At 40.8% G+C, this 66364-nt stretch overlaps 1 protein-coding gene across 1 annotated transcript; it reads left to right on the top strand.

The window, feature by feature from the left end:
- Nucleotides 1-7437: 7437 nt before the first annotated feature.
- On the top strand, nt 7438-38828 carry trabd2a (TraB domain containing 2A; the record flags this gene model as incomplete). Its single annotated transcript, XM_083903168.1, has 4 exons — nt 7438-7545; nt 8967-9527; nt 37412-37558; nt 38649-38828. 4 exons carry the CDS (start codon nt 7438-7440, stop codon nt 38826-38828), a joined length of 996 nt encoding a protein of 331 aa, XP_083759294.1.
- Between the last annotated feature and the right edge of the window lie 27536 nt (nt 38829-66364).

The following is a 66364-nucleotide window of genomic DNA, read 5'->3' as shown; positions in this document are numbered from 1 at the left end:
GACGTCAGCTGAAGCATGTCTTCATGAAAACTAATGATCTGAGTACACTTGCACAATGCACATCAGAGGCAGAGAGAGGAAAGGGAGTCTCCTCGGAGTGGGGTGGAAGTTCAGGGTGGACTTGGAATGATAATAGTAGGGAAGATAATTATTATTTTCTTTACCTAATTCAAACTTGGAGCAATAAACAACTCATAATCAAACTTTTGACCTCGAGCGGAGACGAGCGATGGGCCGGATTTCATATTTTTTACTGGATAAATAAACAACATGAAAACGTCTCACAAATAAACCAAGTAATCTATAACTCATTTCGATGAATAACACGAGGGAGGTATTTTAAACCATAACATCAAGTATTCATATTCACAATCTTAAACTTGGAAGAGAATTCAAAATAACAGTTGAGGTGTGAACTTTACTGTTTAATAGAAAAACACAGAGATAGTGAAAGCTGTCATATTTGTTCAGAGATCCATTTGACCTTAAGAATTGAGCCTTGTTTTTTTTTCAAGTTTATAATTTTGAACATATGGATTTTAAAAAGTTAGGTTGTAGGCCAATTACCTAATAAATAGGGATGAATGTTAAATTTCCATTTTAAAATGTCAGTTAAAGGAGACATATTATGTAAAATCAACTTTTATTTGGGACTCTGGAGGCCCTATCAGTCGGCAAAGTGTGAAAAAAGATGACTCACTCATGTGGTCTTCCTCAGTGTAAGTACAGGAGATGAAACACGTAATGTTGACTTCTGCACTCATTGGAACCTCACAATGTGCAAAATAAATTGCGTAAAAAGAGAGAACGTGAGAGTGCTGGCGAGGGCAACGGTATCCGAAAACCGGAGGTCCGCAAATAGTTCTGTTCTTGGCTCCACAGTGCAGCACAGAATCCTACACAAACTTCCAGCCTCAGAGGATTTATCTGTCCAGTGGATACATGTTATATATGACGGTAATGTGCCTGCTCGAGCCTGCAAATGATCACTTTTCTAAATGCTAACTGCTGTTAGCTCCTAGTAGCCTCTGTGGCTGATGTCATTTCCTGTCCCTTAAGTTTCGTTTTCCCTTTTTTTTTCAAGGTGGACCTAAAGATACTACTAAACCAAGCAATCTGGAAAGGGCTGGTTTGGCAGGGTGATTGAACTGCTATGTGCTATGGTGATTCATGCTAATGGTATTTTGACCAAATCGTGTCACAGACATGTTCATTAGGACACCAGGGAACTAGGTTAACTTTGAGAAATAGGATATAATATTACCCCTTTCATGTAAATACTTACATCTTAGAAACATCAAAATCTTGGACAATTTACAACTTTAGTTCTTTTAAATACTTTCTTCTTCATACCCAAGCAAAATTGGTATGGATATGGATATATCCAATTGACATCCAAATTAATTGGAATATGAATCAAATAGGAATCCTGAACGTTAGCCTAATCACAAAATTGAGTCGGAATCAAACCGATTCAGGAAATCAGTTGCGATGCCCAGCCCTAATAATCAACAGCATTGCACAATATGAATGCTAGTTGTGGCAATGTAAACTCAATTAAACATATTAATGGTAAAAATGTTCTTTAATTGAGAGTGTTTTCATTAAGCATTGCAGAGTTTTTTATGACATCATTTATTTGTTAATGGTGAGACATGAATGTTGCTGTCTCAGCTGGCCAAGGTGGTTTGAGGCTTTACTACTTTGTACAGTTTGATAGTCTCAAACCGTGGTAATTGAGAACATGAGCCGAGATCAGACAGTTGGATCTTGCGTATTTGGTATGTGAGTCTGCCCACAGAGCCGTCAGGACACGGTTGATTCCAGTAAGTGCTTTATACCATGAACACCATGTTTGCTTTGATGCTGTGACTAACGGCTCCGTCACACAACCACTTCCATCGCGGCTCACTGTGCAGTCATGCCTATTCTGGGCCTCGGTGTCGCTCGCCATTAATGTCATGTTTATGTATGCAACGTGAAACTGTAGCTGTTTACGAGAACCAGAAAATTGAACGCGTTGAGGACATCGGAAACTCCCAATCATGTGGTTTGTGTCCCCGCAGACGGTCAGTGAATAGAACTCAGTGAAGTTATCTCTCCCGGTTATCTGGAAGGTTTGTTTGCTTGTGTCGGGAAGTAAGAGATTAGAGCTGATGGGATTACTGTAAGCAGCACAAAAAAACATATTTTGAATATATAAAGACGTACAGTATGTGGTTTGCATCTCTGTAAAACAGGAAAAGATGCCATTGTTTAACTCCACCTGACAAGTGGAAAAACCTCCAGAAATGATAAGGAGTGCATGGCATGAACAGAGCAGTCATAAATGTATTTTTCTGAGGTTCTGAAGGCTGGCTGCACAAATCAGGATTATGAGGGCATTTTTTTTATCATGCTTCTCTGACATTATCCACTCCCCAGGTGAGCCTGCAGAGCGTTCTAATGGTGCTTTTCCACTACTCGGAATGGCTCAGCTCTTCACAGTTTAGTGAAGGCACTGAGTCATTAACCTAAAATAAAGCAGAACGAGTTGTGATCCGACTCATGATTGCCGGCTTTCAGCAGTGCTGTACATTGACTCCTTTGTTAAATATTGATATTTAAGAAATGTATTTGACTAAATGTTGGCGCTCATTACTCTTCCAGTGACGACACTCTCTGACCAATCAGTGGCTGGCAGTCTGTGGACGTTTTTGTGGCGGCTCAGTTCGCTTGGAACCTCGCCAGAGAAGGGACTAAAAAGATACCAGGTACTATCCCTGAGTAGGGTCAAGCCGTGCCGCTTCGTGCTAGAACTGTATAGTGAAAAACCTCCGAGCTCCATATTCCAACCATTAACCTGCTTTCTTGCTTTACTACCAGATCAGTTATGGTTTGGTCTTCCCAACATCAGTCGTGACATTAAAGGAATAGGTGATATGAAAACAACACCACTTTCATCAGAGAATTCATTAGAAATTGGCTTATATTTAAAATTTACAAACTAAAGCTTTTACTGGATCAGAATTTTCCTCACTCCAGTCATAAACCGTTCACTCTAATTATATAAACATTTTTTGTGAGAGATAAAAAACTAACCTGTCCTGATACAGGTTTTTCATTAAAGATAGACAGTATTTATATGGAGGCTGTTTTAAGAGATAAGGCAACGATTTGGCTAAAAGTCAGCGTCGAAAGCAGCTTTCTCTCTTCAGTTTTAGTGCTACCTATCAAAACGTCGGCCATCCTCCGTGTCTGGTCCTGCCTTGTATTTACAAGAGGAGTGAAATGGAGCCGGTCCCTGTATCTGACCTCGACGTTGATGAAAATCTGCTTGGACACCTGACAGCAATCAGTGTCTGTGTGTCAATAGAAGCCATTTTGGTGATTCTGATTCTGACAGACACTCTATAGCATTGGAACCAAACTGAACTGAATCTATTGGAAGTATTTTATCATTATTTGATGTTGAAAGCCTCTATACAATAATAGTAATAACAACAGTGTTGTATGGGCCAGCTGACGGGATCAAATACGTCCACCTCCCAGTTTTTATGTCGTCATTTCATATGCGAAAATCCTTTTGAACATTTTCTCTGAAGAGACGGAATCAGATGTTTGCTCTGGGGGAAAAAAACAACTCCTTCTCTTTGATCTTGTCAAACGGAGCCACTTTAAAGTGGAAATGTACAGATGTGCAGTAGTAGCACTTCTGACAACAGAGAGGTCACTGAAGTCCGTAACGGGGCTTCAAACAAAATCCCCTCTTATAAAACAACACAAATGGTGGAGGGGAAAACAAGTTATTTAATGCTCTCCGTTCGTTCTTTTACTTTTAATTAACTCTCAAAAACACTGTATGAAAATATATGTTTCTTCTACTCATCAACACCATATGTGTGTCATGTGGTTTCAGGGCCCGGGACATATTTGATCTGATAAGTGACAGCGCGATGTGGATTCCTGATCCCCAAGACCTGACCTCTGTACTTCATCCTGACGACCCCTGGGCGTCTCGTTTTAGTGAAAACTAAAATATGTGTGCATTCAATTTGCTGTGAGGTGCAGATGATGATGATGTAAAACAACAGCAGGTAACAGACACATGTGACAGAGCTGGGGAGGATGATGATGTATGTCGGATCAGTATTTATACGAAACAGCCTCCGCGTGCTAAATAGTGGGACATGGAAATAAAAAACAGGTGTGTGTGTGTTGTCTTGTATTTGTTGCCTTTTTAGGACCTTTTCTGGCATAATCACTGACCTTGTCAGGACCAGGTCCATGTAAGGCAGAAGCCCATTTCTGAGGAACTAGTTCAGTTAAGGAAAAAGATTTATTTGTGGTTAAGGTTAAGGTTTGGGATAATGATTTAAACCTAATGTTAGGCTGCCTAAATGAATGGATGTCAATGTAGAGTCCTGAAAGGGATAGCTGCACAAGCCTGTGTGTGTGTGGTGTTTGTATAAAGGTAAAAAAGAACACCTGCAGCTGCTTCCTCTTTAATGTTTGAATAGACTGAGGAACACACACACACACACACACACACACACCCCCCCACACACACACACACACGCTGACAACAACATGATGAATGAATGAACGATCGTATCATTGCCAAATAGTGATCACGGTTGTTTTCACACTGTTTCTGTAAACCGAACCTTTCAAAAATGTTCATCCTAACAGCAAACTGAATCTTGCATTTAAATTACAGAGTAATTATGAGTAATGACAGTTTGCAGTGACACGTATTCACCGCATGATGATTATATTTATTTATTTGTGCCACGAGTGTCAACAAACAAGTGGGATCTGAATCACACTTTCTTCCACTCGTGTGGCTCATGCAGGTTGAGGAAGTAAACAGCAGTGAGTCATGTGAAGACTAAGATAAATGGATGTTGGAGAGAAGAGAGAACAGAGCCGGTAAAAAAAAGTGTCCACTAGGAGGAGCTATAAGAGATCCTGTTTCAATTTTACATTGCAATAATCACTTTTAATGTCTTATGCACTTTATTTTTGTGTGTCTTTGAGTGATGGAAGTGTCTCTAAGAGCGCTGTTTTAAATTCCCTTGTATTGTTTTCAATGCAATGACAGTAAAGACATTCCATTCTATTCTAAACGTGATGGAGAGACACACAGGCTTGTTGTTCGGTGCATTATCCAGGGCTCAAATCAAAATATTTAATATCATAATAATACAGAAATACAACAGAAATAAGATGCAAAGATACAGGGTGTATATAGCATTAAATGATAATAAATATAAGAAGTATACTGCACAAGAATACTGTCAAAAATGAGTAATGGAGGGACTAAGGAAGCTTCTATCTATATCTATAGTGATTATTAATAAACTATTGAAAATGTATAGGCTCACACATACACACACACACAGTATAATATACTATACGATATAATATACTGATATATTATATCATTGCACATGTAATGCACAAATGCATTAAGCCCATTTAATCTCCTTTTTCACAGCTGATAATGCCTCTCTCTCCCGCTGGGACGTGGTTTTGGAGTGAACCCCACTTATCATCATCATAATTTCTCCAATCTGCTTTATTTGTCTGCAAACAGCAAACTGTGAAAATGAGGCCTCCCGTGTCAACACGCCGCTCTCTGTGTTTACTCAGACGTCTGTGGAAGCAGCAACAGCAGCCACTCAGCATTATATACAGTGCATGTAGAGCCGCAGCACATAGATCAGCCTCCGGGGGCAGCAGCAGCAAAATAAAAGCCTTCCAACTGCATCACGAGTGAGTAAAAGAACTGCAACAAGCCCTTTGGTGTCTGTAACACAGGTTAATTAAATAGCAAAGAGCAAAAATAATCATTTTAATGGCCATTCACTATTGCATACATCAACTTTTATAGGCTGCAAACGAGTGCCATCCTATAACAGGCGTTATTGCAGCGCTTGTTACTTTTTAATGCCAGTGTGATTAAGCTTTGAGCCATTATAAATATATGAGGATACACTTACTGGTGAACACATGGTGAGTGAATGAGTGACTTTTTTTTCTTTTACTCTCAGCTGCATGAAAGTCTGCATGTTCCCCGTTTATAAACAAACAAACAAACATGTAAACACATAAATAAATGATTGAGGTTCTGGTTCTGTGGTTTGCGCTCTCTGCGCTCAGATGTGTGACACAGATTAGGCGCTGTTATTGCGTCTTTTTCTCATGTTAATGCCGCCAGTTTGTAAGGCATTAAGCTGGCCGCCGTATGATAATCTACCCACGGGATCTTCACTGGCACCCACGGTTGTCTGTGGCCTCCCATCGGGTGACAACAAGAGAGCTCACCGGTGTGAAAGTAAAGGGGGGGGAGTGTGATTTTTCAAATAAAATAAAAGCAGGATTTACAGAATATTGTTAATCCGCATGATACTGATAAATTTTTTTGCCAGTTAATCTGAGATCAAAGTTTTATTTTCCCTCACGCGTTCATTTTAATTAAATGGAGACTTTAAGTGTGTGTTTGTGTTTGTTTTTGACCCCTCCTCAGGACCATCTTCTGCAGGAAACGCCGACCTTGTCAGGACCAGTATGGTCTTCATGGGGACTGAAAAACCTGGTCCCAGTGAGACAGAACCTCGTTTGTGGTGAAAAATGGAGGTAAAATGTAATGTGTGTGTGTGTGTATTCAACAAAAACAAACACGGTAAACAAATAAACAAACAGAAAAAAAAGTGCTTCTCTTCCATGTCCTCAGGTGCGTTATTGGCGCAGCAGCAGCAGCAGCATGGACCTGTTGATTTTGGTTTGACGCACTGACACGCGTGGATAAACTTGTGCAAACTTTGCAAAAACTCGCTCAGAAAGTGTGTGTGTGTGCACCTGGTATTCTTTATGTTGTGGGGACCTACCACTGTTTACACAGTCACATTATGGGGACGCACAATAAAGTAAATGACATGTTAAGATGAAGACGTGTTGTAAAGTTAGATTATGGTTATGGTTAGAGTAAATTGATGCAATGTCCTCTGAAGTGTGTGTGTGTGTGGGTGTGTGTGTGTGTGTGTGTGTGTGTGTGAGAGGGAGAGAAAGAGAGAGAGAGAGCAGTGTGACATCACAATCTGACCCTGTGTAAACTCCAATGACCACCTCTCTCTCTCTCTCTCTCTCTTGCACTCACACACACACACGTGAAGCAGCAGCAGCAGTAGTAGTCGTACTTGTAAGTGTGTGTGTGTGTGTGTGTGTCCAGGCTGCAGCATGTCTCTGTCCGGCGGTTTGTCGGATACTTATCAGCTCGTTTCGCGTGACCGCATGGAGCCCGAGCCGCGGTGGGAATAACAGCCGCCTCCGTCCATGCGTCCACACTCTCCGCGGATCCGCAGCAGCCGCAGCCGCCGCCGCCGACGCCGCCGCTACACGTTGTTGTGAAGCTGCTACCGTGCGGAGTTTGGAGGGAGGGGGGACAGCGCTACGATGCGGGTCACTTTGGGCGCTTTCATTCAGTCCAGTCTGTTGCTGCTGCTGGTGCGTGCAGACCAGTGGAGGCTGAAAGACTCCACCAACTGCGAGTTAAACAAGAAAGTAAGTTTGTTAGAGCAGCAGCAGCAGCAGCATCACTTTCCTTTATTTTGGATGTGTGTGTGTGTGCTGTTAGTGCTGAAGCTCACTCACTCTGACACGATAATTATTCATCTTATTTAACAGCAGGGAGCAACGTCTCCACGCTGAGCTGCATCTACTCAAAGGCTGCTACTTGTTGAATGATTAAACCTGGATCCCAAGTGTTTCCAGTGTTACTATACTGGAAAAAGTTAGGCATGTCTGAAAGAAAACCCCCCCTGTAATGCTCTGTTTACGTTTGTAGCCAACGTTTTTTTTGTGTCATTCATTGTTTGTTCCTATTAGTTGATGAATTAATTATTATTATTATTATTTTTTTTTTTTAATGATACAGTAGTTTAAAAAAGTTCCCAAAGCCAAAGTTGACATCTTCACATAACATCAAATTCAACTTAATAACAACAAGCTGATACCAGGGAATCAATTAGATGACTTATATATAATGCAGTTAAAAAAACAAACATAAAAACATTTACGGCAACAACAAAATATGAGTTATGTCAACAGTATTTGCATTAACCTGCAGTTTATTTGTGTATTGTAAAGTTAAATCCCTTTAAAAAAAAAGTATATTTTAAAATTAGTCATTTGTTGACCAATCATTACACAAACTGTCTCTGCTTTTTGGGTTTGTGTATTGGATTTATGCAACACAGCGGTGTGTTTACAACACAGTCGCTCTTTAAACTCTGTGATTTATTAACCTCCATTTATTCGACCGCCTGCATGTCTTTGTTTTTCACTCATCGGTTCAGTTTTGTTCTCTTTTTTAAAATCTCTGGCTTGATACGACAGAAACCATTTGTGTGAAGCAGCGGGAAAAAAAAGAAAGTCTGATAGTCACTGACGTGTGTATTGTTTGTTTGACACTTGGGTCCTAAGTGGCCTGTTAATAAGTCATTAACAGTCTGTTAGTCAGTCTGTCTGCGAGAGTGTCACTGTTGGTGTCAGACAGACCCAGTGACACGTTTCAACATGAAGAAACTAGTTAAAGCTTCTCATATGTGATTAGTTTGTACTGTTTAATTTAATTTTAATAGAAGATACCGGGATTTTAAAACTAATGGTGAGACAAAACCAAATTCTTAATTCTAGGGATTGGACGAGACCACTTTTTTGTGTCCGATATCACAAACTGGAGTATTTTAGACCATTTAGGAACTATGAAGTCATTTCAAAGACATAATTCTCCAACTGTGTAGCAAATATTTAATTGTTACGTACATATTTTTGGATTTATCTGTCGATATCCAATCCAGTGATTTTGACCAGTATCGGGCTGATATCGATACCGATTCCCATCCTTACTGAAATACTACAGTCTAGGCTTTGTAAATATGTAACAGACATAATAATCCCAACATTTTCATCCTGTCCTCCAGCAAACGGACTTAAACTCCTTCCTGTGGACGATCAAAAGGGATCCTCCGTCATATTTCTACGGAACGATCCATGTTCCCTACACACGAGTTTGGGACTTCATCCCCGAGAACTCCAAGCAGGCCTTCCAGGAGAGCAACATTGTCTACTTTGAGCTGGACCTGACGGACCCTTACACCATCTCGGCCCTGACCAGCTGTCAGCTGCTTCCCCAGGGTGAGAACCTGCAGGACGTCCTACCCAGAGACATCTACCGGAGACTCAAGAGACACCTCGAGTATGTGAAACTCATGATGCCGTCGTGGATGACGCCAGATCAGAGAGGGAAGGGACTGTACGCCGACTACCTGTTCAACGCCATCGCTGGGAACTGGGAGAGGAAGAGACCGGTTTGGGTGATGCTGATGGTGAACTCGTTAACGGAGGCGGACATTAAGACGCGCGGGGTGCCAGTGTTGGACCTGTACCTCGCTCAGGAGGCGGAGAGGATGAGGAAGAGGACGGGGGCCGTGGAGAAGGTGGAGGAACAGTGCCATCCACTCAATGGTCTCAACTTTTCCCAGGTGAGTTTGAAACTTTCATGCTCAGAAATTGCACAGCTTAAAGGACTGGTTTTTAGGCTATAATTTAATTTAACCAAAGGGCCTTGATTTGTAATTTATCTCCATATCTAATACTATTTCCCTACTGGAAACCAGTCATGACGTCACCAGTAAGAGTCTTAAATCCACTTTTCAAACCCTCAATTTTGCGGTTCATCCAGAGCCATTTTGTCGTTTTTGCAAACGCCTTCCTACCATACGCTGTCAATCACACTGGTGTCCACTCACACGTGCCATGTCTAATCATTTATTTTCTTCTAAATGGGAACATAATTTACAAAATGACTGTTGAAGAAGACTCAAACCTAGTGATTTAGGATGTTTACTGATGTTCTGTATCAAGTGAAAAGTAGGCATATTTTCCTAAAGACTTTCAAAAGAAAATGTTTTTTCTTATAATTAAAATGTTTATTTCAGGAACCAGGAGTTGCCCACTGGTGGCTGTTTACTATATATTTACTTCCTTTTTGGCTTCAGTAGGAAAATTGAAGAGTACACCAATTTTATTTGGTTAACTTACACATGTTGATTATTAGGGTTATCTATGATATTCCGTATCGGTCCTTCACTGGTCCAAATCACTGGATAGGACAAGGGTTAATGCTGCTTGTTAGCTTAATGCTAGCCACCATAGCCACCTCTATAGTAGTACCAAAATATCTGGCCTCAACTGTTCCATTTTCTGGTAACCTTACCTTGGTGTACCACAGTAATGATGCCATTGGGTACAGCGCACACTCCGTCTACCAAGTAAAGGTACTGTTCTCAGTCTAAACGCACGCCTAACCGAGGGTTTTACAGTTCCAAACCGTAACCGTACTGGGACAAGGACAGGTCTGGACGTCAAATAATGCTTTGTTATGTGGTGCAGCTGCTGGGTTTGACCCCTCGGATTTGTTAGGTTTGTCTCAATAACTACGAAAACACGTCTCGGCTCTTCTGTAGAGGCCCTTTTTTCCCCCCTCCAAGACTCTAGCACAAGAGACTTAAGATGTGTATTACTAATGACACTAAGTCAGATTTGTATTTTCTCGACAACAGCGGCGTGTACTTGCGCTCTTTTCCCACAGCTCAGGCGAGTGGAGAAAGGTGCGGTGTTAATCAGCTGTGCAAACATTCAGCCGTGCTCCACCACGTCCTTTGTTATTAAAGAAAAATGGATCCTAATGACTCCAGTCTGAAATCACCGGCAAAAAAAAGGGGGAACCCTGTTCCTCAAACCAGCACACTTAAGTCCCCTTGTCCGCCTGCCTGTCTGTGCTCCCGGTGACCTTTTTTCCAGCACTACAAACATCGTCCAGAAGCAGCCATCACGGTGAAATCATGTCGAGTATTACTGAGGAATTTCTGCTAATGTTGGTTGGAAGCTAAGGGGATTACACTTGACCGTTTACCCTAACACCCAGAAGCTTTAAAATATTGTTATTTTAAAGTGGGCCTTGTTGGCCCCCTCAGACAAGCCTGCGCCTAAGCCACTGAGCAGCAATTTTATCGGGATTATCCCCAGTTGACGCGGGGGATTTCAACAATTACGGCATCGTGTATAACGTGTAATTAATCAAATTTAAAACTACATGACATCTTGTTTGCATAAGCAGTTAAATGGAAATCAGTTTGGTTGTTTTTTTGATAATCACAGGGACAGTGGGTAAAAATGAACAATTGCTTGGAGCGTAGAATTATCTTCCCGAAGTTGAAATGACAGTCATGCTAAAGTCACTTTCACCTATCATTCTCAGACATTTGGCTCTTTCTCTGAAAAGTGCCCTCTTATGGTACTTGTGAGAAGTTAATTCTGACTACGAATGATTCCACTTGAAGAAATCGTTGATTCTCATGAAATAATGACTAGTCAGAGTCTAAAATTGGAATTCTGGAAAGTCATATTTTAGTCGCAGATATCTACACTTAGCATTGTGGATATATCTATAATGGAATTAAATGTTAATCCCATGTGCATGAATGGAAAAAGTCTTAGAAGAATGAAGGTCAAGATATGATCTGAAATGGCAAGTGTGGGTAGAGTAGAGAGAATGTCATTGCGGATATTATCATTTTGACGTAGCATTTCCTTAATGAACAACGATATAATAGCTTTACGTTACTTTTCTTCTGATGGAGTTCACAAACCTCACTTTCACAAATTGTTTATAAATCTTTAAGAAAGTCGAGGTGGCAGATTATCTATTGCATTGGACTTGTGATGCACAGTCTAACAGAGAAGAAAGTGGGACTTGTCAACATACCTTTTAAAAGGCTGAAAACAACTCTTATCGTTTACTCTCTGTGAACTTGGTCCACAAAGTGTCGAGGCGGGCTCAACAATGAATCCTAGTGTCCCAGAAACAACCTCTATACCCCGACGCGGCACAGACAAGCACACAACTTGGCACTCCACTATTTCCACACTCAGTTTCAATCTAATCAGCAGCAGCTTGATGGACGCCCTCACCCTGCTGGCTGGAAGCAGGCGGCCCATTCAGTAAACATTGTTTTTTTTGTACTCACTTTTTGCTTTGGCATAACTGAAAAGGGCAACTCCATTTATAACCTTTTAGCTCAACTCGACTGTAAGAATGTGTTGAGTGAGATACGCTCTCGGTGAAACAATGCTGTCGCCTCAGCCGCCATTCTTGACTGAAAATGCTGTTGAATCAGGCTACAACTAGAACACTGTATTTGTGGTCTGTAATAGTCTCTGTAATGTTTTCGCTGGCAACTTGTCTTTTTGGCACGAGGCGGACCGTAAAGGAAAGGGAAAATGGAAAATAAAGTATAGGTGTTTTGAAGTTGCTCTGGTTTAAGGGGAAACCAATATTCTAGGTTAATTATAATCATTCAATTAACTCTTAACTTACAAAGACTTATTTTCCTACTAATTTTCAAACATTTTATTGCTCCATTGTGTTGTAAAAATACTTGTTTTTATTAAGGAAGTGCCAAGAAATCGAATGTTTATAAGTCCGACATAAATTCAGCCACTTTAAATTTTGTCAAATGTGATTTTTAGGCCACCGCACTTGATAAAAATGCAGTGTTGTCTCCCAGACACTGGGAACCGACTGAACAAAACCCACTGTAAGAGTCCAAATACTTACACTGCTGTCTCTGTCTTTGAGGTCAGAAAGCCTCAGGATGTTTTTCTTTGAGATGCTTGTGCCGTTGTTCAGCTGTGGTAGAACATTTCATTTTTACACAGCCTGCAAAATAAAATTTAAGTAGGGTCTCATTTTAAAGAATTATCATTCTTTTGATGATTGGATACAGATTGTTGGGAGGAAAAGTGCTATTTTTAGCCCCCCCCCCGGGAGCAGTAGGAACGTAAATAGTGCAACACATTTCATGCAAATCTACATGTACGCCAATTTCCGTTGCTATATTGATTGCCTGCTTACTTTACGCTGTTCTGTTCCATTACGGTGGCACAACTCCATCGTCCAGTGCAGTGTTTCCCTGTACACTCACACATCACATTGCCAATCAAGTGGACGTCACCCAACCCAGTTGATATGTTTCCTCTTTCAGAGAACCATCAACACAAACCCTGATTGTATGAAAGCACTGGTCTGTTTCTGGACTTTCTTTCTTCCTCTCTGTCTTTTTTTCATACTGGAAAATCACGGTGGCCGTTTTTTGGTTTAATACTAAAAATGTAGATCAGAAGTCTGAGGTAAGAGTCAGTCTTGCAGTATCCTTGGCCAGGATATTCTAAACCACCCCACATATTTAAGTGGATGGTCCATCCACCAGCTGTCAGGCTCAGTTCATTCACAGTGGATGGTTTGTTAACTCCGATCTCAGGCTACATCTATACTACTCCGCATTTTTAACGACAAAAGGTATACATTCTCTTCCGGATGAGCCAGTCTTTACACTCAACTGTGTAAAACACAAAACTCTGCGGCTGCGTTTCAGTATATAGTGGGAGAACAACCTGGTACCTAGGTTTGTTTTTTTGTTGTACCTGCGGTGGTAAAGTTCCACAAATGTTCCCAATGTGTGATGTTGACAAATTGCCGATCACTGATTGGTCAAAAAGTTTTGTTGTGAGTGCGGCGTCCAAAACACAAGAATTAAACCGAACAGTGCCGAACTATAGATTAGTCAAAAAGACTTAAAAATCCCCAAAACATGCGTTAATCTCCCACATTTAGCAATGACATTTCTAAAATCTCAGTATTTAACAGTGTACTGTAAATACACTCTGTACTGTACTGACTGTGTCAGACGGAGTCTGTGCTCCGGTCATGCAGGGAAGCACTGAACTAATCTTTTTAATGAACTGAGTCTAATGATTCAGTTACACTAGTTTGTGTGTTTGTGTTTGTGTCGGTAGAAAACAACGTCACGGCACTTTCATGCCGTCTTGCTATGACTGCCTCGCCCGTGTTGAGGAGGTACTATATAGTAATGGAAAATGAGAAAGGAGAATGTGTTAATATGGACGAAGATAATGTCTGTCAAATCCTTTGATCGTTACCATTTAGATTGGAATGATGTGATTGAAAGTTGGTCTTTTACCTTAGCAAAGCATAATCATAAAGGGTAGGTCACACTTGACACTTTAAACTTTTAACTGCTTACATGTTTCCTGTATTTTCGGTGTAAGGCCCAGTACTATACATTTGAAATGGAGCTAAAATGCTAGTAGTGGGGAATGATTGTTGTTAAATGAATACATTTAGTATTCATTAAGTATAGTATAGTAGTCGTAGATTTAGCCTTATCATGGTGAGAAGGGTTACCCTTGGCTTTAAAGGTCATTGTATGGACACTCGTCTTTTTTAAGAGCAGTCTCAGCCTTACCCATTACACTAAGTGAGCTTGTAGAGGACAATGGCTGCATGAAGGCCAGTGTTCTCTGTCACTGTTGTCGGGAAACCCGCGGGACATTCCCCACCTCAGTGGAGCGGACCCGCTAATGAAAGTGTTGTTTCTTTTCCTCTCATCACTGGGAGTAATGATGCACGGAGAGGCGATGAATGCAGGTCTCAGTGCACGTCTCTGAGAACAGCGGAGGTATTTTTTGGAAGCCCATTTTGGTTCATTCATGAACCAGGAGGGAGTGAAATGAGGAGAGTTGAGATGCAGACTGAGATCAGTCGAGGAGCCATTAAGGAGGGACGGCGCGGCTCGGCCTCCATTAAAGGTACCGTGACGTTACCTGTGTTTGACAACCTTGTGACTTCACTTGTGGTATTTTCTTTTCATTTGAACTTGATGGGCCGCAGGTCTCTGGGTTTCACCAGCCCACTGTGCCTGATGAAATCCCCTCCCAAAATAAAACGCGCTCTTATGCAAAGTTGTCAAGTGAAACTACGGTTTGTTTTCTCGTTTCATGGAACACTTCAGTTCTGGTTAATTCTCAGCTCTCACGTTTCTCTTTTTCTCATCCCCTGAAAAGAGGCATAAAATATGAGGACATTATTTCACTAATCAAAACCATGTATTAACTTCCCAATAGGAAACTGAGCATGAATCGGGCTCAAGAGCACTGGTGATTTTAACCCAATTATCATATCTTCCTGTCTGTCTGTAATTTAGATGTTTCCATACTCAATTTCAGAAAAATGCTCTTCCGTGGTTTCAACAAGCATATCAGGCTCACATCCAACATTTTTTTGTGTCCTGCTTGCATCTCCTTATATAACACCTGTAGAATTGAGGATTGCAGTGTTCAGTTTCAACGGAGCATCTTGATCCCTGGGTCAAGAAATATTATTTGCACACATGGAGTGAGATCTGTTCTCAATTACAACAACAAAAAAAAAAGGTTTGTTATTTGATTCAGCAGATCTGTGGGAAAACGTCCACTTTCAGGATTGAGATCTGAGAGGTCACGTGCAAACAGATGTCCTCACTCACTGTAGTAAAACTCACTGGACAGGACAGACGCTGTCACGGAGTGTGAGGATCTCCAAACTCCTGCACAAACTCCTGTGTTGTCTTGTTAAGTGTGATGGTTTTTGTAGAAGTTCTCCCAAAGCAGTGAAGCTTCACGTTGCAGACAGTACACTGGCTCTCCTTTATTTTCCAGCCCAGGCTTTTGGGCAGCGTTTTGGGCAAACTGATCTGCGAAAAACCTACCCACAAAGGAAAATCTTGTCTCAACCCCCACAATAATCTGATTAGTTGGCAAGATGAGAATGATGATGAGGATGCGTGCGTGCGAAATGTTCTTTTGTTGGTGGTCAGTTCTTCAAGGAATGTCAAGGTTGAACCGTGCGTTGTACTGACTTAACCCTGTCAGCTCCTAACAACAGCGCAGTTATTCTAAAGTCTGAAAAGGCAAATTATTTGCAAACAAATAAAGTAAGCAGCTGAAATGACAGCGCTCTTATTAGCAGCCACTTAGCTTAGCACCAAGGTGGCGGTACTGGTGGAAAGTGCTTTACTATACCTGTATCTTTGGAGCCTAAACTTTACACTCCTGTATGTCCAATTTAATTGCTGATCTAGAAATCTTAGAAATCTTAGAAATAAAAGTTCTAAGTAGAACCATATAAGGTTCTTCGGCTTGTCCTCATAGGAGAACCCTTAGTGTTACCAAGAACTCTTTTAAAACCCTTTATTCAGGAAAGGGGTTTTAAAGGGTTCTCTGGATCAAAATAGTTCTTACTGGAATCATTAGTGTTACCAAGAACCCTTGAAAAACACTTTCTTCGGGAAAGGGTTTTTCATAAGCAAATGTTTCCAGGTAGAACCTCAGCACTTGTAGAAGGACACTTTTGGAACCCTTATTTCTAAGAGTGTACAAACAGGAATATAAACACTCTTAAATGTCAAGTGTGTAAGAATGAGCGACATCTAATGGTGAATGCTGGCCTTTGCGTATTAGAAAGGATGTTGTTCTTCATTTGCATAGTTAGCGTCAACTTCAAACTGCTCATTTTGTCCGTTCATGGCTCTTTCCGAAAGTATACGAAAAATCGTCTTTTTCCAACTTGAAAGACATAAAAAATTAATTTTTAGAGCAAGATGGAAGCATGCGTGGTGCATCTTTGGCAAAAAATATAACACATAAAGAACATACTAGCAGTTTCACCTGTGTCTTACTTTCCCATTGATGTTGCTTAGAGCCAAAGCGGATAAAAGCCCTCGCCATTTGGAGTGATTGCTGATTTCCACTGGTCAAAAACATGTTTAAAACGTGGGATTAAATGTTTTTTTGGCCAGTAAGAAAGGTCATAAAGTTTGTTTGTGTGAGTGAATAAGAGATAAAGAAAAAAAAGAGCATATGCTGGCATAATGACAGTAATACGCAGCGATACACAGGCAGCCAAACAAATTAAATCTCATTTGTACTAAAGTGGAAGGAACCACAACTATTCGGCACTCATTCAATGATACAATGATCATTTAAGCAGAATGGCCTGCACCACTGCAGGCCATTCTGCTTAAATACACATGTACTCACACCGGCAGACACCACAAAAAAGACAGAGGAGGAGAAAAAAGAGAGACATGAACAGCTATAAATCTTAACCTGTACAGAGATTTATTAAGCTCATTATAGCTTTAATGCTCTGCCAGATGATCGCCTCAGCTCCATTTGTCTTTTGGACAGATGATGGATGATCTGGACACTTTTTTGAAAAATGGATGAAACGTTTGTTCCAAGTAAATGTCGTCGTGTGAGATATTAACAGGAAACCGTATAATTTCTTTCACCAGAACAATTTGATGTTTGTGGCGGACAGACTGAAGAGAAATATTAAACAAAACCTCAAACATTCACCTGTTAACCAGCTCAGTTTTTTTTTTGCAGCATTCTCATGATGGAAAGTGATTTATCATTTGATTCATGAGCTGATTTGAAATCCACCTGAGGTAGTTTGTAATTTTACCCCATTATCCTGTGATCAAAGGGAGCTTGCTTGTTTAAAGGTTATCGACGTAAAATGTGCAACAGTGCAGCAGCGGCGATTAAGAACACAGCATATAACCATCATTACACTGTATTCATGCACACACACGTAACTGTTCGTCTACTTTATTTTCATAATTACTAAACCTATTTGGTTGATTTTAGCACGTCTGCAACAGGTGGAGATCGAAAGTGAAAGTGCATCTGCTCCAAGCAGCACTATGCGATTCATAGTCCAATTACTCCTGCATGTATAAGCTTAGTCGGATTGGAGTCTGATTTGGCGTTCTGTACACGCACCAACATTTCCTCTGCAGTCTTTAAACCGGAAGTAACAGGAGACGACATATAAACTGTAGTACTGTTGCTAGAAATCATACGACAGTGGCGCCATACTCCATCTAATTTGTATCACGATGTACGGGTAGGCACGGTTGCAGGTACGAAACCGCTCGCTGTCCATCTGACCGTTTTAAGTTTGTTATTCTGTGATGTAAAAGTCAGACGTACGGCAAGTTGTCCGGTTGCCTGTCTTAGTCAGACTATGGCCATGGCTTGATTAAACTGTGCATGGAAACGTTCTGACTGTTTTGCCTCCCTGTCCTGGTGAAAACTTCCTCTTTGCTAGCATCAGTCTATATTTGAAGGCCTCTCCACTCAAGACCTTTGCTTTTTTCATCCTCCGTTGTAGATGTTTTTGAGAGGTGTACCAAGACTTTTTTTTGGTGGTTTGGCATCGTTGAGCATTTCTGCTTCTCTGCTTGCTCTGGTGGATATCCGACGTGTTAAACCGCTATGAGCTTAATGACTGAATGGCAGTGGATGGTGCCACCGGCCAAAACACCAAACCAAAAACATAAACAGAGTTTGCAGCCCGCAAATTAAAATATATTTATTTATTTACCAGTGAAGCCAGTATTTCATTTTAACATGTGCATAATTTCTGATGACACTTCCGTCATTTTATGTCTTAATATTATATATTTGTTGCATTTCTGTGTACAGATTCATATTTGTGCATGTACAACGTCCCGTGAGTTGAATTTCCTACATGTCTTCACAGCGTCCCCGGTCTCATGTGGCACAGAGGTGCTTGATTTCCTCCCCACTGTTGACCAAACAGTTCCGTATTAGATGTCTGGCATTTCCTCACACACTATCTGTCCATCTCTCTGGTTACGTGACACCGCAGACAAAAGTTGCAGAGAGCTCCTCTCCCCTTCCTCCAAAAGCTTTATAGACGGAAATTGAAGTCTGTCAGCCATTTAATATAAAGAAAGGCTTCTGAACGAAGACTTTTTGTTTGCCCCTGCCCGATAATTGATCACTGAAAGCTCTGTATCACTGCCGATTTGTGCTGCTTCTTTGTGAAAAACAAGGCAAGAGGTTGCATTCTGCTTGAAACACGCAAGTAAAAAAGAATCCGATGATGTGGTGATCCACCAGAACAAGTGACAAAACACTTGCAGGTTTGCATTTGGTCTTTGGTCTCTTTATGAAAAAAATAAGATAAAAAAAAAAATACTACAAAGTTTCCAATAATAGCTTCAAGCGCTCGATTTTCCATTGCTGTGCAAATCCACTCATTTGTATGATTTTTTGTTTTTCAAGCTTATTTCATTGAAATTGGATCAGATGGCGCTGGTGCCAGCTGTGTGCCAAGAAAACGCGCTCAGATCCCTGAAAGCGTGTACAGTAATACACTGGAGTGGAGGGGGACTCAGACCTCTGTAGACTGCCCGAGGCTTTTCCTGGTTGTGTAATACAGGCTTCTGGAGCTCATAGGGATTTAATAGCTTGTCTCCCTGACTTAACACCAGGTCAAGAATACTTATGCAGATCACTGCTCTGCACTGTTTGGTGCTGATAAAGAATCAGTATGAGCCGATGCAGTAATAATTCTTGTCGCAAAATAATGTATCTGTCCTTTCAAACGGACATAAAACTCCCATTTTGAGGCCTTTACGGCCACTCGGCTGTAAATAAAATACTTTGCTGATTTTGGCGTCTTTACAGTTCAGTAAAGTGCCCTCGGGGGATCGTTACAATTTATACACGATCGTGTTTAACTCAGTGTTTTATTGTTATTTTTAAATAGACCAGAGAAAATGCACGCTCAGTCAATATTTTTACATCCTCTGTGGATTTACTTCTTAAGACGCCGGCGTGTAAAAATACATGGGTTCTGATTACACAGAGCAGAGAGCTCTTGTGACGCCTCGCTTGGCCAAATGGGTCCGAGTTAACAGACAATTTCATGACAGATAATTAATCAGGAATGCGATCTTAATATAAAACAACTGGAGTGAGACGAGTGAAAGTAACTCTGTATGTAATTACAGATAAAATAACACTTATCTACACCAGTAGATTCCATTTCCTATCCCATCATCTGATTGTAAAACCTCGCTGAGGACAAACAGCCGTTTGTGTTTCCGCTGTCTTGCAGTGTGCCTCCGCTTTATTTGGAGTTGGGAAAAGTGCGGCATCCACAAACATAGCACTTAGCACTCACTTAACGGCGGCGTTCCCGTCCCTTAAGGCAAATGAAAGTCGGACTTAAAGGCAATTAGAGCCATTACAATACCAATTTCAATTTGTTTGGTGCCCATCATCCTCTCTATTGTCGTGCAAGTGGAAGGTTTCTGCAGGCGAGGTTGTTGTTATTACTAAGCTACGACCAATCAGCGCCGAATTAGCACGTGAGTGATACAAAATTAAGGAATGCCACACATGCTGCTTTGGGGGAAGACACTAATTAATTACAGTTCTTATTGTGTATTAGAATAAAGCTTGATTTTACAGGAATAATAAACAGATTAGAGTTACAGATACAGTAGCCGATAAGGGAACAGCAGTAGTCGTATTGTGCACGTTGGCAGATGTCATAAAAGAGTGGAGATTTATGTTCAGTTTTCATTCAAAACACTCGTAAATCACCTCGTGTTTGGGGATTTATTGTTTCAACAGCATAACCCAGAGGTTACAGCTCACAGTGACTCCTTTGTTGTACAAATTTCAGCTGCAGTACTATTACTCCTCTTTCCTATGTGTATCCTTTTTTTTTTATTGTGGGATGGATTAATAATGCATACTTTCTTAGGGTTAAAACTGTGACTAGGTCAGGCTGATTTTGCATAATGCAATATCGAATTCAGCCTAAAGAGGAAATCACAAAACACGGAGCACTTTGACTTATAACACTTGTATCTAGGGATGAGACGACGCCACTTGTTTGTGTCCGATACTGATACCGATATCACAAACTCGACTATCTACCCATACCTATATCAGTCCGATATGCGGTCGTATCAGCAAACATTTTTTTGCTGATTTTTATTGCCATTTTTACAGTCATGTTCATGGTGAAGCATGAGATAAAAAGGATTGTTGGATTGTATCGGATTTTACATGTTTATCTATCCAGTTATATTGACCAGTATCGGACCGATACCGATACCCATCCCTACTTGTATTTTCCCTTAGTTGCAAATTTGACTTTACAGCTTGGGCTTTGATATTAGGTTTTGCCCGTGTGTGAAAAGAACTTAAAAAAACACATTAAAAATTCATTCTCAAATAGAAGTTGAGTTTCTAAATGAACATTAGCCTCTCACGATTCCACATGAGTCTTTTCAAATTGCTCCCAGTAGCTCGTACTTCTCTCTGCACCGGCCAGGTCTGTGGATGGTCTGGATTAAGTCCAGCATCTCCACCGCCCGCAGGCGCGAGCCAAACCTGACTGGACGTCAGCCGAGCATCACAAGGCCAAAGCTGTCCACAAGCTCCAGCACACAGGGTGATTAGTGTCACCTGGAGCTGGTGGAAGCTTTTGTACGGCAGCCACTTTGCCGTTAAAACTGAAATTGATTTAATAATTGTGACTGCAAAAGTGAGAGAGGATTAATCTTTGCTTTGAGGTAAAAATCAAGTGTTTGGGCATGTGCGCTGCTTCCCAACTCCCAAGGCTCTGTGAATAGCATGAAGCTATGTCGTAATGACTGCAAATTGCAAAGCAAATCGTATTTAAACTCTCACAAGTTGTACAAAATTAGTATTCACCACAAAAACACGGGTGATTTTACATGATACATTCGCAAACGATTTTTGGCAACTTTGGTGGAATTTCACAGGTGAACGCCACACAAGAAGGTTTTGGGAGCCTTCGCTGTTTTCCACATATGTTAAGACTTAAACGACTTAAATGTGTTGACGCATAACCATATCTTCGCATGTAACCAGGCGTGTAAGGAAAATAATTTCTTCCGGACAGGTGACGTTTTTCGTGTGACACTGCAAAGTTGCTCTTTGACATTCAATGTCGTCGCTTGTCTGTAACTTGTCGAGTTACTGTCTCCATAACTCTTGGCTGTTGGAGTCATCTGCTAAAAGGGTAATTTAGAGGTGGACGACGTATGGCTGAGGAAACACCAGGATTTAAAATGGAATAAACAACAATTGTGAAAGTTTATTTATTTGGAACTGCGTATTTTCTCATAGAGGCAAGATGAAGCAGCAGGAATGTTCCAGACAGAGTTCTACTTTGAGAATATGGATCTTAGGGGGATGTGGTCCCAAATATTAAGTTATTTTACTTTATTTGTTATTTGTATTGTAAACACTTATTGTAAACACTTAAAGCTCACATAGAGTGGTCCTGTTGCACATATATGTTAGTTATGGAGGTCTACTTGCATACATTAACTTGTTTTTATCGTCAAAAACCTCCTAGTTGCTGTAAACGAGCCGATAGAAATCCTCTTTTCTGATGGTGATTCCCAGCCACGAGATTTGAGACTCAACTCTCTCACCCAGAAGACAGAATCAGGCTGATTGGCCAGTACCCAGAAGTACATCCGCTCTCAGAAGCGCAGCTCCCCCCTCTGGAACGGTGGATGCACTGTTACTCATTATCAAAACATTGTTTTAACAATGTTTAAAATTAGCTTCTTCACGACTTCCCGCCACAGTCCCTTTTATGACTTTGACCCGGAGTAAAAAAAAAATCTTAAAAAATCCTGAAAATGTGCGTTAATCTTCAACATTTAGCAAGGAAACGTCTAAAAATCGCAATATTTTAGAGTCTGGTGTATTTAGCAACGACACTGCTGAAAGCCGCCGATCGTGAGCCGAATCACAACCCGTTTTTCAGCCGTATTTCAGTTCACTGACCGGTCACGCAGGAATTAACTGATTCTAATGATTCGGTTACATCGAAAGCAGCTGCTTTGCTCTTCACTAGTTTGTGTTTGTGTTTGTGTTTAGCCGTGCTCTGACGACCTCGCCCACGTTGAGGAGGAACTATGCAGTAATGGAAAACTACGCGCCTGGTACCCAAGCCGAGCCGTGCTAGAACTGTATAGTTTACATTAGTCAACACTTGATTTTTCCAGTTTTCTAGTGAGTTTTACTCAGCGCTGTCAAAACCCCCCCCCAAACATCACGTGAAATGACTTTTGTGTTTAGAGATCTCGCTGATGTGTAGCAGGCGCCCGATCCGATTTTCAACAGAATTGACATGGGGAATTACTCTCATTTTGTTGCTCCTTCTTCTCGTCATTAGTATTGTTAGAAGTGTCCTTTATTCCCGTTCCAGTTTCCAAACAGATCTTCAGATATTTCTTCAGTGACGGCTCGTTTTGTTCATAATCAAATCCAGTTAAGCGACACACTGCAGCGGTAATTCGACATGTATTTTGAACGTTCCGTTGCCTTGTTTCCTTCCCTGAATAGAGTGTAAACCTGTTTGAACTTTTCTGTGTCCTGACTCAGACTCAGTCGAATGTTGGATTGTGTTTCTCGTGGTCTACACATTTTCCCTGCAGCATGTTAAAAGAAAAGAAAAGGGGGTGAAGACAGCGATGCCAGCTCTAACAGCCTGTCATTGTAGCTTTTAGATAAGATCTTTTCAGGGGGAAGACATTTCATTTTGATTAATAGCTGTTGCTTCTTGGATGACTGACAGATATTGGTCTGAACACAACTGGAAATGTGATGGTCCACTGCTCTGACTTGTTATGCATCTGTAAAGGAGAGAGGGAGAGAGGAAGAAGTGTTGTATAAACCTGTGGTGTGTGGTTGTGTTCTCGTGTGTGGTGCACACTTGTGTGTCTATTTAAGGAAATATGACATTTTTCTTTTCTTCTATCCTCATCGGTACAAACACAAACGCTATACAATAATGCAATGTCGGTAAAAGGTCAAAAACAAATAAAGAAATTGTCAACCAGCTTATCTAACACCTGATCGTGTCCTGAGAATCTAATAATATAATAGCGCAAAATGTTCAACGGCAAATTGTAACATAGTCCGCTAAATGTGTATCTATGCAGATATCCACGTACGTGGATAACGCCTAAATATTGCTGCCTTGTTCTGTGCTCATCAATGTAATTTTTGCTTGTTTCCTGTCGTTGTTCATGTGCTTGTCCAATTGTATGGACAAGAGACTGAGAGGCCTCTTACGTATCTCGCAGATTCAAGCGTAGTTACACAAATATGCACTCACACCTTATTATTAAAACCAAATTATGCTTGTTCGGGCCTTGTTCGTCTAAAACCAGACTTTTTAAAATCCAAGCCCAACTGATACTGTGTTGAATTGAATTTGTGTTTGTGATTGAGCGGGAGTTAAATTACTATTGCGCAAAACTGGCCTTGGCGCCCTGCACACGCTCCACTGATCCCACCCTCTCTCTCTCTGGCTCTGAGCTGGAAATAATAGAAGAAGCCGGAAAACATAGCGAGAAAAACTTGGCATGTATTTAATTTGATTTTATTGAATCGGCTCTCAAGTATCATGATACAATCAAACTGTGTCATAAGCATATCGTCCCAGCCCTTAAATTTAAGCTGCATTAAATATTTTGAAGTTAATGGATGGTGAAAATACTAATTTGCTAATACTAAAGCCGTGCGGAACGGTACGGTTTAGTACAAGATGTATTTTTTTGCATTTCCATTAGGATTAGTACTCAAATAATTGGCCCCAACATTCAGTTTTTTCGGTACCTTCACTTTGTGGTACCAGAGTAATGGTACGGTATGGTAGGGCCCTATGATTTCCGTGTTAACGGAATCGCGGACGGAATCGCGGAATTGGCCAATAAAAACGGAATCTAATGTTAAACGCGGAATATCGCGGAAATTGACATAATGTGACTGAAATGCTGTCATCGTGAGGAGAAGGAACGTTTGTCTGGAGACATGTTCCGGGGAACGCAAGTGCGCTGCGCCCGCATGTAACCGGCGAGCGTCTCCTTGTCCAGGTGCCGATTGAAACCCAAGTCACACCATCAAATACGCCATTATTACGGTTATATTGTTATTGTCAATAAAGATGTTATATTTAGGAATGCACCGATAATTCGGTGGCCGAAACACGGCGAGTAAACTGTGGAACATCGCCTGATAAATGCTGGATAGTCTCTGCGCAAAAGTGAAACTTATGAACTCCCCGCCACTTTCACTTCACACCAGAGAACATTCTCTCTCTTTGAACAGTTAACTAAAGACATCGGCTCATCTGATGCATCTGTTATTCCCTTAATTGCAGAGTTGTAGGGGTAATCTTGCGTGTAGAGAAACGATCCAGTCGGATACGGAGAAGCGCACGGCGCAGGAGAGGGAGAACAGTACAGCGCAGGGGCGGTGCGCAGAAATCCGTCTGCACCAGATGAGGGGGCACTACCACTTTTTTATTTATGTTAATTATTTTACTTTTAAATGTGACCAGCATTGCATGGCTTGTTTTAAGATTCACTGGCATTTACTTAATTAGGATTTAACTTAAGTCAAAACAATTGAACAATTGAGAAGTCAGTGGACATTTTATTCACTGACACAAAAAGCACACATTCTATGGTGGTAAAGTAAGTATAAAAGGTAAAAAAAAAACAGAATAAAAAAAAAATAAAACAGAAAAAACGGAATTCTAAAAAATTAAAACGGAAAAAACGGAATTTGGAAAAAAATAAAACGGAATTTGGAAAAAAATAAAACGGATTTCATAGGGCCCTAGTATGGTGATTGGGGCGACAGAAAAATTATAAAACGAAAAACTTTCTTGCGACCAGTGTTTCTTCAACACCCGTAGTCTGACCTCGCACAAAGAACAGCCACAAACTGAGCCAGACAAAAAAAAAAGCTGCTGGATGACCTCCTTTGTTGTCTGTTAAGTCGCGTTAGACGCCATTCACGCATCTCGAAACTGAACAGTACCATAGAAACACAGCTTTACAAGTTCAAAGGTGGACAAACTTCATCCGATAAATGGATTCGTGTTTACCCGGACAAGGACAGAAGTCCACTCAATGATAGCGTACACACCCTAGAGCACACTGATATGTGTGTGTTTGTAACCTATTATATGCACACATGCTATTGCGTATTTTTGCAAGTGTCTACACACACGTCAGACCAACACATGCGTAAACATGCATGTCAGATTCCCCCCGCCACCCGGACTCAGCCCCTCACACTTCAAGGTTTTGCACCTATAAAGACTATTTGTGTATTGGGGGGGGGGGGGGGTTTGTCTGCCTGCAGTAGCTGAGATCATAAAACCTTTTAACAGCAACGCCACTGTTTGGACTCCCACCTCATTTCAACACCGTGTTTCCCCTCGAACTGTGTGTTTGTTCTCTCTTTGTTCTTCTCCCTTTTTGTAAAGGTTAACAACTTTAGTGTTACTTTTTATAGTTCTGAGGAGGACGATTTTGGGCGTAATAGTATATGAAGTGAGTTGCGTAATGGCCACACACATAAAGTGAGATAATTGAGAACATGTCCTGTTGCAGCATTAGAGATGAAACCAATTCTTAACGGTTCCGCTTCTAAATTATGATTTCAAACTGAACTGCTCTCTCTCCCTGTGTCCCCTTTCATTCACGAGCAATTCTTCCTCGTAGCTCGAGTTGTTTTTTGTGATTTGTATCATTTGAGTAGATTGGACAGTTGTTATTTTGGTCGTAACCTCACAACACACGAATGTGTTTATGTGCGCAGCGTCTTCCGAATGCAAGGAGACACTTTTCTGAAAACAGAACGCCCAACGCATTTAGGTTGTTTGAATTTTTGACATATTTTGTTGGCTGTTTAGAAGTTTGTGGCCGTGGGAGCTGTGGGTCGCGGCAGACGGCTGCATAAAAACATCTGTCTGTCCATCTATTTGTGCCTGTTTATCACTTGTATCTGGGTTTTTTTCCTCCGTTGGCACAGCTCTGTCTTTCCATCCACTGACCTTCTCTGCATATTGTTTTTGATCTCTATCTCTCTCTCTCGTCTCCTTTATTGATTAGTCTTCAGATGCATCTGTGTGATGTGTGCATGGTCTCCTCACTTTTGGTTTGCCAGAGGTGCTTACTCTGGTTCTGACTCTGAGCCAGAGGTTTTGAGGGATTCGTAAGATTCTCGTGAAAACTGCTGTGTGGGATTTCTGCTGCCTGCTGTCGCCATGTCAGACCTCTACAAAGTCAAATGTGAGAGACTTGTTTGCTGTTTTTGTTTTCCAGTGCCAAGAACATGTAAAGGAAAGTCGTACCCATCATGCTTTGCAGTGGGGGGGTGTTCAGTGTCTGTAAAAAGCGTAAACCCCAACTTGTCTTGAAAGTTTGAAATTATTTTTTCACCTAGAAACACAAAAATATTAGTTGCCCACAACTGAAAATATGGCTTTGTTTGACAGAGCATCTCTCAAAGGTAGTTGAAGTTTGGCAGAATATGTTTGGATTAGGGATTACGGTAATGCAATAAGAGATAAAAGAAAAAACGACTTGGAAAGAAAAAAGTATTTGATTGCTAAACAGGCAAGTAATTAGGGCTGTCAGCATTACTTGTGATTAATTCAGGGCCCGAAACCTAATGTTAATCTTTTGTAGTGTCTTGTGCACCATGTTGTTGTTTTAAACCTCTGATAATAGTTGTTGCACATTAAGAAATTTAACAGCCCTAGAAGTCATATTTTATCAGCAACGACAATGCTAAAATATGTTTGCTCTGTTAAGTAGTTTTATTGAAATATTATAGGATATTCCTTGACACTCTTTCACATTATACTTCTGTGATTTCCATAACAATCTGTTTAACTCAAATAGGTGCATTTATACCAAGGTTATTTATGTGATTGTCAGTTTTAAGGAAGTCCGTTTGACCCTGGGAGGTGCAGAGGTCAAAGAGCAGAACACTCTGTGTCCCTGCCCTGAAATATGAAACACAACTTAAGTGTTTTGCATGTTGTGTGTCTTATATGAGCTGAACTGAAGAAAAAACAAGCACAGGACAGTTAACAGTCAATGAAGACACTCACATAAGACATCCTAACACAAATCCAACTCTATGTTAAGCCTAAATCCAAGTCTTAACCCCCATAAAAGCCTTTCAAAGTTGAGAGGACCAACGAAAATGTCCTCACAAGGCCAGTATGTCCTCACAGCCTATTGTAGATATGTTCTCTCTCTCTCTCACACACACACACTTACACATGCGGTCAGATGTGGACACCTTGATGGTCAGTGTGTATCCACACTAAGTGCTCACAGCTGCTTTGCTTTGACTCTCGGCATGAAACAGTTTGCGCAGTGTTGTTTTTGACTCGTGCCGTCCCGGAGACTTAACAGTGTTCCCTCAGTCAACAACAGACAGTCGCGGAGATTGATGGCTGTTTTCCTTGTGGCTCGCGGTGTTTTCAAGACCCACGTGTTGTTTCGTAGTGGGACTGATGGACAGAGAGGCTCTGCCGGCAGCTCTGTGGGGTTTCGCATGTGCATGTGTGTGTGTGTGTGAGAGAGAGAAAGGGAAAATGACAGAACGGCTCATCAATTTGTGTAAAATGTCTAAATGATGATGTTTCGGTCATTACTATTTGCCACTATTTGTCTCATTTAATGGACAGAAAATGTCTATAAAGCAAAGCTATTCAGTTTACTGTCACAAACAAACCAGCACATATAAACATGTAAGAATTTAAATCTTATTACCCACTTAAACTAATAAATAGTTGACATGAATTCATTAGTTGATTAATCGATTAATAATCGATTAGCTGTTGCAGCACTAACTAGAAAAAAAACACCTGACAAAAATCAGAGGCAGGAAAAGCGGATTATTGTTGTTTTTCATGTCTGAAACAATAATAGAAAGAAAAGTAGAAAACTGCTTAGTATTGCAAGACACCCAGTTTCAGAAAATATCACATATACATTTAAATCATGTTTTGGACTAAACTATAGTCTGACTAAAACTGGACTAAACTGTAGTCTGACTAAAGCTGGACTAAACTGTAGTCTGACTAAAACTGGACTAAACTGTAGGCCGACGAAAGCTGGACTAAACTATTGTCTGACTAAAGCTGGACTAGTCTGAATAAAACTGGACTAAACTGTAGTCTGACTAAAGCTGTACTAAACTGTAGGCCGACGAAAGCTGGATTAAACTATTGTCTGACTAAAGCTGGACTAAACTATTGTCTGACTAAAACTGGACTAAACTGTAGGCCGACGAAAGCTGGACTAAACTATTGTCTGACTAAAGCTGGACTAAACTGTTGTGTGACTAGAGCTGGACTAAATTGGAACTGAAATTGTACTAAATTGAATTTCTCAGTCGAAAGTCGGGCTAACACATTCAGATAATGTGTTTCATAGTCAAGCTACTGCATGTGTATCCTCAATCCAAGTCAGACTTAACTTGACCTGGGTGCTAGAAGAAGCCAGGACACAGAAGGATTGGACAGCAGAGACAAAAACATGAAGAAATTCAGGCTGGTACATTTGTTGGACTGATGAGCAGGTCGCAAACGTACTGACTTACAGCTTGTTCAGGGTGTAGTGAAGCAGGAGAGAGTGGTGTGGGGTGTGGGGGGGTTTGAAAGGTTGACATCTCAATCACCACAATCCTCAGTACACACACGTGCACACAGACACACAGGCACACCACACACCTTCGGCCATTTGGCTTGAGACTGATTCTTCTTGACAGCCTAAATATTTGGCTGTGCCCGAGCACCAAGGTAAACGCAGCCCACAAGAATGTTTTTAGAGAGAGGGAGAGAGAGGGAGAGATTTTGGACAGAGGAGATACAGAGAACACACAAAGCAAAGGACAGCTGTATTCACAGCTTCACGTCAATGTAGCTCATTTGTTTATGTGAATTAAACGCATGAAGCTCAGTTTCATTGTGGACAGGGATGCTGTGGACACTGGGGTGTGTAGTCACAATGTGTGACAAAGATTTCATTTTAGATGAATAATTTTGAGATATAAACATCTACAGACTGAAGTGAAAATCATTTTAAATGTAATTTCAAATGAAAATGAGAATAAGGATTCATATAATATGTATGTTACATATAAAAATAATAAGGAAATTGCCATTCCCTCTGATATCGCCCTACATTATTGCTCTCCATATATCTTTTTTCTGTAGATTATCTTAAAGTGAAGCAATTTTGTGTATCATTTTTCAGAATTAAAGAAAGAAAAGAAGAAAAAAAAAACTGGGGAAAAAACAGAAAAAGCAGCCAAAGAACTCCACCACATCACAGTGTATAACCGGCCATCGACTGCACTGATTTTTAAACATCAGCATCCGTCACAGAACAACCCGTATCACTTCTGATTTTAATTTTGGAGCTGGAAGAACTGAATCCATCCAAAAATAAAAGTAATAGGATATATCGGTTACATGGAAGATAGATTTTCCTTACAAAAACACAAGTTAGGGGATTTTTTCTCTGTGAAGCTCAGCGAGGGATCACACTTTTCTTCTCCTTCTCTTTTTATCTGTAGTCTGGCTGTTGGAAATATTGGCCATCACCCCCCCCCTCCCTCCTTTTTTTAACCTTGTATTTAAAAATTAATAAAGATTAGTTCAAAGGTCTGTTTTTTTTTTTTTGCTCTGGAGAAGCTGCAGTAATCCATGATAATGAGGCTTTGAAACACACACACACATACATTGTGCACATAAACACACACAGAGAAACAACCTAATCTCGCACAGGTGTATACACACTTACATGCACGAAAAGACACACACTCGCCGAGGAGGTAATTAGTGACCTGTGGAATGTCGGGGTCAAATCTTAAAAGACCTGGCTGATAGAGGGGATATGTAGGATCAAAGGGGGGAGAATAGACGGAAAGAGAGAGAGATGGATGGAAGGAGGGACAGGAGGAGAAGGAGGGAGGGAGGGAATGTACAGGATCAAAGCGGGAGAGAAAGGGAGGAATGAAATAATGGCATCATGAATGGAGGAGTGCGAGAGCGCGAGGTGTAGGCGAGGTGGGAGGAGGAATGCGATAATGTGCTCGGGAGAGTTGGACGAAAGGGAGCGGAGAGGAGGACAAATGGGAGACGGGGTCGGAAAAGGAGGCAGAAGAGGGGAAAAGGTTGGAGGGGAGAAGAGTAGAAACAATACAGATAACTCAAAGTGACAGGTGTGTGTGTTTCTGGATCTTAAACGGCCGCGTTTCAGCCAGAAAGTGAAAGCTCACTTGCGCGGCGGTGAAAGATTTATGCATATATATATATATATATGTGTGTGTGTGTGTGTGTGTGTGTCAGTGAGAGAAACTGTGCCTTTTTTTTTCCCCCCTGCAGCCGCAGTATCCATTAGCTACTGTTTACACAACCATTTCTTTACCATGTAAAACTACATTTTTTTTTCTTTTTACATTTGGTTTTCTGATCCGCAACAAGCGACAGTTCCCACCACAAACAAATATATTCTTTGGACGTGCTCAGAAGTGTCCCATGTCCAACCACTTGTGCCGTACAGTATATATATATATTTTTTTTATTACCACTATGGTCAAAGCTGTTTCTCTCCTCTGCTAAATACTGCACTGTCACTACGTCAAGAATAACGGTGGCTGTTAAAACCTCGTGGAAGTCGGAGAAAAGAAGAGGAAGAAAATGAATTCCTGTCAAAAAAAATGACATTTTTTTACCAGGCTATATTTGCTTTCCTTGAATGAGAATTTCACTCTGTCTGGAATACGGAATGTCAGACATGGTTACTTCCTGCTTTTAAAGGGGATATGCGTACAATATGTACAGCAGTGATCCAATTCAGAGCTTCTGGATAGAGCTGCACTAACCTGGTGTTACACTGTGTTCATACATATGCACACTCATAAATCTGACTAACATTCTAATATTCATATTCATACGACTTGATTCAATTTTGTATGGCAGCTGTCTACATATTAATTCATCTCCACTGCACTGTTTTTTTTCACCCTCTCTTGTCAACATGTTTTTGAGAAGGGTTGTGAGGCTTTTTTAGGTTTGGTAATGTTGGGCTTTTCCAACTTATATCTGCAGCTGACAAACCAATACATAAACAGCTTTTGCTCCACCATTGTTACCAGCGAAGACAATCGGTACGTTTACATGCACGGTTTGGCCAAAGTACGTCTGACTCTGCCTCTGTAGGTGGCGCTGTATCGCTCTATAAGCTAGTGTGTATTGAATCAGTTTCCTGTTGACCGAAAAAACGCGGCAGACGGCGATATGGGGAGATGGATTGTGCTGTGGTTCTGTTTGTTTCATACTTGCTCTCTTGTTGCAAGATGCCACCGCCGTATGATTTCCGGAAACGGTTCAACAGAACGCCAAGACCGACTCTAGTCCAACTAAGCCTATGCATGCAGGAGTAATCGGACTATGAATCGCATTATCCAGGTATGATATGAGTCCGACTAAGACTAGCCGCAGCGCTACGAGAGCACCACCCCGCTGCACATGTATCCTTCAAACAGATTAGAAAGTACTAGTATAACGACAACAATACAGCGCCTGTGCTGTTCGCAGCCATCTGTGAGTGTGCTTCGGTAAAGAAGCATAATTGAAGGCTTAAATGTTGGGACTGCCTGAGGACTCTCCTTGAGTCACTTCTCTGTAAAGTCCTGGCAGTGCTGCCGTGCTCCTGATAGGTCTTGTTTTAAGGTTGACTAACATTTCACTGATAACATCACTAATAAGTAACTCACAGCCCATATCTGTAGTTTTTTTCCTGTCTACCTGTGGCTCTCCTCCTCTGAAATTTCACTGATAACATCAGTGTGTCATTGTTTTACCCCCCCCCCCTCCCCCCTTGTCACTCCATCTCTTCCTCTCTCTCGTTCTCGCTCTTGATTTTGGCAGTTTTCTGATTTCTGCTCTGGTCTCCTGTTTGTACGCCACATTTGCATGTGTGTGTGTGTTGCAGAGGGGGAGGAGGAGGAGGAGAAAGAGGGGGTTATGTTACTCTGATAACATCGCAGACTCAGGAGGAAACTGAGGAGCTGTTGGAAGTCTTCATTTGTGCTTGGGAAATGGCCAATGCCCATTCAGTTGGCTGCAAGTCCTGTGTGTATGTGTGTGTGTGGGAGACACCTGTTAAAACCAACTGAATTGTTAATTATGTTATAACATTCGCTGGCGCTTACAACCAGAATGACAAACAATGAATTTATCCACTTTCCATACAGTTTACTGACATATTGTTGCAGATTAAATACTTCTATCTTATCCAGTTATCCAGATTATATGCTTAGGATGTGTGATAAATTTAAACTGTTGTGCAGATGAAGTGAACAATGGGTCCAACCTGGCTCGGACTGGTCGTCAGGCAGGCGACGACTCTGTTTTGTAGCCATTGTTGTGTTGCAGTGGTGTTTGGTATCGACGGGCCTTGACAGCAGATTCGGCATGCGGACATGGCATCGCTGCCCGCCAATAAGAGGGATCACTGGGATTAAGACAGTTGTATCGGATAAACCTGACCATGTAGAGCGAGCATCTATGTGATGATCACGAGAGACAAGAAAAACATAGATAGTGTAGGTTATACTGCATACTGTATATGCTGCTGCTTAATAGGTTTTCCGGTTACTCTTTTCCCCCTCCGACTGAGGCAGCAGCATCACAGTTGGCCAGTTCTCTGCTGTTGGCCAAGTCATTGGGGCGGTGTGTCCCAGACCTTACAGCCTAATCTGGTCACTTTACATTATATTATAGTGACAATATAGTAATTGCATAGAAATTATTTTTTTACAGGAAAGCTAAACAATTGCAACAGCAACTTATTTTATAGTAGTCACCGAGTAATAGCTCGGGAATGGCTGTGGGAAATAAATGAGTGTTGGACAAAGAGAGGATGAATTTCCACTTAATAATAATAATGGTAATGATTTATTTTCATGAGAATTTATGCACACTGTAGCCTAGAGTAATTCTCACTACCAAGCAGTTTTCTTTGGATATTACTGTGGAAATAACATGGTATGTTACCCTGCTATTACAAATTTATTGCCATACTATTACCGTGTAATCCTGTGATTCAACTTCTTCACTTGCACATGCAAACCACAGGTGACTCCGCCAATAATTAACAGATTTGTGTCTTTAAAGTGACTTTAGAGTTGGTGGAGCTGATTCTCCGTTTTTGGGGGGCCATTCATTGCAGAAGTACAATGAAATAAGGCTTCAGTCAAACAGCAGATGGGAAAGGAATGTGGAAAACAAGAGGGGAGATATAGCATTTCTATTTGTTTTATGTAGTATTTGGGAGTGTTACACTTTCTTGATTTAGCCCGATGTTGTCTCATCAGTGGCGCCGATGCCTCGGTGGAGGATTTGTTTCCATTCCATTGACACGTCAACTCTTCAGCCAAGTGTTCTCTATTCCTTAATTACCCACACTGACATCCAGTTTTTTTTATTTTTATGTGAAAGCTGAAAATCCACCTAACAGGTTGTCTTCACCACCACTTGCTTCTTCCAGTTGGGATCTGTTCATTTTTTTTTTCCAGGTGCCAAATTACCCCCAGAATAAGTCTCCTCCTCTCCCAAACAAACAAACACTTAAACCAGTAAAAACACTGAATAAACTAAATTCACATGAGCATCTCAGACCTTCTGACGTGTTGGAGCTGTGCGAGCTGATGTGCCGCCAACGTTTTTTGTTCGCACGATAAGTTAAAATCCCAACATCTGATGACGGAAATCCATAATTTGATTAAAAGGCGTGTTAAGAAACATCAGTTTGGACTGTTTTTGGGCAGACGGCCGCTTCACTGATGCGTGCACTTGAAATCAAACCGACTTGCTACCTTGATTAAAATTACAGACTTGCAGAGAAGTGCTGCAAATGTTTGTTGTCATGTTTTGTACACAGCTCATCAAACCCTTCAATACACGTCCGGTTGAGGCAATCTGCATGTTCAACAGATTTGAATTTCTCACAAAAACCCACTATAGCTGCGTCTCTGTCGTCCCACCGCGTGTCGCACGCTCGTCAAACGGGTCACGTGTGTCTCGGTTCTAACGATGCCGCTTGTGCAGAGCAAACGTTTTAAACTTTAGTGCACGCTTGTTCCACACAATTTCCAACACAAACTGCTGCCATCTGTTTTTTCTAATTACTTTTCTCGACAGATTAATCATCTTTTAGGACCGTTGGACAAGTTTCATAAATGCAATTAACGTAAGCTCTCCTCCGAGATCCTTGACTGAGCGCCGTCGCAACTTTTCAAAGCCAAAACACTGCAGCGAGAGCAACAGTAGTTTTTTGTTGTTGTTGTTTTTTTTTTTGTTAAAGCAGAGGAGCTGAACACTCCAAATCTCCACATGTGGGAATCTGTGTGTGATGATGTTTGCTCTGGATGCACACAGCCATCCCACTCCATCTCAACAAGAGGGGGACCATTTCCATGACAAAGGGCAATTATTGACTTTCATTGGCTCCGCTTGCTTTGATATCAGTAAGGGGCGTGTCCGTGTGTCAGTGTGTGCGTGCTCGAGGGGCGGGACAGGGGGCAGCGGTGGAGGACAAGAAGAAATGATGAAAGGGGCCGAGTGGGAAAATGCACCCGCTGACCCACAGAGCACAAACAGAAGTGGAGGATCACGGCATAAGCAGAGAAATCAGTCGTTTCCACTGTTTTCTCTCTCGTTCCTCACTTTCTTGTGTTTTTTTTTTTTTCTTGTCCATCTATTTCCTTGTTTAAAACTTTAACTCTCTCACTTATTATCAGGCAAACTCCTATACACCCCCTCTCTCCTCTCCCTCATTCTCCTCCTCCCTTCACAGCCATAATTTAAGGGGCTGAAAAGGCACGGCGAGCGGAGAAAGAGAAGGGAGAGCTGAGAAAAAAAAGGGGAGACCCTGCAGATGAGGGCCTTCCCTTCACGGACGTGGCACAGATGTGAGGGTGTTTTTTTGTGAAATGAGTTGGGGAATGGGGGGAGGGGGGGTGGTGGCGATAGGCTAATTTGCGCGGCATAAAGACAGGGCTCTTTTCATATGCAGAGCGCCCACTTTGATGCGCGGCCGATGAAAGCTTGAGGGAGCGCAGAGGAGAGGAGAAGAGGAGAGGGTGACGGAGGGCTCCTTTGTCCCGTGACAAGAAGGCATCTGCTCCACATTGCCCTCCTCTCCTCCTCTCCTCGGCTACACTGTGGCTCCCACAAAAGTGTCATCAGAGCACCTTAGAGAACAGAGCACAGAAAAGCCTCTGGGGTTGCAGCGTACGGGCTTGCACAACAATAACAAAAAAAAAAAAAAAATTGACACAAGATGCACACACTGGCATTGATGAAGTCCACAAAATTGTAAAAACACGCAGCAGACGTACCGCACTCCTTTCTGCGCCACACCACAGCTGACAAAACACATCTTCACTTTGACAAATTGTTCCCTTTGAGAAACAAATTCACCATAGAGTCCTTCGCCTTTTGTGGGCGATGAAAATCACAGTGCCTGCAGGGTGAAAGGTGTGCATGTGTGTGGTGCAGAGATCACAGGGAGAGACCATGAATTGGTCTGAAGTAAAAAAAAAAAAAAAGGGCTGACAGCCTCAGCTCCTGGGAATGGACAGTGTGGTGGGACCCCCAAGTGTGAGCGCGTTTGTGTGTGTGTCTGTGTGTGTACACATGCATGTGCCCTCCCGGTGGGGATCAGAGGCGGCAGGCCTCACCGGGGCCCTCTCACCAAGCACAGGCTGATTTCACGCTCACACAATGAGCTGAATCCCAGCGGCAGAGTAGAGAAACTTAAAACTGTCTCCTTTAGCAATTGCAATAATTAGTTCAGATCTGAACCATTTTTTTTTTATAAAAGATTAAAGATAAGTGAGGTAAGATGTACTCTACCGTTCAAAAGTTTCACTTAGAATTGTCCTTATGTTTGAAGGAAAAACACTTTTTTTTCAATGAATACAACATTAAATGAATTAGAAATACACTATACATTGTTAATGTGGTAAACGACTATTCTAGCTGCAAACGTCTGGTTTTTAATGGAATATGTACATAGGTGTATAGAGGCCCATTTCCAGCAACTAATTTGAATAAAAAATATTTCTAATCTTGTCAATGTCTTGACGATATTTTCTATTCATTTTGCAACTCTTTTGATGAATAAAAGTGTGACTTTTAATGGAAAACAAAAGAAATTGTCTACGTGACCCCAAACTTTTGAACGATAGTGTATTTTCTGCCTATTCTTGCCTCACTGTAAACATACAGTATGTGTAACCGGCAAGCAGCATGGCTTGAAGAATGGTGGTGTCATTCTTTTGGTTGGTCTGCCACTTATGATCTTAAATATCGTTACAACTTTAAATGGACTTCCATGGAATGTACATATATTTATAGTCCCCAGAGAATGAATCATGGGGTTTGTTGTGATCCTCTACCTTATGAGTGCCAATATGAGTGTAAAATTAAAGTAAAGTAAAAATGCAGGGCATAACTTTTAAATATACATCTAAACTAGTGTCAAATTATTTTGCACAATGCTGATTCAGCTCTACACAACTCTCTGTTTCTTTGTATATTCATGTTTAGATCTTGTATCACCCAACACAATTCCTGCACTGCACACAGAATGTAACAACAGCAGCTTTGCACAAGTAAAGCAAGACAGTTGCCCTCGAAAAGGTTTCAGAAGAGAATTTTTCCTCGGATAACTGATTGTCACTGTGCTCTCCGTAGGTAATCTTTGCCCTGAACCAGACGCTACTACAGCAGGAGTCTCTGAGGGCAGGTAGCCTTCAGGTTCCATACACCACTGAAGACCTCATCCGGCACTATAACTGTGGAGATCTCAACTCCATCATCTTCAATCATGACACCTCACAGGTGAGAGTCAACTTTTACTCTTGTCCTGTCCAAGCGGCAACTGGTTGCGATGTCATCCTACCATCCTGAACCTTCGATACTTACTGTTTGGCCAGCGCCATGTTGAGGTTTTACATCTGTAAAATAACCCTAATGCCACCTGCAACCAGGCTCCTATTGGACGTTACTAGTCATCTATTTTCATCGACCTAAACTGACGTCATGTTTTATTTACCCGATGCCCTGAAACAAGCAATTGACACCATTAAATCCTCAAGAAAATGTTTGCATGCTAAAGTTTGGGGTCACCCATACAATTTTTGTTGTGTTTTCCATTAAAAGTAACACTTTTATTCATCAAAAGAGTTGCAAAATGCATAGAAAATATAGTCAAGACATTGACAAGATTAGAAATAATGATTTACATAATCGCACAAGGGTTTTCAAGGGTTTTCTAATAATTCAATAGCCTTCTAACGCGATTAGCGAACACTATGTACCATTAGAACACTGGAAATGGGCCTCTATACACCTATGTACACATTCCGTTAAAATTAAAAAAAAAACTAGAATAGTCGTTTAACACATTAACATTAACAATGTATAGAGTGTATTTCTGATTCATTTAATGTTATAATCATTGGAAAAAAGTGATTTTCCTCCAAAAATAAGGTCATTTCTAAGTGACCCCAAACTTTTGAACGGCAGTGTACATAAATCACGTGAGAAGTAGACAATCATGAAGATTGTGTCAATTTCTTTTTAACTATACAGTGTAGGATCTTTTCTTTTCTTCTCTTTTCTTTAAATATTTATGTATGCAGTTCACTTTCACCGCAGTTAATAAGCAAAGAATCATTTTGACCCCTTGACCTGTTGGAGTGTCTCCGTGACACAACCCTTGACCTTCTGCCTTCACCTCTGACCTTTTAACTGACCCTCCATCCCCCACACCTTCTCCCATGTATGCTATTTCTCCTCTATAGTGTTGTACAGTTTACTTATCCCGGGTTTTCTCTCTGCTCTACATCGTCCCTGCCGTGTCCTCACATTTTCAGTTAAAAGTGAGTTCTTATTTTTGCATCCGAACTCTCCCCTTCTTAACCAACAGGTTCCTAACTTCAATAACGTGACGCTGCCACCCAGCGAGCAAGTAACCGCCCAGGAAATCGACAGCTACTTCCGACAGGAACTCATCTACAAAAGGAATGAGAGGATGGGCAAGAGGGTCAAGGCCCTGCTGGAGGAGCATCCCGACAAGAGCTTCTTCTTCGCCTTCGGAGCAGGTTAGTAGTGTGCTTTCATGGAGTTTCTGTTCAAAATGTCCGCCCAGAAAAGGCTGCATTTACATCTTCATTAGTCTTCAAAGCACCTGATAAGCTTGCTTTTATCCCTATGACAAAGTGACTTCAATTCCTATTTTTGTTGGGAGAGCACTTTCAGGCAAAAGGGATACATAGAGCGTCTTAAGGCCACATTATACTTCTCCGACTGCATAATGCGTTATCCGACTGCGTCACCACGGAGACACCTCGAGCCTTCATACTTCTGCGTCGTGGTGACGGATACGCGCTGCAATTTCCCGCCCGATCAGTAGGGGTCGCTACGCAAGGTTGTTGTGCTTCTGGCTACAGTGAGCAATGGCGTCCGAGAGAGAAAGATGGTTGTTGTTGAAACAGTGGCCGTTTCTCACTTTTCTGTGTCACGGAATGCAGTTTTAAGATAATTTGAGGTGAGAAATTGGCCATTTAGAGTCTAAACATGTGCTGTGTGTGTTAAGATATGATGTATTTATAGTTTGGCAGCGACGTTGTCGGTGGTGATCAGCCCCACGTCTGTGGACGCTCGGTGCGCACTGTGAGCCGGCACAGAGCAGCGTTATCTCGGCCTGTCCTGAGGACCAATCGCAGCTCTTGCCGTCCCCGTTGTCCCTTGACGGAGTGACGGACACTTAAAAAATATTTTGTGCAGTCGTGCAGAGGACTCTGCGTAACCTACGCCGAGCACTTTACGCAGGAGTATAAATTGGGCTTTAGTCTAAGCGGCTTAACAAGAGACAAAACAAAGACGGCGAAATGAAACCAGGGCCAGAAATCCCAGCCGATCGGTGTAGTCGAAGACTTCTTCAAATGTTTGAACAGATACAGAAACAGAGCATGTCATGGAATTTAAAGGGTCATGCTCCTATACCGTGTTTTGATAATTGTATATCTTGTTTTCCGCACATGCAATTTATAGAAAATATATAGAAAATTTCACAACATACTTGTGTCAGCACAGAGGAAAGTATCCCAAAAAAATCCAGCTCTTTAACCGCATCCCTCTATCAGTCCAGGACAGGACAGAACAGACACAGACATGTGGCCTGTTTCCATCCTTTCACATACCGTAGCTTTAAAAAAATGTCACTTTAATGCTTTGAATTCCTCTGTAACTACGCGACAACCGCATGACTCGTACAGCGTGTGCGATAAGATAAGATACTCTGGGTGAATCAGGAAGAATAAAGCTGATAACAACGGAGAAGATGAGGCAAAACTTTTCCGTCTTGCCTTGGATGACTCTCTCTCTGTGTGTGTGCGTGTGTATTCATGCTTCTTGTTTGACGCCAGACATTCTTTGTCCTGGCCGGAATCTTGCCGCTTGTTTGTTTTGCCTGTGGTTGTTCGATCCATGTGTTGTTTACGCGTAGTGAAGGTGACAGATGTGTCGTAATCATTAGTTCAGCTGGGGTTTTCGGGGCGAGATAAAGTTAGTTAGTGAGTACCTCACTATTTGGCAAAAAAAGCCCTATAATGTGATTTTTGTACTTTTTCAGATGAATGAGGCACTCAGTAGCCGAACACATACCTGTCTTAGATAATCCTGCATTTGGAAAGTGAATTCAACAATTCATCTATTGCACTTTCTTTTCTTATGTTGCATGTACGCTTGTGTTGTTTTTAAAATACACTACCGTTCAAAAGGTTGAGGTCACCCATACAATTTGTTTGTGTTTTTCATTAAAAGTCACACTTTTATTCATCAAAAGAGTTGCAAAATGAATAGAAAATATAGTCAAGACACAAATCATGATTTCTATTCAAACTAATAATTTTGCCATTTTGTCGAAGAACCAGCATAACTGTTTTCAGCTGTGCTAACATAATTGCACAAGGGTTTTAAAGGGTTTTCTAATCATCCAATAGCCTTCTAACGCGATTGGCAAACACAATGTACCATTAGAACACTGGAGAGATGGTTGCTGGAAATGGGCCTCTATACACCTATGTACATATTCCATTAAAAACGTAAAAACGTTTACTACATTAACAACAGTGCTTTTCCTTCAAAAATAAGGACATTTCTAAGTGACCCCCGAACTACTCAAAACGTAGTGTATGTCCAGGGAGAGCTTCTCCTACTCGATGCTAATTGGAAATTAAATCAAGATGCTAAATTCACATTAAACAGTCGAAAATAAAATGATCTAGAAAAAGAATCGCTCTGTCTTTTCCATGAATGTATGGAAAAATGGAGTACAGCTTCAGTTGAATAAATATCTCTTTTGCACACACGCGATATAACGTTCCACCAAGATTCACAGTTCGTAGTTCATCATGGGATAAGTCAGAGAGAGAGAGAGTATAAAACTTCTGTGCCAACGATATATTCAGAGTCAATTTTTCCCTAATAATGACATTGTCAGACGTTTGTTTAAAAAGATCTCAGTCCGAAACTGCAAGTTTTGCAGAAGACGGAGAGAGAGTGGGAGAGTCGGTCACAGTCTGCTGGTCTCTGAGCTGGCAGGAAACAGCTGAGGAAAAGCAGACGCGCACTCACTCACTCACTCACACTCACACACACACACACACACACACACACACACACACACACACACACACACACACACACACACACACACACACACACACACACACACACACACACACACACACACGCGCTCGTACCCCTAACAAGGAGTACATTTCACCGCGTTTCCCTAAGGAGGCACCTTTTCAAGGGCTAGGTCTAAAAAGGTGTGTACCTCTGTGTGTACGTGTGTGTGTGTCTGCATGTGTGTGTGTGTGTGTGTGAATGAGCTGCTGAGTGAAAGCGATACGACCAATCAGCCTAGAAGCACACGGGAGGGCAGGTTGGGTCGGTGTATACAAGGAGTGGAATGGGGCACGACGTCGGGGTGCAGTAACACACACACACACAGGTTTGGTCATCTATTCTTCTGAGGACACCGCATTAACTTCTGTTCAGTTGGACAGCATAAATAAAGTCTTACCCTAACCATAACCAGTTACAGCTAACACTAACCTTAATCTAACCACAAATATTAGCCCTAAACTTAACCAGAGCATTAGAAATGAGGACCAGGTTTCGGTCCCCGTGAGGAAGACTGGTCCTGACAAGGTCAGTGTTTTTTGCCAGAAAAGGTCTTGTAGAGTACACACACACACACACACCAGACCCCACTCACCCCAGTCCATACCCAAGGTAGTGCAGGGTAAAATGTGTCCTTAATTATCCCTAGAGAGGTCAAAGGAGACCCACACACACACACGCACACACACACACACTACAATGGCGTCCATTATGTCGCTCGACTCAACTTCCCTGTAACAATTTGCTGTCGGGTTCTATCGGCGAGCATCTCATGTCTCCCTGAAACGCGCCGATGAGAGGTGCCGCGATTGTCTTTTGTGCATTTTGTGTGTTTTTATAACGTCTGTCATTTGGACGCAGAGTGATTTTAATTTTATTTAGACAGTTATTCAGATTGTGTTACGATCCATAATTGGTAGGATTGATCATTTGTGCATTAGAAGTGTCATTTTTCTATGAGAAAAATCAACAAATAAAGCCAATTCTCTCATCTGTCAAACACATTGTTATGCAGAATTTCATCATAATCCTGTTTTGTCACACGTCTGTGACATTTTATTTGGATATGGCACTTTGTCATATTGAATTTTGCAGCTGTGTTTATTTTTTATCCTTATATTGTAAATGCAGCACGTTTTTTTTGAGACAGCATATTTTGGCTGCTTGAACTACCACTTGACATTATTACAAACTAAATTGGATTCAGAGGAATTAGTGTAATGCTTTAAAGCAAGCACATATTTAGCATATTTCTCTTCCCAAGTAATGATCCCACATTAGCCTGCAGGGGTTGGCCTGCAGATTCCTGACTGACCCGTATGGAAAATTCTTGTGGAGCTTCCATTCTGCTCTCTATCAGCTTTATCACCACGAACGAGTTAAACAAAAACAGTTTATTCATTATAATTAATTTCCTGTCAAACTACTTTGCGAATGGATGTTATCGGTGGAGCGTTTATGGAATTTTGGAAGAGAGGATCAACATTTTATCTGATAAATTTGATCGTTCTATAAGATATAAAGAGATATGTTATTTTATTTATTTATTTACTGAGGTTTGGAGAATTCCTTAGGGAGAAAGACTGCCAAAAACCAGAGTTAACATCTCCTGACTCACAGAAAGGGGCTTGAGACCAATTTTGCATTCTGTGTCCTGATGTTGGAGAATTCTTTTTTTAAAAAAAGAAGAAAAATAATAATAGGGTGGAGAATACAGTAAAGGAACAATCAAATAAACAGTATATGTAGCTGGGGAGTAACTTCAAACTCCACTTTTTTCCCAATTTCTTTAGCCTCTTTACACAGGATTTTTAAACTCGTGATTGAAGCTGCTTAAAAAAAACCCCCAAAAAAACATGATTAATTGTTTTATTTTTATTATTATTTATCAACCCTTCTTTGCTTGTGTGTGAATTGCAATTTTTTATTTTACTTCTGTCTCTCTTTAAAGCAATCCTTTAGGTGAGGTTCTGATGAAATAAAGGATATTGAGCACAGTAGTGATGGAACAATACACAATATTATTACTTTTTCACTTGTTAAAATAACACTAAGTTAATTGTGGTGAATTTCTATTATCTTGTTAATCGTGAATGACGATGTAAATCCTGTCTAATTCACCGGCGTGCAGTGCTTTTAGATCTATTTCTTAATATGACTTAATATGACTTATTATTCATTAATTCATCATCTATGATCTTATCTTATAAATAACTTTCCCCCAAAAAATCTGTATCCTATCTGCGACGTCTCTCACCATCGTAACTGCAGACTGTTTAAAAATTCTATCATAACACATTTTTCAGTTATCGTCAATAATATCGTCAATTGCAATTATTTTGGTCGGGTTAATCATGACTTTTAAAATCATCCCGAGTTTTAAAAAAGTCGGGCTTACGGGATTAAGGATACAAAGTGGCATTTTGTGCTCCCATTGATACCAATCAGAGCCAAAGCCTATAAAAACCCCCGGTCTGCTGTGGAGTCATTTGACCTGAGGTAAATGCTGATTAAACACATTCCCACTAAACTCAAGATTAAACAGGTTTTTTTTTTTACTAGTAGGAATGGCGTATTTATCTGACTTCAATATAAAGAACAGACATGATTAAGAGACTGGGAGGTGATAAGAGCTATACTTACAACACTATCACACACACGACCACCCAGTTGTTGATAATTTGGATTTATTGCAAGTTGATTTACTGAATAAAAAAGAAAATGAGTGTAACGCAAAGTTCCAACTTGTCTTATTACAACCAAATGCTGAACGGCTTCCAGCTTCCCCTCCGCTAAATTAAACAAAACAGAAAGAAAAGGTCAGTAGGGTAACAGAGCCGTTTCTTTAACATTTACTGACATTCACTTCCATCGCTTTGTGAATAAAAAGGCCCTTAGAGCAGTTTTTTGGGGAACTTGGCAGGCGTTCATTGATCTGCTTATTTTTGTAAAGCAAAAGAACTCCAAACCCTTGCTCACTTTGCCTGGAGTAGTGTTTTTTTTTTTTGACAGATAACGTTTGCCAGTTGTTGCTTCAAGAAGCGTTTTCGACTCTCGACAAGGCCTGCAGTGAATTTCAAACACTATCACAGGACTTCTGTTCATGAGGTTAGACTTACTTTTTTTTCTGCTTCCTATGCACAAAACTAAACTCCTTCTCCTGTTTTGTGCAAGCTTTGAGTGTTGGGGGGCAGTATTGTCATGCCTGTCTATGCTTCACTCTTACTGTAAGTAAATACCTCCTAGAAATTTGTCTTTTCCCTGCGTCTGTTTGTCTGTAATACCACGGCCATCACTCAGAGTAAATGATGATGTTGAAAAAGAGCCCATATGCTCAGACAGGCATATGGAAGCTGTTATTGCTCCGCTCCATAGGTACAGTAACCAAACCCATGTATATAACCCCAACACCATGTTGCCTTTATAATCTCTGCCATACCCTGGCACTCTTGACTCTAATAAAACGATGTGTTTACATATTACTGAAGGCTGAGGGCTCCGTTTCGGACGGTTCTTTTCCTTTTTTTTTCCCCCTCGTCTCTGGGATCGACTTGAACGCATCCATGTTTCAGTGACGGGGCCCCGCGAGCTGCTTAGCACATCACGATTCCCCACAAATTTAAATATTTGTGGCGATGTAATTGCCGAGTGCGGTCGACGGGCTCTGACGGTTACTGTACTTTGAAATGTTTGACTCTTTTCACAGACAATTAAGGTTTGCCTATTTGGATCTTTTGCTATTTGGGTTGGTGGGGGCCGCGCTAAGAAGAGAATATCCCTCGGTCAGTGAGCTGTGATGTGCGGTAATAAAATGGAAGGCCTTTTGGCTCGTGACGTGAGGCTGACATGAACTCATAACTCAAACGGCAGCACCTTGACTTGTCAGTGTGTGGGTAGCTCTCCCCTGCTGGAGAGGCGGGGGGAATATTCTCTTAATACACTGTATTTACTTGGTCCGCTGCAGCTTAGGACTCAGCACCCCGTGAAGTGACAAATGGTAAATTGTGAATTAGAATTACAGCTGCAGTAGGGAGGATTCCTAGAAAAGATATAGATTGATGGGCGCCATTTCCAGACCCTTAAATACCGAAAAAAAGGCTTTGTATTCTCAGCCAATAACACGGCCTTTGGTAAAAATCTCCCAGACAGATTTTTCCCACAGCTGGAAACAGAGGAGCCACAGAGGCTAAAATTGACTCTCAGACCACTTGATTTACATTAGATTACATTATATCTTCCCCACTCCTGCATTAATGTGCTTCTGCGTTTCACTGTAGAATCAGGTTATTCAAGGACGCAAACTGTGCATTTCTAACAAAATATAATAATAAGACAAGATACAGATCCAAATACACTTTATATTTAGTTTTATTTGTGACAACGGCAAAGTGAAACAACGTAAAAGAACATTTTGAGTGATTGAATTGTGCATACGTTTTTATTTTATGTTGTTGTTGACATGCTTTGTCAAGCAAATCAGACATGACTGGGGGAGCGTTTGTGTTTATAGAGAGGCAGTGCAGGGGCAGGCGTGGTTCAGCTGCCAATGTTTTTTGAGCACTAGAATTCACGTCTGAAACTTCTTGCCGATGCTTCTTTGTAATTTACGTTTGCAGAAGTCTGACTTTACCACTGCAAGTGTTTCTTCCGTCATAGTGCGATTCGTTTATGATTTGACTGTAACTGGCAATTGTTTCTATGTAAACGTTAAGCACAAACTATGGAACCTTGTTTAAACTCACAACTTTATTTTGAAGGTTTCTGAAGATGCCACATGGACCAGAAAACCTGTCCAAAAAATCTATTTCCATTGGATTAAACAGTGCTGCCACGAAAAGCATGGACTCTTTCTTGGACGAAACTGATCCAGGAAAAAAAAAAACCCAAAAAAACTGTCTTTGATACAAACAAAGCATTTGGAATAAATTCATTTTAACTTCATTCAGCAAAGTAAATTCAGGGAGTCTGAAAAACATTGATTCTTCTCTCTAAGCCTGAGTGTATACTATATAAATTAGCCTTTAACTGCCCCCATGTGCGTAATACTTAAGGCTCAGAGTTATAGCCAATTGACTGGATATTCCCACCCAAAATTCTGTCCTGAATTCTGAGGCCAAACCTTACGCACACATACCTGGCCCAAATCCCTCCAGTGTGTTTTCACACCGAAGCACTACACTACATCACTGCGGTCACAGGCTCCACTCCCCCCCCCCCGCCCCCTTTTTTCTTCTTCTTCTTTATCCCCTTTTCTTCCACAGATGGTGTGAACGTCAAAAATGTGGTGCTTTCTTAGCAGCGCCTCACCTTCATAAACAGCCAGTTTACAACTGTTTGGGGGCAGTTGCTGACATGAGTACACACATGTCATGCGGCACCATTAAAAAACCCAGACCAGACCTACCACACACTTGGTGGGGAAGCGGGCGGGCAGGGGCTGAAAAATCTGCCAACCCTGTTCCACATTCCAGATTTTAAGTTTGAAACCCCACAGAATACACTTTTATTTTCCTTCTTTTTAAAAAACAAAACAAAACACACCACATAGAATTAATATCTTCTTTAAGTCAGATGTTGAAAACTCTTTTCAAGTATCGAGCACTCGCACCACTCGCCTAATCCCAGAGGCATCCGTACCTGGAGGCGATATTAATTATGACTTGTCTCCCAGATGCAAAGATGGACATGAGAGGAAATTGTTAAAAGCACTGGGACGTTAAGATGAACGGGTGCTTGCTTCAACAAGAAATTTGACATGATTGACGTGCGCGTTCACATCCCGCTTCCTGTTTTGGCAACTGCTATTTTTTATTCATTTGGTCTAAAAGTGTTATTTTGCAACATTTTGGGAGACGCTTCTGAATGATTTTCTTAGTTTTTTTGTGGTATCTAAGCAGAAAATGCTCACACTGAACATCTTGTTATGTATTTTGTTGTTAATTTCAGTACGTTTTCTTTTCCCTTGTCTTTTTATTGACTTATTTATCAGAGCAACTGCCACTGGTATCTGTTTATAGCTGAGTCTGGCTGCAAAAGTTAGGGGTCACTTAGAAATGTCCTTTTTTTTTGAAGGAAAAGCACTTATTTTTTCAATGAATATAACAATAATAATAATTAAATGAATCATAAATACACTCTTTCCATTGTTAATGTGGTAAACGACTATTCTAGCTGCAAACGTCTGGTTTTTAATGGAATATGTACATAGGTGTAGAGAGGCCCATTTCCAGCAACCATCTTAACGTACATTGTGTTTGCTAATCGCGTTAGAAGGCTATTGGATGATTAGAAAACCCAGTTTTGCTGGTTCTTTGACGAAAGCACAGTTTGAAGGGCAAAATGATTATTTTGAGTATACTCATTATTGATCATCTTGACTATATTTTCTATTCATTTTGCAACTCTTTTGATGAATAAAAGTGTGACTTTTAATGGAAAACACAAAAATTGTATAGGTGACCCCAAACTTTTGAACTGTAGTGTAATTCCTGTAAGTCTGTTGATTGTTTCATGTGTTTTTTTTTCTATGGAAAGTGGCGAAAAGTTGAGGATGGAACCCTCAGAATGACAATCGGCCAAAGATGTTCAGATATTCACATTCAAGAAGCTGCAAAAAAGCTGTTTTAATTATTAAAAAAAAAAATCACCCAATCAATATAAACTTTATTGCAAATGCAAATCACAATATTGAGGCTCTGATTAGCTGCGTGAAACAAAGTCTTATGAATCTATTTTACAAAATTGTCAAAAGATGAAAATACAGGTATTCATTTTAGCCACATGGCGAAGTAAATTAGCTTTATTAGTGTCTTATCAGTGACTTGCAGCTCTCTGTCTTTGTTTATTCTGGTTTAAAATGTCTTTGACAACAGATGGTCAGTGTTACTCTGCAGTCAGTCTTTGTGGAGCTTCCTCTTCCTCTTATCTCTCGCCCACCCCTCCCTTCAGAACTCCTAGCTGCATATTTATAACGTTAAAAGCAAAAAAAAAAAAAAAAAAATAGATAAAGATGAAAAACACAGAACAAACGTATAGAGGATGTTAAGATGTCAGGAGCATCTGTAAAGTGTCACTGGTACATCTTCTTAAATGGGAACATAAACCTGTCAGCCACTCTGAGTAACTAACTGGCCGCTGAGTGAAAAGCGCCCTAAACATATACATTTTGTGGCACTCATCAGGTCAGAGGCCTCCGTCTCTGCACTCCAAAGACATAGTTCATGCAGCCAACACTTCTGCCGCAGTCAAAGCAGCAAAAAACGCTTGTCACAACAGCTTGTTGTGATTTATTGAAAGCGTTGAACTCCTCACCCCTGATCCCATTCAAGCCCAACAGTGTTTTCTTATGCACCTGGAATGGGCTTTTTTTCTTTTTCGCCCACAGGCTAAACTTTCATTTGGGCCAGAAATTCCTCACTCCTATATGAAAGGGGGGGAAAAAAGGCGGAAAGGGAAAATTATATCTTTACCTTGCGAGCAGCAGCAGCAGCATCTATTGATGATTCTGAGTGTGGGGGGAATTGTTATGAAGGAGCTGTCCTTTTTCATTTTGTTGCCTGAAACATAAAGGACGGCAACAGCGCCTAGAGGTGGGAGGAGGAGGATGGGGGGGTGAAGATATGAAGAGACAGAAGAAAACATGCCGCGTGTGATATGTGGCTTCCACACTCTCCTTCGCTCTCACTGTGGGAATATTGAATTCTTTTTTTTTTTTTTTTTTGATTCAGCCAAAGCAGATATTTTTCTGGTTCAAGGTAATGAAAGAGCCTGTGTTGTTTGCCATGTGTGTCATCAATCACACAAGCAGAGCCAGGGATGCTGTGATGCACACACGGTGCACTATAGTTTCAGTATTTATACTCAAATAAATTTTATATCCGTACGCCCAGACCTTGTGATGTACTGTATTTGGCGTTGGAGTCAGACACTTGTAAGAGTTAGGGTGTCTGGGCTGACATCTAATCGTTCTTTTTCATTTCAAAAATCCATTGGCACGCGTGTATTTTTAATATTTTGGTGTAATCCTTCTGCCTTAGAATGTTAAAAGGCACAGGTTTTTGGCAGCAAAGCATCTTTAACCCTTAGAACACAGAGCATTTAGGCTGCATTTTTTTCCACTACTGTGTTAAAATATATGTACAGAGGCTATAAGATCCAAGATAGAGTGTCTTATCCTTTTTTTCTGCTCAACCTATATATTTTTTACATTTTCACCAACTATATAAACACACGTAAGCAAAAAGTACTCAAATTTATAAAAAAAATTGATTGAATTTGCTCAGTTGGCTAATTTTTATGAACAAAAAGAAATGAAAAAATTGTCTATTTTGTGACTTCTGCACAGGGATCATGACTCCCAGTGTTTGATATAAAATGAAGACATTTTTTTGGTGTTTTCCATTAAAACTCACACTTTTATACATCAAAATAGTTGAAAAATGAATAGAAAATATAGGCAGGACATTGCCAAGATTAGAAATAATAAATAAAGAGTGTATTTCTGATTAATTTAATGTTATATTCATTGAAAAAATTTTGCTTTTCCTTAAAAAAAAGGACATTTCTAAGTGACCCCAAACTTTTGAACGATAGTGTATAATCACACACCCCCAGGATGTCCATATAAGGAGTTGTGTTAATGTTATATTCATTGAAAAAAAGTATTTTTCCTTAAAAAATAAGGATATTTCTGACCCCAAACTTTTGAATGGTAGTGTATAATCACACACCCCCAGGATGTCCATATAAGGAGTTGTGTCACATCTATAATGGCAACATTGCATTCCAATAAAACCAAAACAGAAGAAAACTTTACATGATGCTGTTCTTTCTTAAAGTTATGACAATATAGAAATTAAATAATTCCCTCCATTGCACAAGCAACTGGCAAATGAAAGCTGGCGCTGACATTTTCGTATCGTAGCAGGTTTTATCACTTCTGTTTAACGTCACCGAAAAAGGCCTGGAGCAAAAGGAGAGATTGCAATCGCTAATCTAGATTTGCCGTCGTAAAAAACGTCTCTCTGTAGATGTGAAATTTGTCAATTGTGACTGAAAAATTAGTTTGCAGAGAGAAGCGGGATACTCAGCATGCTGAAATGGTTCATGGAGAAATGATGGATTAGGGTCGAAATGGGATTAAGACGCGGGTTAACAAATATTGTTCTAGTAACTGTGATGTATAGGAAGAGAGATACCGTGACACACAACACCACCACCCCCCACCACACCAAATCACGTCTGTGATAACTTACAGGCATGTGTCCTAAAGATCTGCTCTCTGTTATAATCTGGACAGATGATACGCAGGCCTCGCTGGACATCTACAAGATCTCTTGCAGATTACTTAAACTAAATAGGCACAAAATTGCTCTCTCTCTAAGCCACATGTTTCAGATGATGATGTGGAATGCTCTTTAGAGAGTGAGCAGGCACCGGGGAGTCTCCTCCGGTGTCCTTTTTCGGGAACTGTGGGAGTTGAGAGGCTGAGCGGCGACTGAGCAGGAGGATCTGGAGTGTTCAGGGTGCGTTTGTTGGAGGGGAAGTGCAGTTCTGGGTGAAGTATAGTGCAGATTTACAGGAAAATAAAAAAAGAGAAACACTCGCTTTTGTTTTGAGACTCATGTTGTCTGCAGGAGCTGAGTGATTATCATCAAACCCCTGTAATCCACGACGATCTAAAAGCACAAAACGGCCACAGAATCACAGTTTCGCCGCATCAGCTTCATCTTGGAACAATTTAAGATAAAGCATTACTGACTAGTAACAGTTTTAACTGCTGCTCACCTAGTTTTGTTCAATCAACAATTTCCCCCGATCCACGTGTGGTAGTAATTCTGTATAAATAATGTTTTATTTGGGCTTCAAGATTTTTAATTTAGCCAGCAATTAACAATCAAGAAGAAGCAGTTAAAGTGTTTGCAATTCTCAACCTTGTCAAGATTTTGTTATGATAAAACTTAACTGAAAATGCTGCATGAGGCAAAATTCATTTACTTCATTCAATTTAAAGAGGGCAGTGTATAGTGTTTGAAACATAAATGTTTGATGCACTGGAAGCCAGATAAACATATGAATAGGAACATCAAGTAAACCGATAAATTAGAATATAGTAAAGAAAATGCTTCGACATGTATTCATTAAAAGGGGTATTTTTTAAAAAACGATGAAATGTTATTCCGAATAAAATGGGTCTTATAATTCCTTTAACAAGCAAATAATCAAACTGCTGAAGAAAATTACTCTTTTGCGTGTGTATATATATATATATAGGTATATATATATATATATACCTATATATATATACATATATGTATACAAATATACATATATGTATATGTTTACATGTATATATACATATATGTATATATATACATATGTATATACATATGTATATATGTATATGTATACATATATGTATATATACATATATATGTGTTATTTACATACATATAATATATGTATATATGTATATATATATATGTTATTTCCATATTAATGCATTGTTTTTGAATGCATAAATATATTAAATGAGTGATAGAAGGCGCACCTTGTTGGCTCTCTGCATCTTGTTGACATAATTGGTCGTACTTGCACTTTTGTGGTTTCCATAAAAACCCTGTTTTCCTTCCAGCCTCAGGTCACATGACAGGTGCGTCTCCACTCCTCTTTCCCCACCTCTGTGGAACGACTCATAAAACCCTTCCACTCGCTTTCATATTGAGAATAAATAAAACGAGACATTCTGAGTCTGGCGGCGTCTCTTGTTTACTTTGTCCGAACTGTGCTCATTTGATTTTTTTTTTTTTTTTAACAACATTTTCACAAACTTTGATCATTCTTTGATTGAACCGCAGCGAACGAGCCGGTGTGTGTGTGTTCAAGCGCCATCGTTTTCTTGGCAGAGCGAGAGAGAGAGAGAGAGCAAATGGCGAGCGCTGCACTGAGAGAGCTTAGAGACTGTTGAAGCCTGACATATGTAATCCAGAAACGCGGCTCCAAAGTGCTGCGTGCCACCACAAATTTCAAGTGAGGGTTTGTTTAAAAAACAACTTCACACCACAGCCCCTCTTATGTGCACTGTTTCTCCTTTATTTTGCGCATAAATTCAAAGCCGCGACACGCCGATCTCAAGTAACCCCAGACAGGCACTTAAGCAGCTTTCACACTGACGTTTTAACGCCGTGAATTATAATTTATATTTTTGAAAAAAAGTAATTAAAATGAAGGTGTTTTTTTTTTTTTACTTCAAGAGCATTGTAAGCTAAACGAACCGCCTCTCCCATGATCCTTTTCTCACATTCACAAAAACACCACCCCATAATAAATGTGAGGAGTATGCTTTTTAAGAGGCGGGGGACGTTAGACTCCGAAACCTGGAGAGGAAATAAATTAGCATCAACAAACAGCAAGGTGTCGTCATACGTGTGAAAATTATCGAGTACGTGGCGGAGCTGAAGAAAGCCGTGACTCACATTTCTTCTTCGCTGTCCTTTAAGTCTTTCCACTCAGGAACTACAGACATAAAGAGCCCTTCACACGTCTCTTGTTGCTGCGTATTTGCTTTTTCCTAGACTCAATATTCTTGAGCCTCTTTCCCCCACTAAAGTTAGAGAGAGTACACCCAGGATTTTTTAAACCCAGGTAAAGCCGTCCAAAAAAACGGTGACTAATAACATTCTCGTCGCCAGTGTTTATTTTCTTCACTCCTGCATCACACGTGCGTCAGCTGTGACATCCTGTGACACAAAAAAGAGTCAGAGAACCACTTCATACTGTAGCTCTCACTGTAGTGATCATGTTATGATGGTTACTATTGTGGACGCAAAGTGATACAGGGAAAGGTCAAAGGCCAGGGAACATCCACATGAGGCTCTGACGTATTTGGTACCAAGTAATGTATGTTCCTACTATAAACTATACTATTAAAGATAAGCTGAGATGTGGTTCAGGGTCGTCTTTGTCTACTTTTACTACGTTCGCTCACTCTTAAAATCAGTCCTTTAGTTCAGTGGTTCACAAACTTATCAGACGTTTGACCACCAGGCATGTGACCCCTACTTTCGCACACAAAATGAAATAAAATCTCTTAAAATGAATGATTTCATCACCAAAAAGATCACCATTTCACCAGTTTAAAAAAATAAATCTACCAAACATTTTCGAAGATATCAGTTTTGGAATCACTACTTCAGATGATGTGATTCAAATAAATGCATTTCCTAACGTTTATGTATAAGTGTATTTATATAGCGCGTCTCTAGTCTTGACGCCCACTTCACTCATACACACCCATACTCGTACAGTGCATCTACAATACAGTTCAAAAGTTTGGGGTCATTTAGAAATGTCCTTATTTTTGAAGGAAAAGCACTTTGTTTTCAATGAATATAACAGAAACACACTCTATACATTGTTAATGTGGTAAACGACTATTCTAGCTGGAAACGTCTGATTTTTAATGGAATATGTACATAGGTGTATAGAGGCCAATTTCCAGCAACCATATTTCCAGTGTTCTAATGGTACATTGTGTTTTCTAATCACGTTAGAAGGCTATTGGATGATTAGAAAACCCTTGAAAACCCTTGTGCAATTATTATAAATCATTATTTCTAATCTTGTCAATGTCTTGACTATATTTTCTTTTCATTTTGCAGCTCTTTTGATGAGTAAAATTGTGCGTTTTCATGGTAAACACCAACATATTGTATAGGTGACCCCAAATTTTGAATGGTAGTGTACTACTATACAGCTATACTAATGCAGTCAGCATCAAAACTCTACGTTATGGCTCATTCTGGGTGAATGAAAAACAAGGAGTCATAAAACCAGGTGACCGCACACTGAGATACCTCTTACTGAAGCAGCCACGGCTCCGTTCCCTCCCCTAACAGAAGGCACCAAATACAAAAGTGTTCAAGGCCTGACAGGATTTTGTCCTCCTCACTTATCACCGTCTGGCATCAGATGACTTAACATTCCTGTGTTGTGTTAAGCACGCTTTATTCCTCTAGTCTGTATTCCTGTTTTTTATTTTACTTCTCTGCGTCTGTGTATGGAACTGTGATCGGTATCAGTTTGACAATGCAGAGCAGAAGACGAGCGACCCCCCCCGTTGAATCCAGCCTCGCTGTTTGAACTCTCAGGCCTCTCTCGACGCCTCAGAGAAATAGAAAGAGAAATGTTTTGGTGCTTGGTGGAGATGTTAGCATTCTTTGGCTCATTTTTTTTTGCAGGAAGGGGAGGTGTCTTTCAAACTCACGCGACCAAATCGCAGCTGTCTCTTATCACAGATTCGTTCTGTCACATGTATTTTACGTTCAAAATCACACCTTCGGGGGGGTGGGATTTTTTGAATTGCTCGTACATTCTCAGATTATTCTCAGATTCCATGTGGATGGCGTCTTGCGAGAGAGGGCTGCCAGCGACGGGGACTCGAGACTTGGCGGTTTATTTTTTTATTATTTCAAATCACATCGCCACCTTTCAGAAACAAGTCAACAACAGTCAGTCTCGAAAAGTTTATTTTGGCAAAAACATATATATTGGCCGTGTCTCGAAGAATAAAGCTGTGCCTCAAAGAATTTGAATGATGTCGAAAAACACACGGCGTATGATCTATAATACTTCTCCAAACGGTGTTAAATCAGGAGCAACTGCACTCCAACTGCAGAGATTTAACACTTTTTTGGATCAGTAGGACCTGGATGAATGAGAATCTTCGCACAACTTTTTTTTTTTTTTTTTTGCAACATTAGCAGTCAACGTGCTCTGTAAACAGAAACAGCCTCTGGTGCATCGTGAAAAAAAAGGCTTTGAAAGGTTCGTTGACTTTGCTTTTGGAGGAAATTGTGACATCATCTTCAGAAAGCAGGCCCACACAGCAGGTCATTAACGACCGAGCGGTGGAAGCACTAAAACAACCTGTGGAGGTTTGCTTTGGCTCAGCCTGTGGTTTAATCCTTAAACTGGACATGTCTGCTACTGCGTCATTCTACTCTATATGTGTGTGTGTGTTTGTATTCTATATGCACGTAAGTGGCATTTTTTTAAGTTTGATGTATTTTTATGGGAAATACAGAAGAGAATGGAGAGCTAGAACAGTGTGAAATGCATCTTTCCTTATAAGAGTATCCTTGGATCTAAACGACAACATATAGTTGAAAATAACATCGCGCTAAATTGGTTCCAGGCAAAAACCTTCCAATTTTAAACTTTTTTTTTTTTTTGTTCCATGGCCGATCCAGCGGTGAAGAACAGTGGTGCCGTCTTGGATGAATATTATATTAACATTAAGAGACTCTTCGGTCTCGACACCACAAATTGGCAAACGCGACTTTAAAAAAAAAAAGAAAAAGAAAGAAGCACGCGGGCTGCTTTCTGGTAATTGAATTGTGGTGGAGATCTTTTTTATATAAACACAGTGCTCCTCTGATGCGTTCCCATCTTGTCGCCTTTCAACATTTTTTAGGCACGCTAGCCCGGATCGTAATGTCAGTCTCTACTCGTCGAGCCGCTCCTCGCCACAAAATTTGGTACAGCTAACCGTGGCGCCCGTGGAGTTTGAACGCAGATCGCTGACTTTTCCACCAGTGCCCCGAGGCTTGAGTCAAGTATTTTGCATGGATTTTTTTTAATAAATAGTGACACATATTCGTGTTCCTGATGGGATGAACTTAAATAAGCCCTGGCTTTTCTTTATCTGGTGCCATCACGAGGAAAAAAGTACGCGTTGTGTCCGAATAAACCCCCGTTAATGAAAATCCACCAAACAAACAACCACAAGCCACAATTAAGTTCAGTCTGTTGTGTGTACGTTCCTATGTATCTTGCATTCCAAAATGATAATATTAGAAAAAACCAAGTAAAGGCTGAGGGACGGATTGTAGCTTGAGCTTGACAGATTTTAATCGTACCGTCTCGGCTTTTGAGACCAACTCCCACAGTGGCCTGTTCTTTTCAAACAAATTGTTTCTGACTGAGGTTTAAGTCTGAGACAGGGGAGGAATTGACTGTCTGTCAAAAGACATAAAACAGCTTGCTTCAACCCCGGGATAAGAAGAAGTGCGCTGTAAGCAGAGCCCCGCGTCTCCAGGCGCTTCACACGGAGAGTTAAGACTGTGCGAAGTGTGATCTTCATGCCAGTAGATAACCAATAATTGTCCTGTTATTTGTCTCCTGACTGTCACATCTAGGCATGACTGCGTGCCCTTTGCATTCGAAGACGCTGCGGTTTTGTAATTCACCAGCATAATCTCTGGCTGGACAAAAAGCTGAATCTTAAACGTTTATTATTTCATTCCGTCGATAGTTCGCTCCATGTGCAAAAATGTGCTCACTCTGAAATGTAACGCACGGACGATATTTTCCCTGCAAACTCGCCGTGGTGTTAAATAGCAAAACACGAGCACTTCTCAAGGTCCAGCAGTTTGTGGCTCTATGTCATCAGTGACATCAACCAAACGAAAACACGCCGCGCGTTCATGATTCAGGACTGCACCAGACACCTGATTGCCATCTCCCGCAATAAAAGGGTTCATTCAGTGCTCAACGGTGGTGATTATGGGCTTCTGGGGTCGAGCTCACTATAGCAGGGAACATGTGTACATAAACAGCTAGAAAAAGGCAATATGGGGGCAGAACGGCCTCGGCGCTGCCTGTAGCGTTTGTTTATCCAACATGCTGTAATGTTATGAGAACTGCTGCTCAGGCCCTGGTTACAAGTAGTAATGTAAATACTGATGTGTATGGAAAAGGACTGCTATTTAAGGCTTACCATATGTTCTAATAATTCAACCTGCTGATTGAAGAGCAACGGACGCATGGGTTTTCTCATGTTCTTGTGGGGTAGGGTTAGGGTTTTTCATATTTAGGGTCTACCGTGTAAGAAATAGTGACATCTGATGGGGAAACTGCAGATAACAACAAATGGAGGATTCGTCACCTCACCCCTCACTTTACCGAGCACATCAGGGAACTACGGAGTAAGTTTCCCTTTTCAAGATGCAAATACCTTTTTTTACGGAAACCAAGCAATTTTTATTTTAAAGCTCCCATAGACCGGAAGTTCCAATTTACGCTGTTTTGCATCTGCGCCATTACCTCGTTTATGAAAACAAACAGTTCAGCCACTGCTGAGAAAGCTGGGTTTTATTGTATTCTCGGGCTCTGCAAGTGGTCTGAAAAAGCCTGGAATCTTGACGTAAGGATCCTGTCTCCTGAACAGCAGCTTCTCCTGCTCCGGGCACATCCGGTTGCGTACATTGAACCACAGAAGAAGAAGAACGTCCGTTGTGGAGGTGTTTCACGAGTGACAGTGTCTTCTGACTCTGGGTCCGACTCTGGAGCTCCCCCTCTGGAACAGTGGATGCTGTCCCCCGCTGCGCTTCTGAGAGCTAACGTGATTTTATTTAACGTGAATTACGTCACTTCCAGGTATTGGCCAATCACAAGACAGTTGGTAAAGCTCTCGTTGGCTGGCCAATCACAACACAGCTCTGTCTTCTAGGGGTGAGATTTTGGTCTGAATAGCTCGGTTGACGAGAGCTTCAGTGAGTAGAGATTTTGATCAGCTCATTTACAGCAACTAGGAGGTTTTTGACCATAAAAACAAGTTAATGTATGTAAGTAGACCTCCATAACTCACATATACGTGTGCGATAGGACCACTCTATGGGAGCTTTAAAAGGGTTATAAGGGGCACTTAGTGGCGCAATGTGGCCTTTCTGTGTGGAGTTTGCGTATGTGTGGGTTTTCTCTGGGTTCTCCGGTTTCCTCCCACATGTACAAAAACATGCAGAGGTTAACTGAACGCTCTAAATCCTCCCGTAAGTGTGAGTGTGTGTGAGAGAATGACTGTTTGTCTCTGTCCCTGCGGTGGCACTGGTGACCTGTCCAGGGTGTGACCCCATCTTTCACCACCAGGTCAGCTGTGATTGACACCAGCAGCACCGCAACATTTATTTGAAGTTAACTTAAGACTTCTTGTAATGCTGTGGTCTGTTACTGAAAAAGTCAACTTTGCTGCTCACTGTGAGGGAGTCAACACAATTGATTGTTCCTATCCTTGTTGGTTTGTAATAGATTTTTCACATAGGATGCTCTTCCTGACATAACCCTCTACATATATGCGATCTCAGACTGGCACCAGGAGCACACATTTGGCCTCCGGTGGCTGGATATATTGAGTAATTTAGGGTTCTGTGTCTTGCCCTGGGACATATAGACGAGAGGAACTGGAGATCTGATCCCTGACCTTTCACTCAAAAGACAATCTGCTGCTCTGTCACAATCAGCCCCATACTTTTCTTCAGATTGAAAAAACCCACCCTTTTTTTTCTAAAATCGTTAAACCCTTAACATTTTAGAAGCCTCAGGAATTAAACTAAACTTTCTACAAATGTAAAGCTGTTGAACTTAAAAAAATAAACTTCACCTACTACCTATGTAAAACATACATGATAATACATATTGTTTCAGCACAGAAGGTTAAGTTGTTCAATTTGTGATTACAAGTTATTTAAACTTGCCATGGCTTGTTAATCTAGGTTATACTTCTAGATTAATTTAAATAGGAATTTCAAGTTAAGTTGATTTCTTATCCATTTATTATTAATTGCCATACTCTTAGAAATAAAAGTGCTAAGTAGAACCATATAAGGTTCTGCGGCTTGTCCTCATAGGAGATCCCTTTTTGGCTCCTATACCTGGAACCCTTTTGGAAGGTTCCACAAGAACCCTTTTAAAACCCTTTATTCAGGAAAGGGGTTTTAAAGGGTTCTCAAATGGTGCTTACTGGAACCATTAGTGTTACCAAGAACCCTTTCCCGAAGAAAGGGTTTTTCAGAAGCAAATGGTTCCAGGTAGAACATCAGCCCTTGTAGAAGGACCCTTATGGAACCCTTGGAACCCATTTCTAAGAGTGCAGACACCTAATTCCTTTATTACAGTTTTATAGTAATAACAGTGGTTTCAATTGCTTTTTTTGAAAACCACTCAGAGAGGATTAAGGCAATTGACTATCTGTTCGTTTACATTTTTAAAACGTATTAACTGGGTTATATGTACAAAAGAAGAGATATTATATCTAAAGATTATATTATATATTGTTCTAGACTGAAATAAGTACAGACTTTGCACACAGACTTTCAAGGCAGCATTTTGTCCCTTTCGTGTGCTTAATTCATCATTAAATGCTGCCATGGATCACAGACGCACAGAAATGTGTGATTTAATAACCGCGACGCGCTGACCCTGCGTCCGTCCAAACCAGTGAGTTCCATATATGAGTTGTGTGCTGCGTGTAAGAGAGTGGGGCTGTGAATGAAAGCTTTCACTTCTGTCCCCGTTCTTTATCTGTACCATCTCTCCTCCTCTTCCAGTGCTGCCGGAGAGAGAGAGAGAGACACACAGTGAACACATTGTGCACTGGAGTGCGCACACACACACGTTTGCTCAATTCAATAGATTTAAAATGTATGAAATTGGCCTAAATAAATAATGTGTGCAAATAAATGTCAGATGTCGCAGTGTGTCACTCCAGAAGTGTGCCTCTTTAACTTTAGGTCGGGGGCTGTAAACACGAGCACTGCTGGTTCTTATATATGTGCAGAAACAACAGCCGCAATGAAAGTGTCTCATTTTTTCAGGTCCTGGGGTCAAAAACTCGACTGTAATAACCTGCGGATCCAACTAATGTATTGAAGCGAGCGGTGCAGCAGAGATGAGGCCGGAATTATTCTCGGGATTTAAAATGATTAAATGAATATAGATTCAGAGTAAACATCTGTTTAGGGTACGCGGGAAAGGTTTTTTCGTTTTTTGATTTTTCCACGAGACAACCGACGACGACGAGCAGAGAAACTGATTGTGAGTCCGATTCAACATGTTAAACGAAACCATGCGCGATGGAAACATCTGCACACTTAATACCGTGCAGGCGGACGCTATAATGTTTATGTGTTAGCGGCATTAGCATTTTTTATAGTGAGCATGTGTGCTGTGCATTTTCAAGAGCAAATATGGAAGTATAAAGATAACGTAAAAAAAATCTACTTAAAAGTCAGATTTCCTTAAGTAATAACATTTTAAGTTAAGATAAGTTAAGATATCTTTATCAGCCACAAGGATATTTACATTATTTTTCCGCTTCAAGCATGAACTCATCAGTGTGCGCGTGCACGTGTGAACGTGCACACGCTCGCGTCCCCAAGTGTGTATGTCCCTTTGAAGTCTTTATGTCCGCCCACCCTTCTGTGGCCCTGCATTGTGCCAAACGGCTCCATTTGTCCCACCTTAATCCCCCCTGACGTAAACTCACATAAATCACGCTGAGTTGTTTCTAAAACGTGAGCAGGCCCCGGAGAGCTCTGTCCGTCTCTCTCCGACTCGCTCTTGTTTACAACCCCCACGGAGAGCATGTAAGGGCTGCCGGCTATTCATTTAGCTGACGACCTGTATTGATAATGATTGCCACTTTAAATGAAAATAAACACATCTTTTTTTTTCTTTTTTTTTTCTTGCATTCAAACAGTTGGCCGTTCTCTCACAGGAGCTCTGAAATTATTTCATCCCACATATATAGACACACCAGAAACAATAAATCTGCATCAAGGTTGATTTACTTTTAGGACTTTTCCTCTAAGATGACATTGAAGATGAATTTAAGGAAAAGTCATTTTTCACTGACATTTTCGTTGGCGGTTACGGTTAAGGTTATCATTTAAGCCAAGATTAGTCAGTGGCTCACGGCCAGATTATGGTTTAATGCCCATGGAAGCAGAACTTTCCCTAGAAAGTCTTTTCATTTAAAAAGAGTGACGTGCGGATGAAGCATGTGCCGTGTACAAACTTTATTCAATACAGGGCTGAAACAATTATCGATTACTAAATTAACCGTCAACTATTTTGATGATCAATTAATTGGTTTGAGTGCTTTTAAGGAATAAAAACAAGTTTTCTTGATTTTTCAGCTTCTGCAATGAGAATATGTTCTGGTTTCTTTGCTCCAAATAACAAAGAAGTCATTCAAACACAAAGTTTTTGGTTTTTGGACAAGCGAGACATTAGAGAACATCATCCTTTCTAGGTTTGAGAAGCACCGATCAACATTTCCTGACATCTTATGGACTACGTTAGTTGCAGGCCTAATTCAATATTCGATTTGATATGTGACCGTCACAGAAACACAGACAGAATCAACAGGGTGACTAAGGAAAGAAAATACAAGTGTGTATACAAAAAAAGCATTTCTAGATTCTCCTTCACTGGTTTTCTCCATGTGTTCTTGCCCTAAACTCCCGGGTGCTCATTGTTTACACCGCTCTGTGTTGCCACGGCTGAGCAGACCTAAACAATGAGCCCCTGCTTCCCTTTGTCAGAGCGATGGGGGGGGGGGGGGAGAATGGAGACCTCTTGACATGGCAACCTGAAGCCTCAATGCCCCCCCATTTCACCTAGCTGACAGCCAGGGTCAGAGCAGGAAAGAGAGGAGAAAAAAGGGGAAGTCGGAGATAAGGAAGAGAGGAAGAAGTAAATGGAACTGGAAGATGGAGGTTTGATATGAAAGGGGAGGATGAATGCAGACAAAGGGATACAGGAAGAAGTGCAGCATCTGTTTGGTCTGACCTTACAATCTTAGAATTAGTAAACTCGTTCAACTCGATCCATGCTACTTCATTTTCATTTTAAACCATCATCATGTGCGCTGGTGGAAACAGGAAGACGATGATTCTTTGCTTCTTTTCTGAAAGTACTATAAATGAGAAACATCACAGGGAAAATTAACAACAGGGATTATTTTTTTTAAAGGACAGACAACAACAACAACAACAAGAAAATATTTTTTGGTTCAAAAATAGTCAGGAAGTGAATGTGGTTTCTGTCCGTCCAGACTGAGATCCAGTTTTCAAACAGAGTTGGTACCTAGGGGTAATGTGGACCCAATGTCCAGACCAGAATTTGTGTTTCTGTAAAATGAAAACAGATACGTTTGGATTTCGCATTACATTACATGAAGGACAATATTGTGAAATCATGCCCCTTGTCTGAGCGAGTGTGTGTGTGTGAGCTTTCTGTATTTTTGTATTCAAAAGTTATGCGCGGTTGTTGTCGAACCATAACATATTTTTCTTATTCCTCTTTTGTCAAAGCGCAGCGACAGGCATGGCGAACGTTGTTGTTTTCATTGGCTGCCAATAAAACTAATCATTAGCATTCAAAAGTGGTGGTCAACACTTTCTCTCTCTCTTTCTCTCTCTTCTTGGTCGCAGGTCACTTTCTTGGCAACAATACAGTCATTGATGTGCTCCGTCGCCACGGATACGAAGTGGAGCACACCCCTGCTGGGCAGCCCATAAACAGGTAAATTGACTACTGAAATGCCCTCACGCACACATACATGCGCTCACACACTTCTTTAACGGCAGGGATTTTTCTGATTTATTGTGGCAGCAAATCTCACTAATCCCCTAACTTTATGTCAGGGTTCAATTTGACTTAATAACAAGGTTTTATTGTTGTGAAAACAAGTGTGTTTCTGAAAATAATGTCTTACTTATGTTCATCCAATGCTGAAGTGGTTTCTAGCAGTAGTTAAACTGCCATAAAAACACACAAAAAACCCCCACTAAAAATTAATCTCTGAATGGTTCATAGTGTGAGTTAAAAAATTAGCATTTCCTTCTGTTCCATTGTGTTTTTAGTTTAATTTATAACAGGTGTCCATAATAATCAGAAGGAGCCTTGAGAAGAGCAAGAAAAGAACAAAGCAGGAAACCAAGATGACCGAAAGAGGCACAATTATTGTTTCATTTCATCTGAAAATCTCAAAAAGTCCACATTTTATTGCTTAAAATAGTGTAAGGTTTCCCGTCCAGGCCACGTTTTATAGTGTAACTGCTGCTTCGTGGAAAAAAAAAAGAAAAAAAACATTACTTTCAACTGTTTCACTGACAAAAGTCCAAAATGGGAAATCGTTTTCCAAGTACGCCGCGACTCCTCTCTGTTGCTTCGTGTTCACTCGCAGACCTAAAACAGATGTTTCAACTCTGCCTCAGCCCTCGCAAAGAGATGTGTTGTCTGCAATAAATCAAAGACTGCGCTCGGTAGTTTATCCGCCGAGTGATTATCCCTCACTCTCCTCACATGTCCCCGAACAGTGAGGATTTTTTATTTTTCAAGTTTGACATAGGTTTATTTATTTACCTCCTCCATTGACACTGGGGACTTTTTGGCTTTGCTTTACTGGCCACTAATCTGTTAATCAGAGACTAATTTCAGCGTGGAACGCTGGTGATCACAGAAAGGAAAAATAAACAGTAGGCCCGGGACACTATTATTACTAACCCTTAGTGCTCACACGGCACGGATCTGTGCCGCAGGTGCACCTGTGGTAAATTACCGTGGGAATAACGCACAACTCCTTATATGGACATCCTGGTGGTGTGTGTGTGTTTATATAGGTCACATATTCAGGCTTTTTTTGTCTTCTTATGTGTTGTTGAGTGAAAGTTCGGATTCATTTTATATTGCATTTTTAGTCGTGTTATAAAGTAGCAATAATTGTGTCGAAAAAGTCACACAATAGACGTGTTTTTATTTTATTTTTAGTACTTTTTGCTTAGGTGTGTGAAAAAAGCATATAAGAAACTATATTGCTATAGCCTCTGTACGTACCTAGTAGTACATACATAGTATTGGAAAAAAGCAGCCAAATATGCTTCTTTTTTTCCGTTAAATAATGGAAAAATGTACGATTCTACACAGCCTTTACCTTTTTTTAAAAAAAGTCAAACTCAAACTATAGAGAAATCCAGTCCTTGACATGTCTCATTTCCACATCATCTTCAGCTGTTTCCACAGAGCAGATCGCACCACAGATAAGTCGAAGAGTTGAAGAGTTGTTGAAAGGACCAACCGCAGCGAGGACTCACACAGTCCCTCCTGCTGTGAAGCATGTAGTGCAGTCTTGCATGCCGCGCGGTGCGGGTGGCTATCTCAAATGTGAATCTGTGTTTTTTTTGTTCAGTTGCGTGAGCGAATTAATGAATGAATGAATGAATGAATGAATGAATGATTGATTGAATGAATCTACTCTCGCACACAAACCTGCTGTTTGATGTGGGCTCATTATTCTGGCTGTGTCACTGCAGCTCCAGAGTTTAAATGTATCGTTTGATGGGTTTATCCCAGGTGAGTGTGTTGGTTTGAGAAGGTGATGCAGTACTAGTTAGTTTTGATTTATTTCCATTTATACATTTTAAATTATAAAATGATTTTTCTGTCGAAATAATCTATATAAAAAAAAAACCTTTATTGGAGTGTCCACACCACACTTAGTAATTTCACAACAGCATGGTGTGATGTTGGTAACAATCACAATATATAGCTACTGACATATGTTGTGAAAGTGTTCGTTATGTCTACTGATTGTTCTGTATTCTTTTTAGACGAAAGGAAGTTTTCCTTACCTTGTTAACTAGTTTCAGCGTGTATTGTCCACCGAAAACTTCCTTTTGTCTAAAAAAAAACCAAACCAAAAAACTACAGTTGCTGACCTCGTGATGGCCGGCAGTTCATCAGAAGCTCAATTGTTTCTCATCAAAAAAAGATTTGTTTTTTGGTTTTGCTCTCATACTTGGAATTCTGGACCTTAAATTGTTTTTTCCAGAAAATGTTGGACATGTTCTCTGTTAGACTGCAAATTGGTTACTGGAACATCCACAGCGTGCTGTTGTTACATAGCAAGAATATGTCTTGTCTCCTTTCCTTATCCTTATCCTTATCCTTATCCTTATCCTTATCCTTATCCTTATCCTTTTCCTTATCCTTTCCACTTTACAATTTTGATAGAGTTGTTGCTCGTGAAGAAGAATAACTATCAAGACAGCTCAAATTTATGCATTTGCTGCAAGCCTTATCTTTAAATATATTCAAGAAAACACATTTTAAGGGTTTTCTGGTCCAGCGTCTCCAATGCTTATTCCCCTAAAATGTAGGAGAGAAAAGTCTTATCACAGACATGCTGATATTAATACTAAAATGTATACAGCACACGCTGAAACCTTTTCTGTACATTTCTTTAGAGTTTTTGTGATATTTTTTGTGTAATTCCCAGGAGATCATCATCATCATCCAGACCAGAGTCTGAGGACCACTATGACGAGTCTCCTATCCTTGAGCCGTTCCTCCATGAGCTCCCGCACAAAGAGGGGGATCAGGGGCGTCCCCTGGAGGACGACCTGTTGCCCCACATGCTGCTGCCACCAGACAGCCTGGAGCTGCTGGAGAAAGCGGAGAGGAAAATGTTTAAGAAGAAGAGGAGGAACAAGCAGAAGAAGCAGCGGCACCGGCATTTCAACGACCTCTGGGTTCGCATCGAAGAGAGGTGAGAGAACGAGGGTTTGTTGTTGTCGACGACGACTACTACTTGGTTAATAAAAAAAAAAAGGAGAGGGAGAAACGTAGAAAAGGTGTAACTTGCGCAGACAAGGTGAAGACAAAAGGAATGGAAAGGGTTTAAGGGTAAAAGCTCAGACAAGAAAGACAGAGAGAGACAGTGAGGAAATTGGAATATGTTATGCAGTCTTATGGAGCCGCAGGCTTAACAGCCGCCATATCACATCACCATATCTCTTCATGGAGACCGCACACGCACACAAACTTGTGAGGACACCGCATGGACGTAATGCATTCCTTAGCCTCTTACCCTAACCTAACCTTAAGTGCCTAACCCCAACCCTAAAAGCAGGTCTTAACCCCTAAAAAAGCACTTTGAAAATGTCAAAATGTCCCCACAAAGATAGATTTGCATGGTTTTGGACCTCACAATGAGATAAATACAAGTATACATACACATACACATCTTGCTGTGTGGTATAAGTACCATATTAGCCTCTACCTGGTGTAAGTGTCTTGGATGAGAAAACAGCAGCCTGGGAATTCCTACTA

Source organism: Microchirus variegatus, assembly GCF_963457635.1.
Source record: "Microchirus variegatus genome assembly, chromosome: 16".
NCBI classification, from domain to species: domain Eukaryota; kingdom Metazoa; phylum Chordata; class Actinopteri; order Pleuronectiformes; family Soleidae; genus Microchirus; species Microchirus variegatus.
This window is presented reverse-complemented; position numbering and strand designations above follow the sequence as displayed.